Below are 65,421 nucleotides of genomic sequence, written 5' to 3'. Positions count from 1 at the left end.
TTAATATTTGATAACATGCTGTATCCAGTTGCCAAACTGGGGCAGAAATTTTCTTTGTTGTTTATTTTGTTGCAGTCAAGAGCCCACCTGGAGAACAAGGGAATACATTTCAAGATTCAGCAATCAGGCGCCCACCTGGAGAACAAGGGAATACATTTCAAGTTCAGCAATCAGGCACCCACCTGGAGAACAAGGGAATACATTCAAGTTTTGGTAATCAGGCGCCCACCTGGAGAACAAGGGAATACAATTCAAGTTTTGGCAATCAGGCGCCCACCTAGAGAACAAGGGAATACAGTTCAAGTTCAAGTTTTTGGCAATCAGGCGCCCACCTGGAGAACAAGGGAATACAACTCAAGTTTTGGCAATCAGGCGCCCACCTGGAGAACAAGGGAATATAATTCAAGTTTTGGTAATCAAGCGTCCACCTGGAGAACAAGGGAATACAATTCAAGTTTTGGCAATCAGGAGCTCCCCCTGAAGAACAAGGAATATAATTCAAGTTTTGGTAATCAGGCGCCCACCTGGAGAACAAGGGAATACATTTCAAGTTTCAGCAATCAGGCGCCCACCTGGAGAACAAGGGAATACAATTCAAGTTTTGGTAATCAGGCGCCCACCTGGAGAACAAGGGAATACAACTCAAGTTTTTGGCAATCAGGCGCCCACCTGGAGAACAAGGGAATACAACTCAATTTTTTGGCAATCAGGCGCCCACCTGGAGAACAAGGGAATACATTTCAAATTTCAGCAATCAGGCGCCCACCTGAAGAAAAAGGGAATATATTTCAAGTTCAGCAATCAGGCGCCCACCTGGAGAAAAAGGGAATATATTTCAAGTTCAGCAATCAGGCGCCCACCTGGAGAACAAGGGAATACATTTCAAGATTCAGCAATCAGGCGCCCACCTGGAGAACAAGGGAATACATTTCAAGTTTCAGCAATCAGGCGCCCACCTGGAGAACAAGGGAATACGTTCCAAGTTCAGCAATCAGGCGCCCACCTGGAGAACAAGGGAATACATTTCAAGTTCAGCAATCAGGCGCTCACCTAGAGAACAAGGGAATACATTTCAAGTTCAGCAATCAGGCACCCACCTGGAGAACAAGGGAATACATTCAAGTTTTGGTAATCAGGCGCTCACCTGGAGAACAAGGGAATAAATTCAAGTTTTGGCAATCAGGCGCCCACCTGGAGAACAAGGGAATACAGTTCAAGTTTTTGGCAATCAAGCGCCCACCTGGAGAACAAGGGAATACATTTTAAGTTCAGCAGTCAGGCGCCCACTTGGAGAACAAGGGAAGTACAATTCAAATTTTAGCTTTCAAATTTTTAGTAATATTCGGTAACACGATGCGCCCAATCACCAAACTGGGACAGAAAATTCTTCTTTGTTTGTTTATTTTTGTTGAAATCAGGAGCCCGCCTGGAGAACAGAGGCATTTATTTCAAGTTTTAGCAGTCAGGAGCCCGCCTGGAGAACAGAGGCATTTATTTCAAGTTTTAGCAGTCAGGAGCCCGCCTGGAGAACAGAGAGCAGTCAGGAGCCCGCCTGGATAACAGAGGCATTTATTTCAAGTTTTAGCGATCAGGAGCCCGCCTGGAGAACAGAGGCATTTATTTCAAGTTTTAGCAATCAGGAACCCGCCTGGAGAACATAGGCATTTATTTCAAGTTTTAGCAATCAGGAGCCCGCCTGGAGAACAGAGGCATTTATTTCAAGTTTTAGCAATCAGGAGCCCGCCTGGAAAACAGAGGCATATATTTCAAGTTTTAGCAGTCAGGAGCCCGCCTGGAGAACAGAGGCATATATTTCAATTTTTAGCAGTCAGGAGCCCGCCTGGAGAACAGAGGCATACATTTCAATTTTCAGCAGTCAGGAGCCCGCCCGAAGAACAGAGGAATACATTCAAGTTCAGCGGTCAAGCATCACTCGGAGAAAGGGCAAAACATCTCAGATCACAATTCAAGTCAGCAACAAAGGAAGCTCGCGACAGGAATGCGGGTCAACAATCTGAGGTGATCAACAAAATTTAGTCACAATAAAGGAAAAAAAGAGAACGGCAAAAAGTTAATCCAAATGCAGAAGTTGATGAAAGATGTGAATTGCTTAAGACATGACTAGAGTCACAAGCATAGTGTGGTGTCCGGGTTTGGTCCGAAAAGTTGAGGAAGAATGAACTAGCACCTGCAACTAGCAAGCGTCAAGGTTCAAATCTAAAGTCTGCATGAAGAACCATTCAAGACTCAAGATCAAGCTTCAGAAGACTTATAGATAGGAATATTGTAACTCATAGTTGATAGGCTTAGTTAGTCTTTTTCATGTTTTGACTATTGATTTAATAGCAGGACCGCAGACCGGAATCTCGGCGAAACGGCACCTCGACTGGCTCTCCACCTCGGCATACTCCATCATCTCACTCACCTCTGAACTACACGTGGCCTGATTCCTTTATAGCCAAGGATATGTAGGCAGCTCAGATACCAGGGCTCGGTCATATTCTCCTTTTCTTTCAGTTTCGGTCCCTCCAAATAAGGGTCGGGTCAAAAAACCTGTCTAGTCGTTCTTTATCTGAAAACTCTTCGTGTTTGCAGTCAAAGAGGGGCAGCTGTAGACATGTAATTTTTGACCCTCCCCAAGATTTTTCATATTTTAGCATGTAAATATTTAATTTAGGCCTAATAGCGCTATTTCAATTAATTTTGACGTTTTTACTTATTTTAGTACAAGAAAAATGAAAATTACAAAAAATATTTTAGTTTATGTATTTTTCATAAATTTTGAAAAAAATAAAAAAAATAGTACCCTATTTTTATCTTTATATAATTTCGAAAATGAAAAAAATATATATAGTTTCATGTCTCGTTCAATTAATTAGGATTAGCTTTGGCATTGTGTAGTATTTCTATCTTATTTTTTAAAATACAAAATAAAAGAAAAGAGTCATTGTGTAGTCTAGGGACCCTTCTGACTCTTCTTTGGAATAAAAAATAAATAAAAAAGAACCCTAAGGACTTAACACAAAAAACCTAGGGACTGGGCAAAAATCTGGAGCGCAGCTTTTGGCTAAGAAGACCCCCCCCCCCTGCCTTCATCGTCTTCACAACCCCCAACCCCTGAACACTCTGCTTCGACGACAAAAAATCAAAAAAAAAAGGGCAGAAGGAGGGATGGTTCTGCTTCTTCTTCTCTAGTTGAAAACCAGCAAAACACGCAGTACCCCCTTCTTCTTCAGCTCACTCATAACCACCGAAACAGCCAACTTCCATGGCTTCATCTTCTTCAAATAAGGAGCAGCCAGCTTCCATGGTTTCTTAACGGAGAACACACAAACACAGCCTTCCATCGTCCAAGCAACGCCCCTGTATCTTCTTCTCTTCACACCCTATCAGCTTCTTCTTCTTTAACAGCAGCGAACTCGCCGGAAATGCCGTAAGACACACACGCACGCGAAAACAGAAAGGAGGACGGATGTAAAAACAGAGCCAAAATCAAAATATATATTCTGTTCTCTTCTTGGATTGTTTTTTTTATTGATATCAAAGGTGAAACTACTGTTTCTTTGAATTTTCGTTCTAAAAAATGGAGTCCGATTGAAGTGGCGAGTGTCATTTGAGGTTCGTGGTTCCGATTCGAGTGCAGCTGTCCGGGCTCTCGTTACTGTTGCTTCTTCCAGCCAGATCCGGTTGTCGAGTTTATTGTAACTGAGTTCTTATTAATATAATTGAGGTCAGATTCTCACTCTCGTATTTCTTCTCAATTTCGTGCAGTAAATTTGGACGAAATGGGTTTATTTGGTACATGAAAGTTTGGAATGTTCAATATTTGTTCATGTTGATGTTCATATTGCTTTGTGTTCTTCTTGTCTGGTTATTTTCCTTCAGTAAGTTAGAATGAGAAAATTTTGAAGTTGGTATTGAAAATTCTTGAAATTGGTTTTCAATGAGAAGACCGAATGAAGGTACGCATACGTTAGTTCTGATATGGTGTTCAACCTGTTTGGATGATCAAATGAGATACAACATTTCAGAAATCTTAATGGTCCTTGTATTTCGTAGTCAATTTTGTCAATTAAAAATAGAGGTAAAATTGGTGTCAGGTTCCTTTTTGTGCTAGCTTTCAATGGAAATTTATGTAGTGAAGTTGATTAGCCAAATACTACTGTGCTCGTTTTGAATCTGGACTTCGTAATAACTTCAAGAAATCGAGAATGCTCATGATTGCTTCCGTTTGAATATGAATACTTTTAGAAAATAAATCGAGGTGTGCTATACTAGCCAAATTGTACAATTTATGGCCCTCGTAAGTTAACTTAGAAACCTTTTGGTTAGAATAAATGAGGTGCGCCCCGCCAAACAAAAATACATAAATTGCGGGGCCCTCTTTAAATGGTTATATTAAGATACTTAGAATTCGGGGCGTGCCGTTTAGTGAATTTCACGGTTTTCCCCAAAGATAACAACGCGCTAGTCGTTTTAGGCGCGTATTTTAATAGCATTACCTTCCTAAACTCGGGTGCACATTTATGTGACCCAAATCCAAATCTCAACGAAGTCGAAATGTGTCAACAACCACGGGTGCATTTATATGACGCGGTTCGAGACACGTTTTCACGACGTTGCAATTCTCGTTAAAATAATAATAAAAGCGGTTTACGGTTAAAAAGCACATAAGCTAAAACATGTTTTGAAATCAGATAAATCCAAATATAACAGTTGAGCGACCGTGCTAGAACCACGGAATCCGGGAATGCCTAACACCTTCTCCCGGGTTAACAGAATTCCTTACTCGGATTTCTGGTTCGCGGACTGTTAACAGAGTCATAATTTCCTCGGTTCGGGATTCAACCGCTGACTTGGGACACCATTAATCTCCCAAGTGGCGACTCTGAATCTTAATAATAAATCCCGTTCCGATTGTCCTTTAAGTGGAAAAACTCCTTTACACCCTTGCGGGTGTAGTGAAAAGGAGGTGTGACACTTCCCAAAACGTGAACATGAACCAATAAAAGCCCAAATATAGCACACATTCCTCAAATCCTTTGCTCGAATTACCACTGATATTTTCTACCCTCAGTCATAATAACCTACCAATACACCGATAACCCAAAACTGCATAAGTAGACAGCCACACGACCTAATCGTAGAAGGTGGGGCTCCCCCACTTAGCTTGAAGCTACAATTACATAACCCTGGACCCACCAAGAATTCCTTCTTTCCCATCGATATCAACTGAAATCCCAACAATGCATTTCAAACTCGAAGTCATGTTGCATCCAAATAAAATCCGTGGACCTAGTCACTGTCCGTCATGATTCCTAAATTGCTCTAAACTTTCCTCAAGGCGTGTGGCTATCCTACCACAGAACCCATATGCTACTCTGCCACTCTCCCACTTTGGTTAAACCCTCTCTTTTAAGCAACTTCTTGACCTCTGCTTCTCACACTTGGCCTTCTAGAAATCTAACCACCGCAAGACACCTCCCACATGTACTTCCTCATCCTTCGCTGCCCAGTTTTTTTTGCCTTAAATCAAAATCTATCTCTGTAGCACTTGAACCATTAGATCGCTGCTAACTTTAAATCTTTTCGAAGAGCATCTTTCCCGAGCCGTCAACATTAGGAATACCCATTCGATTCCAAAGTTGTTGCACTCCGCTATCTCTGACGACTGTTTCCCCGGCACCATCTCACACTACTCCGCCCTGAAGGCAAACTGATGAAGACTATAACACCGCGAACTTAACACATTCAATCTAGGGCGACGACACCACATCACAGATGAAAATTCTATCACTCTTGAAATACCAAGTCTCGTTACCTTGTCAACCCAAACCTGAACATTCATAGTCCAATTGCCTTTCCTCCGCCGGAAATAAAATACTGAATCTCTGAATCATGTACTGAGTAAACCTCCCTCCAAGTCATTCACTACTTCGACGCATAGACAAGCATCATACCATTACACCAACATTGTGCGATAGCAACGCACGAATCGTCATAACAGTCAATGCAAAATCTCAAAACCTTAGGTAGCACTGATACTGAGATGAAACGACCGGACAGCGTTCCGCAAGGCGACGACAATAGACCAATCAAATACGTTGGGAGAAACATCCTGCACCACATCTATAGTACCATTACAATTCTTAAATTCCCGATTTATAACAAGCGCCTCACATCGCATAAGATCAAGTAGGAAAGAAACAAAGGCATAAGCCTGAAGGAATCAAATCGCACGATGAGGAATCAAGAAGGGAAGTGCTCCTAACAGCCATGTAGCCTCTTGAAGATAAGTACAGACGTCTCCGTACCAATCCGCAATACTCTACTAGACTTGCTCATGACTTGTGAAACCTAAGAGAACCTAGTGCTCTGATTCCATGTTGTCACAATCCAAAATCCATTAAAGGTCGTGATGGCGCCGGATACCACTGTCAGGCAAGCCAACACTAAATAGTTAATTAAATTCTCATTTTAATATTTTTAAAATCATGATTTCCTTCAACTAAGTAGTAAATGATGAACTTTACAGAGTAAATAATAATGTTCTTAACAATCTCAGTACTGAATAACCATAATAATCCCAGAACCCGGTGTCACAAGTGCATGGGCATCAACTAGGAAAAATAAAATAGAATACATCATTCTGCCTGGAATACAACATTGGACAGGAGAGAAAATATAAATACTCTAAAGGAGACTCTGCTGGCTGCGGATCGTAACATGAGATGCAGCTCACCTAAGTCCTTGTATCAACCACGTCGTTGCACCCACAAGGCCACTAGACATACATGTTCTTGTACAGCAAGTGTAGTATGAATACGAAAACAATGCGTACCCAGTAAGTATCTAGCCTAACCCCGGAGGTGTAGTGATGAGGGGTCAACATCGACACTTACTAGTGGTCCAATAATATCAGGTATAGTAATGATAAGCAGATATGGGGTAGAACAAATAAATGAAATATACGAACATAAATACGTAGTACAATCCTCCTCTTTACAAAAAACTCAACCTCTCTATTAGAAATTCCCTCCTTAACCGAAGCATATATGTATAGATATAGGGGATTTCATCAAATAGGTTATTATAACTCAAATCTGGAAAACTACACTAGCTTCAGGCCAAATAGTAGCTCGATTCCGGAGGATATTTTATACGAAATGCCGAGGCGTACGGCCCGATTCAACATAATAATTAAATTGTGCACTGCCGAGGGTCGAATGGCACGAACCATAGATGCATCTATAACCTGCCGAGGCGAACGACCCGCTCACATAAGAGTGTGGTACATAAATCCTGCCGAGGTGAACGGCCCGATCCCATAAGAATAAGAAGCTTTAACGGGTCCTTGACCCCACTCACGAATAAACGTGTGAGTTATAATATCTTTAACAAAACCTCTCAGAGAAAACATATATATATAGCGGGATCATTTCGTAAGAGGAGTACAATTACTCAATGACTAATCATGAACTCGTGAAGTCTCTACAATAGTTCATCTAGTCTCAAGTAGTAATGTAAAACGGAGGAATTTAATAGGCGAGAGACTGCTCAAATAGTACTGCTATAGCATGATGTGAACCTAAGCCTACCCGGGCAATAACATGAATGTAGCTACGTACGGGCTCTCGTCACCTATCATGTACGTAGCCCCCACAACAAGTAGCACACATCAATTTACAACACCTAGGGGTAACTTCCCCCTCACAGGGTTAGACAAGAGACTTACCTCGCGCTGAAATTCCATAACCGCCTCCCAAGCCTTTCCAACAACTCCAACTGATGCCTAACGCTCCAAAACTAGTCAATAAATATGCAAACCAATGAAAATATGCTCTAATACTCATAACAATTAAAATTACAATAATTTCCAACTCTGCACGGAAAGTCAATAAAATCACCCTCGGGCCCACGTGCCCGGATTCCGAAATTATTTGAAGATAAACATTACCCATGACATTACAAACTCAAATATATGGTTTATTCTCAATTTCATGCCCAAATTTGTGGTCAAAATTGAAAAATACAAATTTCTAGGTTTTCTTCAAATCTCAAGATTTCTACAAATTTTCATGTCTAAATCCATACACAATCCAAGTATTTAACTTGCAATAGGTGGAAATCACTTGCCTTGACATAGATGACAAAAATATCCCTCCAAGAGCTCTAAAAATCGCCCAACCAAATGAAAAATGGAGGAAAATGGCCAAATCCCGTCTTTAAAATGACACTGCCCAGCACTGCCCTTCTTCGCGAATGCGGCAATCCCTTCGCCTTCGCGAAGCTCGGCCAGCCCAAGCCCAGAAAAGCTTCTTCGCGTTTGCATTCCTCACGACGCGTTCGTGAAGCCTTCTGCCCTCACTGCTTCGCGTGCGCTTACCCAGCCTCGCTTTCGCGTCGGCCAAACGACCTCAGGCCCAGTCCTCACTTCCTTCTACGCGTTTGCGACTGTCCACTCGTGTTCGCGTAGGTCCCTTAATTTCTTCACCGCGTTCGCGAAAACCAATCTCAACAGCCCCACAATTTCCTCTTCGCGAACACGGGACTTCCTTCGCGTTTGCCAAGAAGGACACTAGATACCAGCAACAGCAGTCCAAAAAAGCTCCAATTTGGTCCAAGACCACCCCGAAACACACCCGAGGCCCTCGGGACCCCGTCCAATCACAAAAACCAATCCCATAACATAACACGGACCTGCTCGAGGCCTCAAATCACATCAAACAATGTCAAAATCATGAATTGCCTCAATTCAAGCTTAATGAACTTTAGAACTTCAAACTTCAACATTCAATGCCGAAACCTATCAAATCACGTCTGATTGACCTCAAATTTTGCACATAAGTCACATTAAACATTAAGGACCTACTCCAATTGCCGGAATCGGAATCCGACCCCGATATCAAAAAGTCCACCCCCGATCAAACTCCTCAAAAACCTTCAAATTTCTAACTTTAGCCAAATGACCCCAAAATGACCTACGAACCTCCGAATCCACTTCCGGATGCGCTCCCAATACCAGAATCACCATACAGAGCTATTCCTAGACTTGGAATTTCAAACGGATATCGACAACATAAAATACACCTCCACCCCAAGTTCATGAAACTCTTCCAAAATGCTAACTTCTGCTGAAACGCTCCTGGGTCATCCAAAACCCGATCCGAACTTACGCCCAAGTCCAAAATCATTATACGAATCTGCCGGAACCTTCAAATCCCAATTCCGAGGTCATTTAATCAAAAATTCAATCTTAGCCAATTCTTCCAACTTAAACCTTCCGAAATGAGAACTTTTTTTCCAGATCAACTTCGAACTTCCTGAATTTCAATTCTGACCACGCGTACAAGTCATAATACCTTAAGTGAAGCTGCTCATGGTCTCAAACCGCCAAACGATGCGCTAGAGTTTAAAACAACCGATCGGGTTGTTACATTGATTCGGTTAGCAACGGTATAATAGGCATGATGGTGGCAATGATCAGTTCCTTTAGCATGTTAAATTATATATGTGATTTGTGGTAGTATGTGCGAGGCTTGACAGCCACCATAACTGTATTAATTTGGGAGGTATTTGATTCTAATGGCCTTGTGGTGTAAATGGATTCCGGAAGAGTTATGGCGGTTTAGATCGCGACTTGAGGCTTTTATTTTCGGTGGCTGGGAGTTCAGTTGTGTGTTGCAACGGTTCTTCTGAAATGAGTTAAGTGAAAGATTTCTAGCCAATGAAGTATTTATTCTACTAGTCGTTCAGGGGTTTTGATAAATTATTTTACTCTCGCGTTGTGGCATGATCGGTGCAGTGAGAGGCATGGGAATTGGAAGTTGAGGATCAAGGTTATGGCTCGGTGTTGATAAGAGTGTCACGAGCTCGGATGAGCAGGGAAGAATTCAGATGTTCAAAGTTAGCTGGCATCTTCTTTAGTGTCACCTGGGAACGGTGTTCTGTGTAAGAGGCTTTGTGTATTGATTAGCGGACTCTTAGTTGGCCTTACCGGATTAGTACGATTGGTGGTGTAAAGGTTCAGACTTTGCTACCTGGTGCGAAAGGTCGTGGGAGCGTATCCCACAGGGAAATTTGTATAAGTATGACATGTTAGTCACTTGATTGTTAAGGATGGACACCAAGTATGGAAATTCGGGCACTGTCACTAATGTGAGAATTTATGCCTGAAGGGCGCTCTATTTATTTGTTTGCGGACTATGGAAGTTTGTTCCATAACTGACGGCTGTTCTTGTGTGTCATGGGAAAAGGTTATTGTGGATCCTTGAAAGGTTATTAGCCCAGTACAGTACTATCAGAATCGGCTTGAGGTCCGTGGATGGATCTAAATGTGAATGTGTGCTCTATATCCGGCCGGATGTGTTCATTTCAGCATAGCGCTGCCTATGGGGGAGTCTTTGAGCCTTGGATGTTATTTCTATCGTCAACCATTCCGTGTAATCTCTATTGTGCCATGTGGATTGTGAGGCAGTTTGATTATTCACATATGTATTGAGATCCCATGAAGTATGTGGTGTTGTGAGAGCAGGATGGCTCTCAAGGTGCAAGTCATTTATTGCACCTTAGTTGTGCTTGGGTTTTGTAGCATGCGGCGCTATCCATCTCCCCAGAATTTGTATTGTGCACTCGGCGTGCTCATGGCCAATATTCGGGCATTTCGTAGGTATGGGCATTATATCTTGATGGGTATTTCCCTATTTATTGTTATGTGCGTATCGGGTGGCATGCCGTCATGGGTATGCTATTTGGATCTGGTTGCACGCCGCAATGGTATCATGGTTGGATTGGGTTGCACGCTGCAATGGTATCATGTGTGGATCGGGTTGCACGCCTCAACAGTGAGATGATTAAACACGGTTCCTTATATTTATTTTTGTGTGTCATGTTTCTTACCTCTGAGAAAGGCTCATAGTATTTGATGGTCGTTTTATTCGTTACGCGGACTGGATAGTTATTTTCCAGTGTTCGTTCTTCCTTATGTGTCATATTCAAGTTGTAGCTGATTAGCGCATTGATGGCGTCATATGAAATCTTAGACAGTGTTTCCGGTGTCTTATTGCCGGAGCAACTTGTACTTGGTGAGACGAGATTATTGGACCTATGATCAGTGCGATCATATTTATATAAGGCATATTAAAGAGCAAACATCGTTATTCAGTTCAGAATGAGATAATGGTTCTTGCCAGGAGGAGAGACTCCATAATTTGTGATTCGGCAGGTGGTTATGAGTTTCTACACATCTCTTCCGTCGTGGAAGTATTGCGAGAGTTGGGATAGGGCTTATATATGTTATGAGGTATACTACGGGCTTCGGGTTAGTGGAAATCTCAGCTGTTGTGCTTGGGGGAGATTGCCCTGGGCAAATAAGTTATGGGGTGCATCGTGTGATTTCAGTGGAGGAGCATGGTTACATTGAGTTCAGTGTCTGGTGATTGATACGGTGTTCGTGTGTGAGAATATGGTATCGTGGAGAATTTCGGATGTTGGAATTTGGTTCTAAAGCTTGTTACCTAAGGTAGCAGGAAGGATCTTCAGTCTGGCTCGTGCTAATGTGCTCAACTGAGTTGTGGTGGCACAGGTAGGTACACAAGGTGTTAAACAGTGATTTTGGACAACTCCGGAGCAGTTCTTAGCACGTTCGAGGACGAACGTATGTTTAAGTGGTAAAGAATGTAACGGCCCGATCGGTCGTTTTGAGCTCTAGCGCGTCATTCAGCTGTTTGAGGCCTTGAGTAGCTTTACTTTAGGTATTATGACTTGCACGTGTGGTCGTAATTGAATTTCGGGAAGTTCGGAGTTAATTCGGATGGAAAATTCTCCTTCGAAAGCTTTAAGTTGGAAGAATTGACTAAGATTTGACTTTTGAGTAAACGACCTTGGAATTGGGGTTTGAAAGTTCCAACAGCTTCGTATGATGATTTTGGACTTGGGCATATGTCCGGATCGGGTTTTGGATGACCCGAGAGCGTTTCGGCGCTTATTGTGGAAAGTTAGCATTTTGGAAGAATTTACATAATTTGGGTTGAAGTGTATTTTTGAAATTGGGGTTTGAAAGTTCCAATAGCTCTGTATGGTGATTCTGGTCTTAGGAGCGCGTCTGGATGTGAATTTGGAGGTCCGTAGGTCATTTCGGGGTCATTTGGCGAAAGTTGGAAATTTGAAGGTTTTAGAAAGTTTGATCATGAGTGGACTTTATGATATCGGGGTCGGATCTCGATTCCGGAAGTTGGAATAGGTCCGTGATGTCATTTGGGACTTGTGTGCAAAATTTGAAGTCGTTCCGGATTGATTTGATATGTTTCGACACAAGATATAGAATTTGGAAATTTGTAAGTTTGATTAGAGGCGCGATTCATGATTTTGATGTTGTTTGAGGCTTCGAATAAGTTCGTATTGTATTTTGGGACTGGTTTGGGTAATTGGAAGGGGTCCGGGGGCCTCGGGTGTGTTTCGGAGGTGTTTGGGTTGTGTCGCGCTCTTATTTGATGTTTCGACGCTGTTTCTTTGGGAATACAGGGCACTATATTGAGAAAACAACCTTTTATTTGTGATTGGATTGAACCATTAGATCCGTGTCATAATTACGGAGCCATAGCAACAAGAATCGTCTAATTTCGATGCCGTATGAGAGAGTTATGCCCATTTCCATGTCGGACAAAATTGCTGGTTTCTGGTGCGAAGCTTTGCTCTTCGCGAACGTGAGAGAGGTTCCACGAACGCGAAGAAGGATTTCTGGGTTGACCGGTCAACACAAAAAATTGCTCTTCGGGAACGCGAAGGTCTCCCCCGAAGTTGATGAAGAAAAATTATCTGGACAGTGTTTTAAACTGAGAATTTTAGTATTTTGGGCGTATCTTGAGTTCTAGAGCTCCATTTGAGGTGATTTTCGCGGCGTTGTTCTCATCTCAACAAGGGGGTAAATATATTACCTTTATTTTGATGTTTCTCTGTGATAATTTCCGTTGGTTATTGTTTTTATCCATGTTTGGCTTGTAGAAATTGGGATTTTGAGCCCCAAAGTTGAGAAATGGTAAATCTTTGATTTGAGGGTCCATTCATGGATGAAATAGGATAATTTTCTGGATATAGATCATATGAGTTATGGGTAATATTTATTTTTGAAAATTTTTGGAATCCGAGCACGTGGGCTGAGGGTCGAATTTATTGACTTTTCGAGCGGTGTTGGGGATTGTTATAAATTGATTTATTATGAGTATTAGAGTATATTTTTATTGGTTTGCACATTGTTTGACTAGTTTTGGAGCGACGAGCATCGATTTGAGGTGTTGGAGTGGCGTTGGAGCCGGTTATGGAACTTCGGAGCAAGATAAGTCTCATGTCTAACTCTGTGAGGGGGGAACTACCCCTAGGTGATGTATTTGATATGTGTTACTTGTTGTGGGGGTTAGGTAAGCACGAGGTGACGAGAGCCCGTGTGTAGCTAAATCCATGTTATTGTCCGGGAAGACTTAGGTTCACACCATGCTATAGCTGTACTATTTGAGTTGTCCCTTGTCTATTAAATTCCTTTATTTTACATTACGACTTGAGACTAGACTTGTGTAGAGCGATAGGCCCGCTATTGTAGAGATTCAATGGGCTTCGTGATTAGCTGCGAATAATTGTACTCCTCTTACAAATTTCTCCCGCGTTATGCGTTCTCATCGAAAGGTTTCCTCAAAGCTTCTTATAACTCACATGCCCCTTCGTGAGTGAGTTCAAGGACCCGTCAAAGCTTCTTATTCTAATGGGATGGGGCCGTTCACCTTGGCAGGATAGATATATATATGGTTCGTGTTGTTCGACCCTCGGCAGTGCATACATATTGTGTTATCGGACCATTTGCCTCGGCAGGATTATGTACCACACTCTCATGGGAGCGGGCCGTTCGCCTCAGCAATATAATAGATGTATCTATGGTTATATACCAGATTATGATGGGATCGGGCCGTACGCCTCGGCATTTCTATAAAACACCCTATGAAATTGTGCGTATTATTTTTCCAAAAAGCCAGTGTATCTGGGAGTTCTCCTAATTTGAATTATGACGACCTATTTGGTGAGGTCCGTTATTTATTTACATACTCTAGTGGAGGAGGTAACTTCTAATCGAGAGTTGAGCTTATTGTTGAGAGGAAGATTGTACCACGTATTCATACTTGTTTATCTCATTTATTTACTCTGCCCCATATCTGTTTACTTCTTACTATATTTGTCTTATGGACCACTAATAAGTGTCGATGTCGACCCCTCGTCACTACTTCTCTGGGGTTAGGCTAGATACTTACTGGGTACGCGTTGATTTAAGTACTCATGCTGCACTTGCTGCACTTATTCTGCAAGTATACATATATGTTTCTGGTAGTCCTCTAGGTGCAGAGGCGCGACTGTTGCGGGGACTTTACGGTGAGCTGCACTTCCTTGACACGATCCGCAACATGCAGAGTCTCCATCGCCGTTATTTATATTCCCCGTCTAACTAATATTTCAAACGGATGTTGTATCATTGTTGTACTCATTATAGATGCTCATGCACTTGTGACACCGGGTTTTGGGGATTCTTACGGAATTATTCATTATTGTAGTTCGTGTAAATATTACCACTGTAAATTCCACTTCATACTCCTTAATTAATGAAAATTATGATTTCAAATACTAAAATGATAAATAAGTTAATCATTCACCATTGGCTTGCCCGACAGCGGTGTTAGGCGCCATCACGGCCTTTAGTGAATTTTGGGTCGTGACACTCATTTTGAAAGCTTTAAGTTAAAAAAATTGACTAAGGTTGGACTTTTGAGTAAATGATCTCGGAATCGGGATTTGAAAGTTCCAATAGGTTTGTATGATGATTTTGGACTTGGACGCATGTCCGGATTGGGTTTTGGGTGACCCGGGAGTATTTCGGTGCTCATTTGGAAAGTTAGCATACTCACAAGTTTAGGTTGAAGTGCATTTTAATGTTATAGATGTCCGTTTGGGATTCTAAGAGTGGGGATAGCTCCGTATGGTGATTCTAGTCCTAGAAGCGCGTTCGAATATGGATTTGGAGGTCCGTAGGTCATTTCGGGGTGATTTGGCAAAAGATGGAAATTCGAAGGTTTTTGGGAAGTTTGACCAGGAGTGGACTTTTTGATATCGGTTTCGAATTCAGAACGGAAGTTGGAGTAGGTCTATAATGTCAAATGCGACTTGTGTGCAAAATTTGAGGTCAATCGGACGTGATTTGATAGGTTTCGGCATCGAAGGTGGAAGTTTGAAGTTCTAAAGTTCATTAAGCTCGAATTGGGGTGCAATTCATGATTTCGATGTTGTTTGATGTGATTTGAGGCCTTGAGCAGGTCTGTATTATGTTATGGAACTGGTTGGTGTGATTGGACAGGATCCCGGGGGCCTCGGGTGTGTTTTGGGTTGGTTTCGGGTCATTTGTCCCATGTTTTGCTGCTGATGCTGGTTCTCGTATCCTTCATCGCGAACGCGTGGAGGTGAGCGAGTTTGAGAAGAAGGATTTGTGGGTCTGGAGGAGATTACTCATCGTGAACGCGATGCAGAGATCGCGAACACAGAGGGGTGCCTGTGGAACCTACGCGAACACGAAGGGCCAGTTGCGAACGCGTAGAAGGAAATGTAGGAGCTAGGCCTGAGGTCGTTTGGCCTTTGCAAACACGGAGCGTGGAACGCGAATGCGAACGCGAAAGGGGCAGAGTTAGCTGAGCATCGTGTACGCGTTCAGGGGGTCGCGAACGCAATGAAGGTCAGGCCTGGGCAGATTTATTTTAAAGCGGGATTTAGCCCATTTCACTCATTTCTCTCTTGGTTTGGACGATTTTGGAGACTTCAAGGGGAGATTTTTATCATCTATGTCAAGGTAAGTGATTCCCACCTATTGCAAGTTAAATACTTGGATTATATATAGATTTTAACAAGGAAATTCATGGGAAATTAGTGAAAATTTGGGGTTTTAGTAGAAAACCTAGAAATTGAAATTTTTGGATTTTGACCACGAATTTGGGCATGGAATTGAGAATAAATTATATATTTGAGTTCGTAATGTTATGGGTAACGACTTTCTTCGAATTTTTTTTGAATTTGGGTACATGGGCTCGAGGGTGACTTCATCGACTTTTCGGGCGGAGTTGGGAATTGTTATTAATTTGATTGTAGCAAGTATTAGAGTAAATATTTATGGAATTTCACATTGATTGACTAGTTTTGGAGTGATGGGCATCGCTTGAGTTTTTGGAAGAGCTTTGAAGCCAGTTATGGAACTTCGGAGCAAGGTAAGTCTCTTTTCTAACCTTGTAAGAGGGAATTAACCCCGTAGGTGAAACAACTTATTATGTGCTTCTATTTTTGGGGGTTGCGTATGCACGAGGTGACGAGAGTCTGTACGTAGCTACTAATTATGCTTAAGTCTGGGTAGTCTAGGACCCAAATCATGTTATACTTGCGTTGTTTGCACCCTAGTTATTAATTTAATTGCTTAAATCATATTGGAACTTGATAAAGGAATTGTAAAAGGTTAAACTCCATTTACTTGAGTTTTGGATGGGTCACTTGACCGCTAATTAGAATTGGTATTTCTTTAAATATTAGCCCCTTAATAATCTTGAATCGGTTGTTTTAATATATTTTCTCTTCGTGGAGACGGCCGAACGCCTCGGTAGCAGATAGATGCATCTATGGTTCATGCCGTTCGACCCTCGGTAGTGCACATATATTTGTATTGGATCGGACCGTACGACCTCGGCATAATTCGTGCGTAAAAATTCTTGGAGTCCAATTATAATTGATATTGTTTCCTTGGCTTGAAAGATTAATTTGTTAAATAAAGGAAATTAAATTTTGGACTTACTATCAGTGAAAGAGTTATTTATTTATTTCTTGTTATTGAGTTTTCAACTATATTTATATAATCCATGCTTAACTAAAATTTCGGTACATTATTGTTAGCCGTAGTACGTGTCGAATCTGACCTCTCGTCACTACTTCTTCGAGGCTAAACTAGATACTTGTTGGGTACGCGTTGATTTACGTACTCATGCTACACTTGCTGCACATTTTGTGCAGGTACATATATGTCTAGTGATCTTATAGGCGTAGAGGCGCGGCTATCGTGGGGACTTAGGTGAGCTGCATCCCGTGTTATGAGTCCGCAGCACACAGAGTTTCCATCAGAGTTATTTATATTTTCCTGTCTAATTTGATTTTTTTTTTGGTAAATAAATTTTCTATTTATCTGAATGTTCTGTACAAGTATGTCTTCATCCTAGAGTTGGACATGTAGCCCCAACTTTAGTGTGCATCTCTAGCTTCCTCTACTAACTCTAACATTCAAAAATCTTTCTACTTAGTAATGTGTATCTTATTGCACCTGGTTCGACCTTCTCCTTTGTTGCTTCATGGGTTGAAGTTTAGGCTGGTCATCTGCTTTGCTAGTCTTGGTACTTTGCTTCCTCTGTAGTGTACATCTTGTATAATCAACTTCACATTCACCTCCTCTGATCTACGTTTGTTCTGGAATAGCTTTAGGTTCCTTTCCTGCCAGATATAGTAGATGCTCCCTGCTAATATCATTCTATATATTTCAGCTTTCCCACATTTCCCTCGTGCATTATTTATTGCCCATGTTATCTCCTCAGACCACCCCATTGTAGCTCAGTTTATACCCTACCATGTGAGTAATTTTTTCCAGATTCTAGCGCTACATTGCACTCAAAAAGCAAGTGTTGCGTGGTTTCCTGTTCTTGGTCACATAGAATACATAGCGGACTACTCTGCATCCCCCATTTGATGAGCCTATCTCTTGTATATAGTCTATTTTGTGCAGCCATATACAATATGAAAGACCACCTTGGAATACTTTGATTGTTACATATCAGCCTCCTCCAATGAACTCTGGAATATTTACCTCTCAGGTTGTTGTATATTTGCCTTATGGGGAACTCTTTCTTGCTCATAATCTCCTCAACTTCCTGTCAAATTTGTATTCTAGATAGTTGTTGTATTTTATCATATTTCCTAGTTAATGCTCATGCACTTGTGACACCGGATTTTGGGGGTTTCTACAGGTTGTTCATCATTGTAGTTCGTGTAAGATGATCATTCACTCTGCAAATTCTAGTTTTATAATATATAATTAATGAAATTATGAATTCAAATTACTAAAATGAGTAAGTAAGTTGATAGATCATCGTTAGCTTGCCTGACGGCGGTGTTAGGCGCCATCACGACCTTTAGCGGATTTTGGGTCGTGACAGCTTGGTATCAGAGCATTAGGTTCACTTGGATCTCACGAGTCATGAGCAAGTCTAGTAGAGTCTTTTGGATCGGTACGGAGACGCCTGTACTTATCTTCGAGAGGCTACAGGGCTATTGGGAGAACCTCCCTTCTTGATTCCTCATCGTGTGATTTGATCCCTTCGAGGCTTATGCCTTTATTTTCTTCCTATTCATTCTTGTACGGTATTGAGCACTCATGTCAATTGGGCATCGAGGAGTTGAAGTGGTACTACAGACGTGGAGCAGGATGTTTCTCCCTGCGCATTCGAGCAAGTTATTATCGTCTTCTTGCGGAAGGATGTTCTGTCATTTCAGCTCAGTAGCTGTATTTTCTATGGAATCGAGGCTACACGCAAATTGCTATGATGTTCAGATGTTGTTATCTCACAGTGTTAGTGTAACGGTGGGGTGTTTGTTTATGTATCGAGGCAGTGAATGACTTTTCTCAGCACATGATTTAGAGGTTCGACGTTTATTTCTAGCAAAGGAAAGGCAATCGGACTATGAATGTTCAGGTTTGGGTTGGTGGAGTAACGAGACTTGGCATCTTCGAGCGTGGTGGAATTTTCATCTGTGATATGGTGTCGTTGTCCTTGTTTGAATGTATTAGGTTCGCCTGTGTTATGATCTTCTTCAATTCACCTTGGGGGCAGAGTATTGCGAAAAGACGACGGGGAAGAGACGTCAAAGAATAGTGGTGTGCAGTGGTTCAGAATCGAATCGGTGTTTCTAATGTTGATGGCTCGAGAAAGATGATCTTCTAGTAAGTTTAGAGTTTATAGCAATTCAGTGGTTCCGGTGCTACAGGTATGGATTTTATTTGAGGCAACATTTGGGCAACGAAGAATGAGGAAGGGCATGGCGGAAGGTGTCTCACGGTGGTTGAATTACTAACAGGTCAAGTATGAAAAATAGAGGTCGAGCAGTTACTTAAAGAAGATGGTTTAGCGGAACTGGGAGTGATAGAGTAGCGTATGGATTCTGCGGTAGGATAGCCACATGACTTGAGAAAAGTTTTGAGTGATTTGGGATTCATGGTGGACAGTGACTAGGTCTATGGACTTAATTTGGAATGTTGGCTACTATACTGAGGAAGATTGGATACGACAGAAAGGAGTTTGCTTGATATGAAGGGGAATTCAACATGACTTCGGATTGGAATGTATTGTCGCACTTTTGGTTAATGTCAATGGGGAGTGAACAGACTTGTGCAGCTGGTGAACGAGCACGGGCTTAGGAGGGTTTTACAGATTTCATAGTAAAGGCACCCAGTGCGGCGTCGTTGGAAGATGTCGGCATGAAATTTCCACATATGGTTTTATCTCATGTGAGCAGGTTAGCGGTTGCGTGGTGTTGATGAAGCTTCTACGAAGGATTCTACTGGTTATTCGGCAAGAGGTCGAATACGTGAATGTGGCTAGTGATTCAGAATATTTATGAAATGTTTAATAGGAAGATTTCTAGAGACTTGGCGAGTTGATTGTGCGAGATCATGGTAATTGGGAAAGAGGAATCTTGGTGGGTTCCAGGGTTATGAAATTGTAGCTTCAAGCTATGTGGGGGAGCTAGCGTCTACGGTTGGATTGTGTGGTTGTCTGCTTGTGCGGTTTCTGGTCAACAGTGTATTGGTGGGTCATTAAGACTAAGGAAAGAAAATATTAGTGGTAATTCGAGCAAATGATTTGAGGAATGCGTGCTATATTTGGGCCTTATGGATTTATGTTCAGGTTTTGGGAAGACTTGGAGTTTATGCTTCTTGTGGGTGTAATGTACAAAGATAAGAATTCAGTCAGGTGCTTCTTTGATGGGGTGTTCACGTGCTAGTAGAGCACTAGAGTTTGGCTTATATTCGGGGCCACGTCAGAGTGGGTGACTCTCAACAGTGGTCCTAGTGGGTTCAAGAATTTAAGTGCAGTGCCTAAGGACTTGGGATGTTTATGGTATCCTTGGGTATGCAGTGCAGCATTGGAGGAAGGGAGGAAATAGTTTCGGATTCGCAAAAGGTCTTGCAGAACGGGTGTACTAGTTGGTGTTGCTATTGTGTGCGTAAGGAGAATATGAGACGGTTCATGGGTATTGAGACGATGTGGTCTCGTGGATTGGGTCACTCGGTACGAGTGTTGTTGGCTTTCGTTATGTTTGAAATGGAGCTATTATCATTTCTAGGGCAAGTCCTGAATAAATTGGAAGAAGTGGTTCAGTTGGAAATGGTTGAATCAGCACGATAGTGGCAGTGATCAGTTTCTTCAGCGCGAAGTCATATATGTAGCTTATCGTTGTACAATTGGGATTGAGCGCCACCACAACTTGGTTGATTTGGGAGGTATTTGATTCGAATGGATTTATTGTGTGAATGGATTCCGGAAGAGTTATGGCAGTTTAGATCACGGCTTTAGGTTTGTATTTTTCTGCGGTTTGAGAATTCAGTTACTTGTTGCGTTGGTTCTTCTGAAATGAGCTTAGTGAAAAGTTTTCTAGCCAAGGAAGTGTTTATTTTACTAGTAGTTCAGGAGTTATGATGAGTTCTGGTAATCTCGTATAGCGGCATGATAGGTGCAAGGAGCGGCATGGGAACGTGGAGTTGAAGGTCAAGATTGCGGTTCAGTGTTGATAGAATGTTACGAGCTCGGATGAGCAGGAGTGAATTTAGATGTTCAGAGTAAGCTGGCATTTTCTTTAGTGTCACCTGAGGATGGTGTCTTGTGGAAGAGGCTTTGTGTATTGACTTGCGGATTTTGATTCACTTTACAGAATTAGAATGGTTTGTGGTATGGATGTGCGTACTTTGCTACCTGAGCGGAATGGTCGTGGGAGCGTAAGCCACGGGGAGATTTGTATAAGTGTGACATGTCAGTCACTTGATTATTAAAGATTGAAAACCAAATATGGAGGTTATGGGAATATTGCAAGTGCGAGAGTTTATGCCTAAGAGGCATTCTATTCCTTGGGTTGTATTGTCTCTAGATGTCAAGGACTTCCACTAGCGATTTTTGTGGTAGCTGGTCTTCTCTCTAAGATCAACAAGACATTAGACAACAGGAAGAATGTCTCAAATGATGCTCATTCAGTTATTACTGGAGAATCAGATCAATTCCTATGCTTTTTTGCTCTGAGTTATAACTACTTGCCTCATCCCTTAAGCCTTGCTTTCTTTATATGTACGCATTTCCCAAAAGCCGTATGGTTAGTTATGGGTTGCACAAGGGTTCATAGAAGGCACAACGCCAAAGAACTTAGAACAGATTGCTATTAAGAAGGTCTAGTAAGTCGAAATTTGGTAATGGTGATTAGGAGGAGGTTCAGTGGCAGAGTAAAAACATGTTGTATCCATGATCTCTTGTGGAATTCATTAAGAAAAGAAGCTGAAAAAGAGAAGTTCTTGTACGTTGTGAGAGATCATGTTCAAGTCTTGCCAGAGGAAGCATATTCCAACAGACGCCTCGTTTTGCATTCTGAGATTGTGGCCAGTGCCGAGCACAAGCCTTCTGTTCCTTTTACTTATTCCTTTCTCTGTTGTATTGGAGCTGGACTTCCTCCATCTACTTCACATCTAAGGTCTATTATTGGTTTTCCGGGCTTCAAACTACTGAGAGTTCTAGACCTAGGTTCGGGTATGTTCTTCACGTTTCCTCTGGAAATAGCACAATTAGTTAATCTGAGGTATCTCGCGCTCAACTGTTATGATGAGCTGCCTTCAGCTATTTCTGAACTTTGTCATTTGAAGATACTGAATATCTCTTCTCACCTAGAAGGTCTAGCTCTACCAGCAGATTTATGGAATATGGCACGACTAAGGCATGTCCGTTTAACAAGGGGTTTCATAATGCCTGATCCTATGGCTTTATCAGCACTAGTTGATGGAAAAAGCTCCCAAGTCCTATTAAACCTGAAACACTTTCCTATACAAGCTTTGGTAGTTTTTCAAGGGATGTATTTGCTTGCATTCCCAAGTTAAAAAAACTCGGAATTCATGAAACTGAAAAGGAGTCTATGACTGATGAGTAGATGTCATATTACCTCAATAATCTCAACTGCATAGAGGGGTTGGAGGCACTCAAGTGCAGATTTTTCAACCCAATGCGAATTCCACTTCAGAATTTAATCCCATCAACCCTTAAGAAATTAACTTTGGGTGGGAGCCGTCGTCCCTGGGAAGAAATATCAGTTCTTAGTTCATTGCCAGAACTTCAAGTGCTCAAACTGAAGAAATTTGCTTTCCAAGGAGCAAAATGGAAAACAAATGAAATGTTTTTTCCTAAGCTGAAATTCTTGCTTCTTGGTAAAAACAGATCTAATGTATTGGGAAGCTAGTCACATAAATATCCCAAATCTTGAGTGCCTCCTGCTGTATAATTGCAAGAATCTAATCGAGATCCCTGTTGGCATTGGTGATATTACCAACTTTGGAACTAATTGAGTTGTATGGATGTGGATCATCAGTTAATGATTCTGCCAAAAGAATTCAGCAAGAACAACAGCACTGTGCACGAAGTGGAAAGAATAACTTGTGTTCTCATTCCAAGAGGTGAGCAATATAAATACATGTACATCAGGTGCTAACTAAGGAAAGAAATAAAAGAGATTCCTACAAATCTGCTATTTATGTACACTACTAAGAAAGAGTCTACATTCATTCTATAATAAGATTCATTCTATAACAAGTGTCTAGATTCATTCTATAACACTCCCCCTTAAGCTGGATCATATATGTTGATCATGGCCAGCTTGTTACAAAGGTAACCAACTCGAGTGCCATTCAATGCTTTAGTGAACAAATCAGCTAGTTGCCCTCCTGTCTTCACGTAGCCAGTGGAAATCAGGTTCTCTTGAATTTTCTCACAAATAAAATGACAATCAACTTCAATATGCTTGGTTATTTCATGATACACTGGATTGAGGCAATATGGAGAGCAGCTTGATTGTCACACCAGAGCTTTGATGGAGTAGAATGCTTCAATCCTATTTCAGTTAAAAGATAGTGTATCCACATTATCTCACATGTTGATTGTGTCATAGCTCTACACTATGATTCTGCACTGGAACGAGATACAACATTCTATTTGTTACTTCTCCATGATATCAAGTGTCCACCGACAAATACACAGTAACCAGTAGTAGATCTTTTGTCAATCTTGGATCCAGCCCAATTATATCAACAATCTCAAGTGCAGATTTGTCAACTTGTCTTCACGTAGCCAGTGAAAATCAAGTTCTCTTGAATTTTGGAGATTTATAATTCTTCCGTTTTATTGGATGGAATTTCAATGAATTAGATCTATAAGAACCGCAAAGTTTATCACGAATAAAATGACAGTCAACTTCAATATGCTTGGTTATTTCATGATACATTGGATTTGAGGCAATATGGAGAGCAGCTTGATTGTCACATCAGAGCTTTGATAGAGTAGGATGCTTCAACCCAATTTCAGTAAAAAGATGGTCTATCCACATTATCTCACATGTTGATTGTGCCATAGCTCTATACTATGATTCTGCACTGGACCGAGATACAACATTCTATTTCTTACTTCTCCATGATATCAAGTTTCCATCGACAAATACACAGTAACCAGTAGTAGATCTTCTGTCAATCATGGATCCAGCCCAATCTGCATCTGCAAAACAATCAATGCGGGAATGCCCGTGATTGCTATATAATATGCCAAGTCCAGGAGCTCCTTTTAAGTAACATAAGATCTGCTCCAAGCCTCCCATTGTGGGCGAGGACATGAACTGGCTAACCATACTTACTGCAAAAGTAATATTTGGACGAGTCACAGTGAGATAGTTTAATCTCCCAACTAACCTCCTGTATCTATCTGGATCATTAAATGGCTCGTCATCATCTTTAATAAGATGCAAATTAGGAACCATTGGAGTACTACAAGGCTTGGCAGCCAACTTACCAGTTTCTGCCAGTAAGTCAAGAATATACTTTCGCTGAGATAGAAAAATTTCCTTCTTGCTTCTAGTTACTTCTACTCCCAACATATATTTCAGTTGTCCCAATTCTTTTGTATGAAACTTAGTATGCACGAAAGACTTGAGAGAAGAGATTTCTGCATAATCACTTCCTGTAATCACAATGTCATCAACATATACAACAAGGAGAATAGATCCAGCTGTTGATTTCCTGTAGAAGACTGCATGATCACATTTGCTCTTTTTTAGCCCAAATTCTTGAACTACCTCACTAAATTTACCAAACCAAGCCCGGGGACTCTGCTTCAAGCCATATAAGGACTTCTTTATATGACAAACCTTTCCATACTCCCCTTGAGCAACAAAACTAGGTGGTTGCTCCATATACACCTCTTCATGAAGATCACCATGAAGAAATACATTCTTAATATCCAATTGATGCAAAGGCCAATTGTCAGAAGCTGCTAGAGAAATGAACAAGCGGACAAAAGTAAGTTTGGCAACCGGAGAGAATGTGTTTGAATAATCCACTCCATAAGTCTGAGCATACCCTTTGGCCATAAGTTTGGCCTTAAGTCGTGCCATAGAGCCATCTGGATTAACTTTGACCGTGAAGATCCATTTGCATCCCACTGCTTTCTTTCCACTAGGTAAGTTCAATAAATTCCAAGTATGGTTTTCCTCTAAGGCATGTATTTCCTCAAGCATTGCTTCAGACCATCCAGGATGATTCAACGCCTCTTTCACCGTTTTGGGTATAGAAATGGAGTCTAGAGACGCAATCAAAGATCTAGACGCGGGGGATAAGTGGTTGTAGGAAACAAAATTAGCAATAGAATATGTGGATTTGCAAGTACGTTTACCTTTGCGTAAAGCAATGGGAAGGTCAAGGTCTTCTGGAGGATCAGGCGGAAGAGGAACAGATGACGAAGGAACTGGTGCAGGAGACGTATCATTTGTCTCTCGCCTGCGCGAGTAAACTTGAACAATTGGTGGTCTTGCTAACACGGTTAGAGTAGGTGTTGAAGGCACAATAGTCGATTGGTGCTCGATAGAAAAGCTAGGAGATGAAGCAACATCATCGGATTGTTCTGTCAAAGTACGGGTAACCTGATATACTAGCCACTCATCTTCCTCCCCTGACTTGTAGAAACGGGAGGTGCATAGAATAATGGTATAGTCTCTGAAAACACCACATCAATTGACACTAGATATTTTCCAAGTTCAGTAGAATAACACTGATACCCTTCTGAAGGCGAGAATAACCAAGAAAAACACACTTCAATGCCTTGGGATCCAACTTGGTAACAGATGATCGAACATCTCGAACATAACATGTGCTTCCAAACACCTTAGGTTCCACAGAAAATAATGACTTATTTGGAAAAAGAATACTGTAAGGCATATTACCCCAAGCACAGTAGATGGCATGCGATTAATCAAAAAAGCAAGTCGTGGAGACCGCATCAGCCCAGAACTGTTTAGGAACTTTTATTTGGAACAGAAGTGCCCGAGCTGTCTCAAGTAGATGCCTATTCTTCCTTTCAGCAAAACATTTTGAGAGGGTGTATCAACACATGAAGATTGATGTAGTACACCATGTTGTCTCATGTAGGACTGAAATAACTCTGACATGTATTCTTTAGCATTACCACTCCTTAGAATACGCACCGAAGCATTGAATTAAGTTTTGACTTCAGCACAAAAGGCAGAAAAGTGAGTAAACACTTCAGAGTGACTCTTCATAAAGTAAATCCAAGTCATTCGGGAAAAATCATCTACAAAAGTGATAAAATACTTATGCTCAGTTTTAGAAACAACAGGACATGGTCCCCAAACATCAGAATGAACTAACTCAAAAGCTGACTCAACTCGTTTGCTAACCCTTGGACCTAACGAGATGCGATGATGTTTTTCAAATCGACATGACTCACAATCCAATGAAGAAATATTCTGAAACTGAGGACAGAGCATCTTCAACAAAGGTAAAGAGGGATGCCCCAATCAAAAATGTGCTTCAAAGGGAGACAAGACACTAGAGCATGCAATAGATTGTGGCTCCTATTCATCAAGGATATAAAAACACCAGATAAATACCCTTTACCAATAATATGCTTCGTCGTAACATCAAGAAACAAACAATGATTGGGAAAGAACGCTACACAGCAATTAAGGTCTCTGGTGATTTTACTAACAGAAATCAAATTAAAGGCCAAGTTTGGTAGACTTGATACAGATGACAGGGTAATAGAGGAAGTCGGTTTAACAGTCTCAGATCCAACACTGCTACAAGTTGTTCCATCAGCTACAGTAACTGAAGAGGGTGCTTTGTGTGATCGAAAGCTAGAAAAAATATTTGGATTACCTGTCATGTGATTTGTGGCACCTGAGTCAATCACCCATTTATTTGAAGAGGTGATAATACATGCCTTATCTGACCCGGCAAAAGCAGTAACTGAAGAAGATTCCTTAATTGATTTATGATATTGAAGGAACTCAAGAAACTCATCCGAAACCAGGATTATTGGACTAGAAGTTGTATCACTATTTCCTCCTTGCTTACTGTTTATAGTCATCCTATTTCCAACTAATAAAACTCACTGTATCAAAATAAGTGATGGAGAATCCAACTGAAAGACCCAAACAGACTATATTCGAAAGCAGAAATCAGACAATACTTGAAAAAGACAATAGCCAGCGCAATCAAAAACCTGAGAATAGCCAAACTCATGGTTGCACTCAAAAAGACAATTTTTTGAAATCTAACAGATAACCTCCAAGAGACAATATCAAATCACAAATTGGTGAGCAACAATCCAATTCACTGTTGCACTTGTAAAAAACTTCAACCAATTCCCAGAATCAAAATAACAATCAACAACTAATAAAAAAAATTCAAACCCGACCAAAAAGAATGTTCACAGATTCACGTTTCAAGGCTCTTCTTCTCCAAAATGTGGTTCAATCACCACATGACCACCACAATTCAACCAAAACTTCGAGGCAAAGTCCTAACGGGAAGCTAGACCAAGATGGGTCCACGAACACGCCTCCACACGCAGCTTAAACAGAAGTATCTCCGGCAGTTTCGTCGGCGCGTGAGACGCACATGTTTCTCCTCCGACCACCAGATTTTGGGGTTTTGTAGATCAGTGGAGTTTCTGATCTAAGTCCGACAAAGCAGGATACCCTGCTCTGATACCATGTGCACGAAATGAAAAGAATACTTGTGTTCTCATTCCAAGAGGTAAGTAAAATAAATACATGTACATCAGGTGCTAACTAAGGAAAAAAATAAAAGAGATTCCTACAAATCTGCTATTGATGTACACTAAGAAAGAGTCTACATTCATTCTATAATAAGTGTCTAGATTCATTCTATAACAAGTGTCTAGATTCATTCTATAACAAGCACGATATGGCAAATGATAGACTCGATATGAAGATTCACAACTCTCACATCATAAATGGTAAGTTAGCAATAATATCTAGGAACAAGTTACCACATGTATATTACCTACATTTTTTTTTTCTCTTCAATTTAGTGTAGCTTGGATGTTCCAGAATCTTTTCTCAATGAATTGAAATAGCTACATGTTCTCTTGCAGAGGCTATTGAAACAAGTGATTGGCTTGAAGATTGCAATATCACGTAGTTCACTGAGATGGCGTGGATGGTTCAATTTCCTTATTCTTTGTTTCTTCATGTATACCTTGTTTGTGTAACTATCAAAGGATAAGCAAAGGAAAGGCTTAACGCAGATGAAGAAGCAGCTAGAAGGATATAACAATAGGAATGAGGATTACTCGATGTATAGTTATAAGGTAAAAAAGGTTAAGAGCGAAAGTCAGTCTGGAGAAACAAATATAATCTCTCTAGTTTGGAATTGCTGAAAAAATGCAAAAATTCTGTTGCAGATTCTCTCTTGTCTTTACTAAACTCCTGTGAATGGGCATAAGCCTATATTTACCAAAGGAAGCTGATATTCTCGTTAAGTAGTTGGAATGTAAAGGTACCCTAGACTAACAAGTACTGATTCACATCATCTGTTCTGCTCTATTCAGTTGATGTACATTTATGAAATGATTCTTTGCATTTTTACTTGAAAGGTCATGCCTAAGACTGATAAGGAGATATTACTGCATGGGGAAGCAGAGGACTTAGTAACAGTTCAGATATGGGAATTGAGGACTTCTTGGTGGGGAGCATTTTACTCCCTTAGTAGGCCTACCAGAACGAGTCCGGATTAATCAGGTTAGTGGGTTTTGAATACCGAATGCTTAAAGCGAAACAAGGTAACAGTTCAAAGTGATCTTATCACAGCCTGTGTCTGGTAGATGATTTGGAATGAGAGAAACCAAAGATATTTTGAAAGCAAACTGCAGTCTAGCTCAAGCTTTCAGAGCTTTTTCTTTGTTAGCTTTTTGGTGTAAAAAAGAAGGGGAGCCTTGGCGTAACTGGTAAAGTTGCCATGTGACCAAGAGATCATGGGTTAGAGCCGTGGAAACAGGCTCTTGCAGAAATGCAGGATAAGGCTGCGTACGATAGACCCTTGTGGTCCGGCCCTTCTCCAGCTTTTTGGTGTAAAAAGGAAATGTTTTATGATTAGATCTTTTCAAGTCCTAGCAAGAGTAGTTAAGGAGTATGAGTTTCTTGAAATGCTATATTGTACATATCAGCACTATCTTAGTGCTGTTTCTAAATAGAATTTTATTTACTGATAAAAAAGAATGAATTTTTCTAACATGCCCCCAAACAATGAAAAGAAGAGGAGAAAAATCTCAGATGTAGCCAAGCAGATGAAGGAATACTGCTAAAATGGGCAAAAAGATTCCCAAACTCATGCCAGGATTTTCCATGACAAAATCTTTGGTAATCTTGAGAACTTGTATCGCCGTTTGAATCCTTGCTGCCCATCTCACCATTCTTTCCAACTCATCTGGTGACATAGATGAGATGACCTGTTCAGCTCTCTGTGCATCCTCCCTTGTAAGCTTCAAATTCAAATTTTTCACTCATGTTAGTGACTAGACATCTATCTCTTGATAGTTTTATAGGTGTCTGAAATGGTTTGAGGGTGGGGCTAATATACACAGAAACTAAAACAGGTTTAGCACAAATATGGTGAAGGAAATAACTACATGGTCATTGCATCTTGATTGTCATTACAAACAACATAAAAGATGTACTAATTGCTCATTACTTTTTGAACACTTAAAACTGAACAAAACAAACAGAAAGGGAAACTCAACAATCTTCTCATGTTGGAACCTCAAGTGAAATTTACAAAGCTGAGGCCCTTATAGAAGATGCAGGAAGCTTATTGAAAAATACAATGGGAAATCAGAAAATAACAACAGGAATGAAGACAAAGATAAAGTACTTCTCTTCTTTCTTCTTTATATAGTAGTTAGTTAAAATGAGATTATCTAAGCCTGCTGGCCCCAAGTAGCCCAGTTGGCAGAACTTCCAACTCTTGGCATGCTATTCACCTTTGAGTAGACATCAACTTTGAAATAAGCTCCACACATTGCTCCTTCACTATCCACTCTTGGCATTGGTTTCATCTTGTAACTTGGATGCTCAAAGCTCTTTAATCCACTTTCACTGTGGTACATGCACCCTGCCAAAAAATTCCATCCCATCAAAAATCAAATTTTGTTTGGACAACTCATGTGCTTTCTCATTTAAAAAGAGATATTTTCAGTCTTGTGGGAGAGGCGGAGTCAGGATTTCAACTTTATGGGTTCTGGATTTTAGAACGATGACTTCAAATGCTAATAACAGGGTTCTACATTTAATATTTGTAGATATTTAATGAATTTCTGAACACAAATACACTGTTAGAGCAAAAACTATTGGGTATGGCCTAACCCGTAGTCGGGCTTCTAGCCCTGCTTGTGGCAAGCGCAACACTTGTAAAAGAATAAAGCCATTGTCTTTAAATATGTTCTAAATATGAAGTACATACCAGTTGGGAAGGGAGCAAATGATTTGAGACAGCTTGCTTTGATATGATCCACATTATCAGAGATCATGACAGATCCATCAGATGCTATTCCCCAGAACAGCTTCATTGTTTCATCAGCACCCTATACATAGACACCATTCATGATATTGAGTAAATGAAAAAACAAAAAAGTACATTATGTCTAAATAGAATAGAATAAATGATCTATTGTATTTGCTTCCTTTCCAAGATTGGTATCACCACCATCATCCCATCTCTAATCACTTAAGAAGGTAGTGTTTACATGCATTTATAGAAAATATATACACTTTCTTTAGATGCATAATGTATGTTTATGGGGATGGTGTGGCCTAACGATCAATGAAGTTGGATGAAAATCATGGTAGACCAGGTTTCAAATCCGAGTAAAGACAAAAAACACTCGGTAATTTATTACTATCTAGCTAAGCCTTGGTGGACAAATCTCTCGGACACTCCATGATATAATAGAGGTACGCGCAAACGGACTCAAATACATAAAATTTAGAATTAGAGAAGAACTTACAAGGGCAACAAAGACATTACCCGCCTTGTGATCATAGATCACAAAGCCAAAGCTTCCCTCAAGACCCTTGAGGACCTCATGAGCTGGGAATGGACCTCTGTCCCGCAGTGTTCGATATGCTTCACTCACAAGCATGGCCTCATTGGCTCCCTTTGATAGCCCATATTGCTTGTTTAGTGCCCATAAATTGTTCAAACTTCCCAAGAATATGCAGTATATGTCATTCAACCCACAGAACAACCTGGAAAAAACAAAAAAGTTCACACCTTTGTCACACTATTACCAATAAGAAGCTGCAAAATGACAAATTTTGGAAAATTCAACAACAAAAAGCCATACATGTAATACCCCACTTAATGATTTTCTAATGACTAGTGAAAAATTTAATCTTTATGATTATTGTCAGGGAAAATGACACTGTATAGCCCCTCTCAAAATAATTGCCAAAAAATATATTTTTTGTACATATATACATTTTGTATGTTATATACAAAAATTATACTACACTTTTACGGCTACCAAATGTAAATAATTTCTGACGCAGGCTAAAAGTGGAAAAAAAAAAACCTTCATTGTCACATCTCAAGAAGGAATGTAATACCTTTGTTGAGGATTTGATGAAGGTGGAGGTTTGGAATAGGCCAAGAATGCCTTATCCATGAATCCAATGGAAAACCCATCGTTGGAATTTGAAGCTAAGAAATTCTTCATTGTCTCTTCAGGGGATGCAGCCTTGTTTGATATTTGCGAAGAGGCTGGGCTCTGCAGTTCCTTTGGTGGATCAACCACACTTTTCTTGAAAATTGCCAACATTTTTTGTTTTCTTTTTGCTCAAATAAAATCAAGAATAAAAGCTAATGGTATTGAGAAAGTACACAAAGATGATATAATTTGGTAGAAAAGATGATATATATTGTTAGAGATTTGATGAGTATTTATAGGTAAGGGGGTTGGAGATGACAAAGGTGTCAACATTATCCATTAATAATCTTGAGTTGGGGAGAAAGTTATTGTTATTCTATTAAATGGATATAAGTGGGACCATTGATTGTCTTTTGAGGATTTTATTGCCTAACAATTCTTGGATTAACAAAATCTGTTCTTTTTATCTTTTAACTTGAGGTGGATAATATAGAAAGTTATGTTAATCTAATCAAATGGACAAGTGGGACACTGGCTATTTTTAAGGATTTACTACCTAACAATTCTTGGATTTAAAAAATCTTTTATTTTCTCTCTTAATTTGGGGTTGATAACATCGAAAGTTATGTTAATCTTATGAAATAGACAAGTGAGGCCATTGGTTGTGTTGGAGGATTTTAGTGCCTAAGAATTCTTGGATTAAAAGAAAATTTTCATTTTTCTTTTTAATCTTTTGTTTATTTTTTTGGATTTGGTTACTGCTTCTCTTTATATGGATTCTTCTTTTATATGCCTTTCTTGAGCCGAGGGTCTATCGAAAACAATCTTTCTATCTTTGTAAGATAAAAATAAGGTCTGCATACACATTACTCTTCTCACACTCTACTTGGCAAAAACTAACTGGTATTATGTTGTTTAATTTGCGGTAGAGTGTTCCGGGAAAAGGAAAAAAATTGATTATTGGTGAAAAAGAGTAAATTTAATTTTCGAGGAATAGCAGAATTGGTCAAAGCTTATCTATAACCATAACCAAGAATTGAGAGTGACACAAATCCTAGTCAGCGAATCCTCCTTTTTGGGTCTCATTGGATAAAACTTTATTTCTTCCGGTCCAAAATAAGTAATCAATTTTTTTTTTTTATTTTAGTTCAAAATAAGTGTCCATTTATATAATCAAGGAATAATTCAATTTTGCTTTTACAAAATTACCCTTATGTACATATCCCTAAAACATTTTCTTACTCCTCACATAAGATATTTAATTAAGGATATTTTAGTCATACAAGTATTTTCGTATAGAATTTAGTATTTTCTTAATGGACGTGCCAAAAGCAAATTGGTCACTTATTGTGGACCGGAGGGAGTAAAAATTGCACGGTCGTCCTATTTGGTCGCCCCCATTTAATCTATACCCATTTTTTTTAAAAGTTTTAACTTGTACCCATTTTTTAAACAACTTCAGCCCCCTTTCTCCTCCTCCTTCTCGTCCTTCGTTTTCTTCTTCTTCTTCTTCTTCTTCTTCTTCTTCTTCTTCTTCTTCTTTCTTTCTTTCTTCTGCTGTTGTTGGTGCTGCTATGAAATTTCAGTTCATGGGATGATTGCCATAAGTATGTTTATCAGATTATTTAAAAATAAATTATAAATAATTACGTAAGTTAGTAGACAATAATTTGTGAATATTTCCACGTACGGGAAGTTTAAGGTCACACTTAGTGATTCTTTTCATGATAATTCTGTTCTTTTCACATTTATTTATTTCCAAAATTTTATGATTTAGATACTGTTGGCAATCTGATTATTTTATAGTAGTCTGATTATAACAAAACTAATGAATCCAGGACAAAAGAACTTCAGCTTATTTAGTGTCGAAGTCTTTACAAATGATCTAAATAACTTCAGCATCTTTTGCTGAAGTTTTTGAACAAGCTTTATGACAAAAGTAATGAATCCAAGACAAAAAAAACTTCAGCTTATTTTAGTGCTGAAGTTTTTACAAATGAACTAAATAACTTCAGCATCTTCTGCTGAAGTTTTTGAAAAAGCTTATCCAGGACAAAAAAAACTTCAACTTATTTAGTGCTGAAGTTTTTATAAATGAACTAAATAACTTCAGCATACTTAATGACAAAACTAATGAATCCAGGACAAAAAAACTTCAGCTTATTTAGTGCAATTACAAACAAAAACTTCAGCAAATAGAGAACAAAACTTCAGCTACTATGCTTAAGTTCAGCAATTACAAACAAAAACTTTAGCAAATAGAGAACAAAACTTCAGCTACTATGCTTAAGTTCAGCAATTACAAACAAAAACTTCAGCACACTTGCTACTTCAGGCCCGTCTACTAGAATTCTGAAGTTTTGCGTGATTGTCTTTGCTACTTCAGCCCCGTATGCTGAAGTTACGCGAAAAAGTGGGTACGCCTGCAATTTTTTTTGCAAAGTGGACACAAGTTAAAACGTGACCCAAAAAACGGGTATAGATGCAAATGCCGCTTTTCGCCTGAGTTCTGACATGCCTACACGTTGTTGAATTTACTTTTGTTTTGTTTTGCTCTTTTTATAGTTCTTTTTAATTATTGTCTCAATTTATAGTTCTTTTTAATTATTGTCTCAAATGGAAGGAGATAAAGAGATTAATTAAAACGAATTTAATTTGGCATCTATTAATATTAAATAATTGGTTCAACAGTATCACACAAAGATCAGTCTCCAGCTGCAAATTCGGCTTAATCTATGTGCTTGTCATTTTCACTTGCTCATCGTTATAGCTTACTTTTTTTAAATAGAAAAGATTGTGCCTCTAAACCTTAACAAACCACAAGATAAGTATGGTAGAATTACGGATATTTAGATGGATGCACAATTATATAAAAGTTTAATAAAACTAAAATTGATCATATGTAACAAAAAGGTGCAAGTAGCACACAAAAGATAAAAGAAAAAAAATGACAAAAAAAGATTGATCATGTGTGAACATCCATATGCACCAATCTATGATATGATGTATGATGAAGGCAAAATACATAAGTTATCCCCTAAACTATAGACCAAATCCTTCTTATACACTTTTTGACCACGAAAATTATCTTACACACTTAACCTTTTTAGAGTGTGCCTGAGAGGCACCACTTTTGACCAGGTATATTACACGCAAAAAGGAGCGCGTGAAAAGGTGAAAAATGTGTGTTTGTAGCTTTTTGTCAACGGTTCAGATTTAATAAAGTCGATCCTCTGGTCCAAATTTATTTATTTTCCTTTTTCTTTTTCTTTTGTTTTCCTCTCCAATCCCTCCATGACCAGCGAAACCCTCCTGTTCTCTTCCAACTCCATTGTCTCATTTCACTGAATAATTCTAACAGTAAAACACCTACAAAAAATTCAGTATTAATTTCTATTAATTTTAGTTCATGGCCTCTCTTTAACATATAATTAGCAAATATTTGAAGACCCAGTTCAGAAAAAATGCTGCAAATACACTCCCCATGCATCGGCATCTCCAGAAATGCTAAAAATTTAAACTTTTCCGACTCACCTCTTTCAGTTGGCATACTAGCAAACAACTGGAAACCCAATTTGGAAAAAATGCTAACAATTGGACTTCTTCATTGATAGCCTCTCAATAACATATGAGCAAAAAAACCCAGTTCAGAATATACAAAAATGGCAGAGAGCTTAGAGATTTAGTACACCAAAACCCAGAAGATCAACTCGAACCAAAAAGTTTCAGGCAAGGAGGGGTCATTAGTGGCCTTTTGTTTTTCGATGACAAGATCATTTTCTTGCGATGATTAATGTCGGGGAGATGTATTGAAGGTGGTTATTTGGATGGGACCTTTTTCTTTCTTTTGATTATGGCTATGGCAGCGGCCATGGAGGTGGTGTTGGTGCCAGCCACAGAGGAGGAAGACGAAGGTATGATAGTTTGAAGAAGATGAGAGGCTTGGGGAGGGAGGGGGGTGTTTTTTTATTTTTTCTTTTAAATATTAAGTATTTTTTTTTTACTTGAATTAGTACACGTGTCACGACCTTATTGATGCGTGACAACACACATGTTTTGAAGAATTCGTCAAGAAAAAAGTGATGTGTCTTAGACACATTTTGAAAAGGTTAAGTGAGTAAGGTAATTTTCGTGGTCAGAAAGTGTGTAAGAGGGATTTGGTCTATAGTTTAGGGGGTAACTTATGTATTTTGCCTATGATGAACGAATATGCTAGCAATTAAGGAAGACCTAAATTTATTGAGATTCTGCCCCACCCCCCCACCCCCCAAAAAAAGGATTCGGCTATTCTGTCTGTAGACATCGAAATTTTAAGGGATCAAGCCAAATCCTAAATTAAAGATACTACACGACTCTTGAAATCCTAGGAGTCTATTAGGATTTCTTGTAAGTTACTCTACCCTAACCCTAAATCAAAGCTATAAAAAGGGTCACATATTCCCTTTGAATAGGCATCTCAAAAATGGAGATCATCTCGAAAACCCCATAAACTCACGGGATGTTCACAAGAGATCAAGAAGTGGCCGGATAATTCTTGATAATCAAATAATTCAAGAAGATCCACAACATACATCATGGATATCAAATAAATCCATGAAAGCCCGTATCATCCTACGTTCGAAAAATACGCTGCTCCAGCCATCGAATCACGGAGATAAATAGGAGAGAAGAATCAAGGGAACAAACAGGATTGTACCCGCATCATTTTATCAATAAAATTATGCTTCTTTATATTTATATTGTGGTTGCAATTTATTTTTGTATCACATATAATTTGTTGCAAACAAATTGGCACGCCCGGTGGGACCAATTCTGCCCTTCATCTCTTTCTCGGAAACTACAAGATTCAAAATCAACTATTGTGATGGCCTTCAGAAAGAGCAATGGTGTTCTAAGTAAGGACGTTATTGCAGCCACATCTGCCGATCTCTATTATATTGGCCCGATCACTCGGCGCATGTTCAAGACCAGTTGCTGGAACGGTTGCCAAAAGAATTTAAGTTCTTTATTTAAACGCGAGAAAAAAAAGTATTACTTCAAGTCTCGTCTTTGAGGTCCGGCAAGCTTCCCCTCGACAAACCTTGAAGTAGGGGGCATTTGTAGATATCGAAATTTTAAGGGATCAAGTCAAAAACTAAATTAAAGATACTACACGACTCTTGAAATCCTAGGTGTCTATTAGGATTTCTTGGAAGTTACTCTATCCTAACCCGGTTAAATCAAAGCTATAAAAAGGGTCACATATTCCCTTTGAATAGGCATCTCAAAAATGGAGATCATCTCGAAAATCCCATAAAACTTACGGGATATTCACAAGAGATCAAGAAATGCCGGATAATTCTTGATAATCAAATAATTCAAGAAGATCCACAACATACATCATGGATATCAAATAAATCCATGAAAACCTGTATCATCCTACGTTCGAGAAATACGCTGCTCCAGCCATCGAATCACGGAGATAAATAGGAGAGAAGAATCAAGGGAACAAATAGAATTGTACCCGCATCATTTTATCAATAAAATTATATTTCTTCATATTTATATTGTGGTTGCAATTTATTTTTGTATCACATATAATTTGTTGCGAACACTGTCCTTCAACATTAGGAAAGTAAAACATATTTAAAGAAATATTTATATTAACGCCAAATTTAGCAACTCTAAGAAAGGTATATTTGAAATAATGAAAATTTTAATTGCCATATGCGCAAAATTCATCCTTGTAGTCCATCCATTCCAAATGAAATTTATTCTTTCTAGTTTGTTGCCTAACTACCCTTAAATCTTAATACACAGCATTACAAGGTGCTGGAAATAAAAAAGAATTAAAATCTAGTAATTTCAGTAGTTTGGACGGGGTAGTGTAAAACTACTCCTACTTGACCATTATCGAACAGCCCAGACTGCAGTAAACTGACAATTACAAACACTAAACATATACAAAGACTATCAACATGGAAAATTTTCAGAAACCTAAGCGGCATAATCCTTGTCATAGTATTTGTCTTCAGGATAATAAATGGCAATGACAGTATTTCCTCCAAATTTCCTGCCACCAAGTGCAGCCTTTGCATTGCTACAACCAGTAATGTCCGAGTACTCGAGAAATACCTGCAATTTGGAACACAAACACCCATGTGAAACAATGAGAACGAAATTCAAGATCGACAGTCTCTTACAATTGCAGTTTATTATCCTCGACATTTGCTTTCATGGCTAGCACCCATATCCGGTGAACTTTCAAGATACCACATACACGTAGAGTTATCCCCAATGATAATGCTACATTGTGTGTGCTTAATGAGGATTAACTAACGAGTATTCTCCGTGCAGCAAAAAATACAAACACGTACTTTCAACATTTTCAGAGTCTACACTACCTTCATTTACCAATATCTGTAGCAGAGAAGAAGAAAGAAAGCCTAAAACTTGCTTATGCATCATTTTCTCCTTCACAAATTAAGGTAAGTAGAAATTCTATGATGATTATCTCAGATCTAGAACGAAACAAGTATAGAAGAAAAGAAGGGACGACTGCAAGTAACAGAACACCTTATTTTCCCATTTTCAACCAGGAAATAACCACGGGCCTTTCTGCTTTTCATGGCAGCAAACTTGTACAGGTTTGTACAGGTTTTATTGCTCAGTTGTACAACAATATGAAGTATTTGTAGAGCACAAAGCAAAGACACGAGAAATGCTCGAAATAACATTGAGTCAATTCCTAAAGATTGGACACAAAAATGACAACGTTATTACCTTCCCATGACCTTCGATAATTTGATGATCAGGTTCTGGCCGAGGTATAACAACATCAATCAAGTCACCTATAATTCAGACAAACAAAATCCGTTAATGATTCAGCAATACTTAATCTTACAAATTGAAGGGCACACATGAGAGGGGAAACTCAAGAAAAAAAATATACAATACATTAGGAATTTTAATTGATCGAATCTTTTACGAATCTTTTATCATCTATTCAAAGAAGTTTTAGTAGCAAGAACTTCTCATAGAACAGAAGATCTCTTCTTTTTTAATTTTGTTTATTGAAGTGGCAATAATTGTTTTCATAAACAGCACAAAGGTAGTGCTGAGTACAAATGAGGAAAAAAACCAAAAATATAGCCCTCTTCTAATATAGATATCTTTTTCTTCTAGTTTCTTCTTCATTTAAATCTTAAAATTTCTTCTTTATTCAATTATATATGGAGGTAAGGCATCAACCATCATACAATAACTTTTTTGTTCTTCCAAGGTATCAAAAAGAAGAGTCCACAGGCAAGCAACTCCCTGTGTACTGTTGCAGTTATTTAAAATAGTTCATAATTAATCATTCTGAAAGTGGCTCCTGTTCAATCATCTTTTCTGAATAGAAGCATTGTCTATGTGAATACAGCAAACAGATTGAAACATAAACAACATATTCTTATAAAAAAAAAATAAATAAATAAAAAAAAGAGAACAAAAGATATGTTAATGAATTAGAAGCTGTAGTCACCAAATTTTCGGCCTTCTTCTTTCATGTCTTCCAAAATTTCTCCATACTCTACGTCATCAAACAATTCTTGAGGGGTAATTACCTTCAATACATCAAGAGGAAGATAACCTATCAGAATTACTTCGATATTTTTTATCATTACCTTTAAATATAAGTTATATAACGAATATCCTTATCTCTAAGACGTGTAAATACCTCAGTTAAACATAACACCTTGGTTGGAATTTCAGCAGTCACAACAGGCCCTATCTCTGTACCAGGAATAGTCATACCACCAGCTTCAAAAGCCATTTTCTGCAAGCAAGCAGCATATTCCTTAAGCGATCAAAAGTCGAGAAAAATGCTCACTCTACCCCGATCACTTATTTGACCAATTTTAAGAGTTAGATTGGATAAGTTTTATTTATTAGATCGAATTAAAACTTAGACATTCAGAAATTTCAGCAGAAGCTCTACAAATTGATTTCAATTTGCTGATATCAAAATATTAGTCAAAGTTCACTGAGCTCAAAACTCGGGAAGTTAAAAAGGTTGAAGCATTTGGGTCAGAGGAGTATTTAGAATAACAGGACAGCGTGGTGCACAAAGCATCCCGCATTCAAGCAGGGTCATGGGGAAGGACCACACCCCAAGGGGTGTGATGTAGACAACCTACCCTAATGGCTGCTTCCACGACTCGACTCCGTGGCCTATAGGTCACATGGAGACAACTTTACTGATGCTCCAAGGCTCAGAAGAGTATTAAGAATAATAAGTTGATACTGTAGATAACATTCAACCTGCATAGCTATATGTTGCCTTGCCTGAGCCAATATACACTCCTGTTCAGATTTCACCTGCCCGGTGCTGTTAAACATGATTGGAAAATGTCATAGAAAAAGAAAATAATAAAATTACCATCGGAATATAGAATAGCCCTTTCCAAACTGCAAGTGCGGTTCCAGCAACAAAACATGAAAGACATGCCATGAACTCCCAGTCCCCTTCAATAAAATAACATATGGAAGGCATAGACCATGTACGGAGGGAAGTTAATCATCTTTCAAAAGTAAAATTTTCTGCTTGAACATAAATCAAGCCCAAGGCAGTTTACAAATTCTACTTTTTGAGCCAACGAAGCAAGCATGCAAGACACTTGTTTCTGAAAGAACATGACTGATTACTGAACAATTCAACCTACTCAGTACTCTGACTCTTAACTATAGCTACACTGTTCCCAAGGACTAATAAAATCGAATTACAAAATTCTCAGACTATCTAAATGGGTAGAAACCACACGTTTCTTAGGTCGCACAATGTACTTCTGCATATCTTCTCAGAGGAAGGTCATCTCTTATACATGAACCTCGAAGACATAATCTTTTAGTATACAATGTAGATCTAGATGATGACACCAAATGTAAACAATCAGAAGAGTTCGGTTTAGAAAATTTAATCTGTTATCATAATGATGAGAACATGATCTTGATACTAAACAGAATCAGACGTACGACAAAGAAGTCATGACGAACCCATCCAACTAAAACACAAACACACAGGAGATACAGGATTTAGAAAAAGTTCCAGAAGAAATATTGCATGCCTCACAAATTTCCAGTCTTCAGTCACCGGATTTCCTAAACGCTGGATGAAAACATACCTAGAGTTAGCACGTCGAACCGTCAGTGTCTTGTCACCCATCTTTAAGCCGTTTAACGCAGCACAAGCAATGTCTGTAACTAATGGATCCTGAAGCAAGTAATAGTTGGTTACTACCCAATATAAGGTAAAACCTTCTTCAGCATTATGAAGAAGCAATGGGAATTTCATGACAAAATTACATAATAATGCACTCCATAAGTTGACCTTGCATTATTTTGCCCCACTTACAAGTTTGCAAATGTGTAGCCAAATATCAATAAGCTTAGATCTGAATTTTTTCAGTTTTTTTATTCTCTATATATTCAAGCGTGAAACATTTCCATTCTCCTTTTTCCTCAAGTTTCTACATACCTATCACAACTACGAAAATTCAAAAACAGATGCGAGAAATCTAAAATTTCATCTTCTTTAATGCTAATCTTGTTAGATTTTGAATATGATTTTATGAGAAATATGGAGTGGGTATTGTTGAACTTATTATAATTAGTCTTAGTTGACTGTATACAAAGTTTAAAGTCATTTAATGGAGATTTGGAATAGTTTGATTGAAAATCGTACACAAAGTTCGTCAGAGATGCTTATACATTTTTATACAACATTATACACTTTTATACAAAGAGGTATATTATATATATAGTTGTATAAAAGTGTATAAAGATGTATAAGCACAGTAGTGAAAATGTTAGTGATACACCATGTATGCAGTTGAAGAAGAAGAAGAAGAACAATAAGAAGAACAAGAAATAACGTGAGAAATCCACCAAATTGTAAATAATGTATCAACCTTGTATAAAATAATGTACAAGAGGTGTTTATACACTATTACACATTACTTATACACTATTATACAAATGAATCCTATTAATGGAGCTTCACGGGTTTTTCTTCTTCTTTGGGCATCTTCTGAAATTCAACTCAAATCTAGCTCAAATCTGCTCCAAATCACTTCAAATTTGAGTTTTGAACTCCCCTTGACGATCCCAATCAATCGGGCCAACACCCAATACAAACAACTAACAAAATTGAAAAATCCAATTTCTGAAATTGAAGCTTCGAATGACCTTTAATGGCGACTCCAAAAATAATAATTCTCTTAAGTGGTATTTTTTCTTCTCATCTTAATAGTGATTATCAACTTGGAATCTCGAAGGAGAATTGAAGAATATATATAATGGTAGAGAAATTTTGGGGTGCAAAGTCGTGGAAGAGGAAGAAGAAGAACGAAGAAAAGAAAAAAAATAGGGGGGCTAACTGGTGAAAAATAATTTTCAGATTATGTACAACCTGGGCCATATCAGGTAAGGGCTTCAAACGTGGGCCATTTTTTTTGGACTGTTGGGCCAAGTGACAAGGAGCGTAATTCCCCCGAATTTCATCTGTTAGAATAGTTATGTGAATATATGTAATTAGTCCTAGTCCCTTATGTAATAGGAGTAGGTTATGTGTTATGTATACATATAAATAGGGCTCATTGTAACATAGAATATTAATCAATAATACTTTCTCCCGTGCTTTCTCACATGGTATCAAAGCTTTGGTGAGAAGAGATCGTTGTGCGTCATTCCAGCGACATCTAGGAAGAAAGAACTCGGTCACCGTGCGATTTTCCAGTGACCTAAGTGACTATCTAATTATCAGTGTTGCGTAAAATCCAACACCACCAAAAGGTTCCCAAGAGATAGGCGACCAAACCCCAGAAAAGGTCACCTGAAAATTCCCACTCACGCGCCCCCACGATCCTGCCGGAGTTCTGACGCCGCCGGCGCGTCTGTCCCACACGTCGGCGCTTGAAGGCTGTTCCGATCAGAATTTGGAAAATTTTCTTTTGGACAGTGTAATCGCCTTGCAATTCCAAGCCTACCCATCCAATTTAAACCAAATTCCGACCACTTTCATATTTTTTCCGGCGTGAACAGTGATTTTCAGAGAATTTCCTGATTTTTCTGGCGTTAATAGTAATTTCCAGAAGGGTTTCCAATTTTTCCGGCGTGAACATCATAATGTCATTCGTATTAGAAGCCTTAGACTCACAATCCGTTTGATCCAATGCATTGAATCCAATCTAGATGGTTTCTTTATCGGATTATATTGAGTTCCTTCGGTACAAAGCACGTAAACAGACATCTTCAGGATTAGCCTCCGTTGTTCCAACAAATAGTAGTGTGACGTGTGTCTCCCCAATCTTCAACCTATGAGTCTTGGGTCATTGATTCAGGTGCATCTGATCATATTTCTGGTAACAAATCTCTTTTCACTAGTATTACATATTCTCAATCTCTTCCAACAGTCACAATGGCCAATGCGTCTCAAACCATGGCAACTGCAATAGGTCAAGCAAGTCCACTTCCTTACTTACCTTTAGACTCAGTTCTTTATGTTCCCGGTAGTCCTTTTAATCTCATAGCGTTAGTCGCTTGGCCAAATCACTTAAATCTGCTGTTTTATTTCTTGATGACCTTGTTTTTATACAGGAAGGCAGTACGGGGCGGATCATTGGTACCGGACATGAATCAGATGGAATTTATTACCTTATCCTTACAAAATCACATGGACTCACATCTTGTCTTCCTTCAACAACGTGTTCCGTTACTGATTCACCAGATTTATTACATAAACGGTTGGAACATCCCAGTTTGTCAAAACTTCAGAAAATGGTACCTGGCTTATCTCACTTGTCCACTCAAGTGTGAGTAATGTAAGCTCGGTAAGCATACCCGCTACCATTTCCCGCGGCGTCTTGATAATCGAGAAGAGTCATCTTTTACTTTAGTCCATTTAGATGTTTGGGGTCCTAGTCGGGTCGTTCTACCTTGGGATTCCGCTACTTTATCAGTTTCATTGATGATTATTCCATGTGCACTTGGATATTTTTGATGAAAAATCGATCAGAGTTGTTTTCTATTTTCCGACCTTCCACGCTGAAATTCAAAACCAATTAGGGGTTTCTATCCGCACATTTCGTAGTGATAATGCCCTAGAGTATTTGTCTTCCCCATTTCAGTAGTTTATGAACTCTCATGGGATTATTCATAAACATCTTGTCCGCACACATCCCAACAAAATGGGGTAGCTGAAAGAAAGAATAGACATCTTATTGAAACTGCTCGTACCCTACTCACACAATCTCATGTTCTGCTGCGTTTTTGGGGGATGCAGTTCTTACATCTTGCTATTTTATTAATCATATGCCATCTTCAGCTATCCAGAATCAAGTTCCATTTTCTGTCCTGTTTCCCCACTTACCTTTGTTCTCTCTTCCACCCGTGTCTTTGGGAGTACGTGTTTTGTTCATAACCTTACTCCAGGAAAAGATAAGTTAGCTCATCGTGCTCTTAAGTGCATATTTATGGGTTACTCGATAACACAAAAGGGATATCGATGTTATTGTCCTGACCTCCAACGGTTTCTAATGTCTGCTAATGTTACCTACTTTGAAACTCAATCATACTTCACAGGTTCAGGTAATCACTTAGATATTTCTGAGGTGCTACCAGTTCCGTCTTTTGGAGTTTCAGTCACTATCTCCCATTCATCTTCCTCCATAGCTCCAGTTGCAGCTCCACCACCTACAGCTCCAGTTGCAGCTCCACCACCTACAGCTCCATTGCCACCACCTAGTCCAGCTCCACCAACTATAGCTCCAGTGCCACCACCTAGTCCAGTTCAACCTTCTACAGCTCCACCACTCCTGACTTATCATTGTCGCCAGCATCAGGCCCAGCTGATTCACGTCCTATACCTGACCCTGCTAATACTGCGGACTTGTCTCCTCTTAGTCAACCGATTGCACTACGAAAAGGTATATGGTCCGCACTTAATCCTAATCCCCATTATGTCGGTTTAAGTTATCATCGTCTGTCATCATCCCATTGTGCATTTGTATCATCTTTGTCCTCTGTTTCCATCCCTAAGTCTACAAGTGAAGCACTGTCTAATCTCGGGTAGCGACAGGCTATGATTGACGAGATGTTTGCTTTACATACGAGTGGTACTTGGGAGCTTGTTCCTCTTCCTTCGGGTAAATCGACTGTTTGTTGTCATTGGGTGTATGCAGTCAAAGTTGGTCCAGATGGCCAGGTTGATCGACTTAAGGCTCGTCTTGTTGCCAAAGGGTATACTCAGATATTTGGACTCGACTACAGTGATACTTTCTCTCCCGTGGCTAAAATAGCATCAATCCGCCTTTTTCTATCCATGGTGGTTGTTCGCCATTGGCCTCTTTATCAGTTGGACATTAAGAATGTTTTTCTTCACGGTGACCTTGAGGATGAGGTTTATATGGAGCAACCACCTGGTTTTGTTGGTCATGGGGAGTCTAGTGGCCTTGTATGTCGGTTGCGCCGGTCCCTCTATGGTCTAAAGCAATCTCTTCGAGCTTGGTTTAGTAAGTTCAGCACAGTTATTCAGGAGTTTGGCATGACTCGTAGTGAAGCTGATCACTTCGTGTTTTATCGGCATTCTGCTTCAAATCTCTGTTTTATCTAGTCGTTTATGTTGACGATATTGTTATTACCGGCAATGATCAGGATGGTATTAGTAAGTTGAAGCAACATCTCTTTCAGCACTTTCAGACTAAGGATTGGGCAGATTAAAGTATTTTCTGGGTATTGAGGTCGCTCAGGTATTGTGATCTCACAACGGAAGTATGCCTTAGATATTCTTGAGGAGACAGGAATGACAGGTTGTAGACCTGTTGACACTCCGATAGATCCGAATTCTAAACTTCTGCCGGGACAGGGGGAGCCTCTTAGCGATCCTGCAAGATATAGGCAGTTGGTTGGTAAATAAATTACCTCACAGTGACTAGACCTGACATTTCCTTTCCTGTGAGTGTTGGGAGTCAGTTTATGGATTCTCCCTGTGATAGTCACTGGGATGCAGTTGCCCGCATTCTTCGGTATATAAAATCAGCTCCAGGCAAAGGTTTATTGTTTGAGGATCGAGGCCATGAGCAGATCGTTGGATACTCAGATGCTGATTGGGCAGGATTACCTTTTGATAGACGTTCTACGTCTGGATATTGTGTCTTAGTAGGAGGAAATTTGGTGTCATAGAAGAGCAAGAAACAGAATGTGGTTGCTCGGTCTAGTGCAGAAGCAGAATATCGAGCAATAGCTATGGCGACATGTGAGCTAATTGGATCAAACAGTTACTCAAGGAGTTGAAATTTGATGAGATTAGTCATATGGGACTTGTGTGTGATAATCAAACTGCTCTTCATATTGCGTCAAATCAAGTGTTCCATGAGAGAACTAAACACATTGAGATTGACTGTCACTTTGTTAGAAAAAAGATACTCCCGGGAGACATTGCTACAAACTTTGTGAAGTCAAATGATCAGCTTGCAGATATTTTCACCAAGTCCCTCACTGGTCCTCGTATTAACTACATATGTAACAAGCTCGGTACATATGATTTATATGCACCAGCTTGAGGGGGAGTGTTAGAATAGTTATGTGAATATATGTAATTAGTCCTAGTCCCTTATGAAATAGGAGTAGGTTATGTGTTATGTATACATATAAATAGGGCTCATTGTAACATAGAATATTAATCAATAATATTTTCTCCCGTGCTTTCTAACATCATCCAAAGGAGGTGAAAAGCCGAGATGTAGAAGAAACAGAGGAGGACAATTCAGTGTGGACTCAGTGAAACATCTGCAGATTTGGTATATTTTTTAGCATTTCACTTAACTGGCATGAGGATGAAACCTTATCCCTGCTCATCAAAATAGGAAGATGTTGGACGGAGAGAACGGAGAGAAGTGCTGGCAAGGAGAATTACAAAATTCTACCTATGCTTGTAAATCTAAATACATCGGGAGGACTTCATTTGTAATTAACGAGATTGACATCTTCAGTGAACTATGATAGAGGGTTAAGGAGAATAATTAGCATAGGGAACAATGGAGAGAGATTAGGTAAATTATCTGCAAACGGCTAATATGCTGCAGTGAAGAAGTTGAGTTGGGCTGTAGGATCAGCACAGGTATCTATGAGAGCCCATAATGTGGAACTGAAATGGAGGTAACTGCGGAGGAAGTAATACTGACAATTGAGGAACTGAGTATATCGCATTAGCTGATAAGCAGGAGAAGTTTGCTGGTGGGAAATTGTTTATTAAGATAATTCACTTGGGCTAAATGGACTTAGGGAAGTAGGAAGAAGTGAAAAATCCATATAGAGACAAACAGGATTCAAGGTTATTTAATTATTGTAATTTGTATGTCTAGATAAAGTAGGCGATCCAGCATTAGGTTGATTTTTAGTGGTCCTCTGTGCTCCCTTGTCATATATCGACAATGTTTGGTGTAGTATTAAGCAATTGCTTTGTAGTATCAACAAAAAAAACAAATTGAGCCTGAAAGGACCCAAGACATCAATCAGCAAGCTCTCAATCTTAAACCATAGGATCAAGTAACTGAGAGAAAAGAGTATGCAATCCTGCTACTACAAGAATAAAAAATGGATCCTGAAATGCACATAAACTATAAAGCCAAGACTTCAATATAGCAAACATTCAGTGTGAACTGTAAAGGGCATGGGATTACATTAATTGAAGGATACCGAGTAAATAATCAATTTATGGAATGATTAATTACTAAACAAAAATGAAGATCCACAGAAGGAAAACAGCTAATTAGTCGGCTCAAAAAAGGAATTTGGAAAGGAAAAGAGATGGAAGTTATGGAACATTTTCTACATCCCAAAAGTATAAGGCAAGAATGTACTTAGATATCAACTTAATTACCTGATATGTGCAGAAACCATAACCTTTAGAGTTTCCTGTCTCTCTATCCTTTACCACCTCAAATCTGCGCAAAGGTCTACAATAGACAAATTCAATACATCAGAGCTCCAGACATAATATTCTGAAACTTAGTGACAATTGCCATCTAATATGATTTTTGTACCCGAAAGACTCCAGTAGTTCTTTTATCTGCACTTCAGTAAAAAGGTATGGCAATCCACCAACAAAAACACGATCAGGTTCCTCCGCGTCCCCAATTGCTCTGGCAAATGATGAGAAACATATGCACATGAAGACAAACAATAAGGATACAGCTGTGCAGGCTAAGAAAGAAATAAAGAGGAGAAAAAGCATAACATAATTTGTTAGAGCAGATATCATACACAAAAATAGCCGCCCAAAAGAGAAGGCAACAAAGCATTGTAACTGTTACACTGACAGGCGGAGGAGAATGTAAGCACCACCAATTTCCCAGAGTAAACGTGCTTGGCATGCATCCGTACATTCCCATCTCCAACTACTACCCCCCCCCCCCCCCCCCCCCCACAACCCAATAAAAAAAAAGAACCCAAAAAGGGACAGGAAAACAGAAATTAAAAGTTGGAGCATCTCACGATCTGTGCACATTAAACCAGTCCAAACATCTAAATTCTCCAGATTCACCTGGCTTTCAACAATCAAGAAGAGGTTCAACACACTGAATTACTCTCCAAAATATACTGTAAGCTCATTAATTACGAGGAAAATGCTTCAAGTTAAGTCTCATTTTCCACAAAGAGGTATCACCTTTTATACAGTCTATTTATCCATGTATTTTTAAAAAAACCACACTTGTACTTTCCATGTACATACGTACATTTTCCTGATGTCTACAATACTATAAGCAATTTATCTTTAAAGTTCACTGAAAAAAATTGGCAGGACACAATACAAAATCTAGATTTAGAGATTCCTACTACAGAGGATCCATGACTGTTTGGAATTAAACTGAAGTAATTGACTGATTGGGAAAATACAAAATCCCAGATAGGGACAACTCAATCAATACAAATCAGACCGACATTACATAATTGAAATGTCTCATGCCAACCAATAACAACTACTACGCCTAAACTCAAGCAACTTAAGGTCGGCTATATGACTCTTCACCGACCATGAGACCCGTATAGTAATAATAATAATGATAATAAATGATGATGATAATAATAATAATGATAATATATGATGATGATAATAATAAGAATAATAATAATAATAATAATAATAATAATAATAATAATAATAATAATAATGATAACAAAGTTCTCTATATTTTCCATTGGCATATAAATCTCTGATATGACTAAAAGACTCCTAAAAACTAATGTGAACATACTAATGTGACTAAGGCATAGTCCCAGCTAATATGTGTCACCTATTATAGGTCTTTTTCCTCCATTATACTCTACCTTTAGGCTAGGTTTCCATGGACTCCAAATGATTTTAGGTGTTTCGAGACTACTTCCTTCATGATTTTAGGCCTACCTCGTCCCCTTTCAACACCTTCATTCACCATGGTTTTGCATGTACAGACTAGTGCATCTGAAGGTAGACACAGACACAACACATGACCAAACCATCTCAAGCGCCCTTGCCTCATTTTATTCTCGATGTGTGCTAATTGCACCTTCTGCCGAATGTGGTCATTTCTAATCTTGTCTAATCTTGTATGACCGCATATCCATCTTAGCAAGCACGTCTCAGCAACACTCATCTTGTGGATATGTTGAACTTTGGAGGTCAAAGATTCATTCCCACATAACAATGTAGGTCTTATAATTGGCTTACCTTTCTCATATCAATCAAGTACTAACAATTTCCAGAGCAAATTTAGGACAGAGGCACCATTTTCTGCAGCAACAACAGTAAAGGAAAATAGACAGCGAGTTCAACTTACCCAGGCGTAAGCCCAGCAGCAGTTAAGTTAAGGTGAGGGCTTGGATGGCCAGGACCAAGTGCAGCAGCCAAAGAAGGATTGTAATCAGTAGGCCTTCGAACCCTGACAGAAACACCCTGTTTACAGTAAAGCATAAAGAATAACAAATAGTTAAACCAACAAAATTCACCTGGCAAAACAAAGAACTAAAGGCATGGGTAGCAAACCAAGAAGAATAGTATTAATTTATACATATCATTGTCAGTGAGGAAGAATATTTGGAAGATCTGACTTTCATTTGTCTACAGAGGATATGTTCAGTGGAACAAGTACTATTATTATGGAGAGCTAATGCCGATAAGAAGATTATAAACTTCCTTTAAAGCCAATAGGTGTCTTCTATACTATTTCACTTGAACATCCATGCAGCATAAACATCCATGCAGAACATTTATGAAGATCCCTGAATTATTGAACACTATAGGGATAGATAGATAGATATGGCAGATACAGTTCTATTCATGAAGAATCAGGTGGACTGCTTTTCTATCTCGTGTATTATAATAGAAATCCACACACACAAAACAAAAAATATGAAGAAACAGGAAAAGCAATAAAAAGTGAATCATTTTAAGTTAGAACATATCTTTACAACCATAGATATAAATTATCTCAAGCCCCTTGGTTTCCCATTTCTCTTTCTTCACCTATCAAAACCAATAAGCATCTTAGATTAACCTCAATAAGAAGATTTATGAAGATCCTCGAATTATTGAGCACTATAGGAAATAGAAGAATCTCATTATACAGAATCACAGGTACGGTTCTATTCATGAAGAATCAGGAGGAAGGCTTCCACCTCATGTATGATAACAGAACCCCCACTGACAACAAAAAATAAGAAGAGAGAAGAAGAACAATAAAAATTGAATCGTTTTTTTTCAATTAATATGTATTACGTATATTTCCAGCCATAAGACGTAAAAATTAAATTAAGTCCCGAGGGTTTCCGTTGCTCTTTCTTTACGCTCCTGCAGTCCCGCCACCTTACTCTTTCCACCCAAATTAAAAATATATAAAAGGAGTAGAACTTTAAGACACCGAGCCAAAAGAGAGATTAGAATAGATGAATCCCCAAAATTAACACTCCATATAGAAAGAAAAGGCTATAGTTATACATGCCTCAAAAACAACTCCGTCTAATGCCATTGCATTACTGGCTTCTTCAACTGTTCTCATCTCCACAAATGCAAACTTCTTTTCATGATTAATGTACACATTGACAACTGCATCACCTGAAATTCAGGAATAGGTTATACTCACAAGGAGTGTGACAGTGGAAATGTATAAAAGTATTACGTTTGAAATATGAACGCACCTGGACCAGCAGAATTTCCACCAACAGCACTCATAACATGACTAAAAAATGCTGAGATTGTCTGTTTCAGATGCAGCAAAAGAAGAAGAAGAAATAAGAAATCTTAAGTGAAGCAAAACTTGATCTGACAAAAGTCCTAAAATAAGATACAACCATAAAACAAATTTTTCTTACATGGGACACCATATTTGAGGCGTAGAGCTCTCTATTTCAACTCACTCTTACGAGTACAGGACAGGGACATATGTGGCCTTGTTATAGTCTTACAATTGAGTTAGAATGTCAGTTTGTTTTAATGGCAGAATTCCAGCACAAGGAGAATTTTCATGGACATATATTTGTTTTTTGTTTTTTTGTTTTTGGAGGGGGTGTTTTTTCTTTCTTTCTTTTTTTTGTTTGTTTTGGGGGGGGGGGGGGGGGGGGGGGGAACAAAATCAGTCAGCTACACCTTAATTCCAAATTAGCAGCCTTTTTATCATAAGCCATATTCAATCTTAAAACCGATGTTATAAAATTCAGCCTGTACAGTGTGCAAGCTTGAAATCTTAAAAAAAAAGCTGGTAAAGTATAGCATCCACATTAAGTCATGACAACCATTTCAAAGAGAAGCAAGGACCCTAGGTACAATGTGGATGAAAGATGATGGAAATGGACCATTAAACCAATATTTGCCTTACCTGTTCATTAGCCAGTGGTGGGAGGCCACCAACATAGACGCGTCGTGCATGTCTTGTAGCCTATGAGCAAAATGGGGAAAAGGTGAAACACTTCTTGTAAATACAGAAGAGGATGGAGCTTCAGCAAAACATATTTACTTGCTGACTCATGGCTTGAACTGGCAAGAAAGGGAAAGAACCCAACTGATTAACCTGTTGAACACGCCTTAGTCAGAGAAATAACTAAATGGATCTATAGGGAAAACTTACATCGAAGTAAACAAAAAATAAATACAAACAAAAAATAAATCCTACAAATTAAATTAGTGGTACCTGAATTGTATCAGTTGGAAATACGTTTTGTAACATTCCAGGAATTGATTGAGGGGCATTGGAAGAACCCAGAACTTGCTCTACATAACAAGGAATAAGTAAAAAGAGAAGCGAAAGTGATGAAAGTCAAAATGTAAAATCTGAGAAATTATGCAGCCGACAAACAACAGATTTAAATGCTGAATTCAACAGATTACATGAAACATTTTTTAAAAAACATTTTAGCTTTTGAGTCAAAGGGATCATGGTAGTAGTTATTCACCAGAGAGAGCATAAAAGGAAAAGCACCTATCCCTTACCTATATATTGTACACCATTCAGATAATAAAACAAGAATTATATTCCACCACTGCAGGTTTCTGGATAACAATTGCGAGCCTACCAAATTACAACAGTTGCTGTTGATGATGGAAAAGTTCCAGCTAACATAAGCACTGATTCCTCCTTGAATTAAATCTACAGCCCTCACGCCCATGAGTAGCATGGTGGGACATAAAGTCCAATATTGCCTTCTTAGCCATATGTAACAAAATCACAAACAAAGAACCAACACAACAGCAAACAACACAACAATGATTCTCAGTTCCAAGTAGAAATTATCAGCACGAAAACAAATTAAAGCTTATCATATTGAACATAACCATAAATCTCTAAATGTACACTGATATCATTTTAGGTAGGAGAGAGCTATAATTATCTGTGCAGTTTAAGTTCTAAATGCTAACCTGCCCCACTAGAAAAAGCTGCTGCTACTGATGGAGCCATATCAAAGCCACTTGTCCGCTTGCTGTCAAAAAGGAAAACATAGATTATGGCACTTTTCAATTTTGTGGATGCCTGGAAGAGAACAAAAGAGTGAATCAAGACTTTTCTCTATGATTTTGAGTAAAATATATTCATGTTTTAAAAGAACGAGAACAAAAGAATCCCTCGTGGAAAATGAAATAGAGCATTGAGAAAGACATATGAATAATCCAAAGGTAAACAAAAATTTGCAAAAAATTTAAAGTAAAACCACATGATAATGAGACTAATTGAAATCTTGCAGTAATTTGCTTTAAAAAAAATATCAAACCATAAGTACAATATATTAAGAAGTTATTAACTTGGAAATTCATATTATTATCAAAAATTATAAGGGAACCTCTTTGGAGGTAAAGGAGAATTTGATCTTGATCTAGCTTTCTCATAAGAACGATCCTTTGACCTTGAATGGGATCTACGTGTCTCTCCCTTTTCTCTACCTTCACGATGTTGGCGCCTATAAAATCACAATAGTGACCAAATGACCATATAACAAAATAACAATTTATCCAAGATACTACTTTTAATTCGTAAACAACAGTCATGCAAGCCATATATATGATTCATCATCAAGCAAAAAGTTACAGGTACAATTTGGCTTTGTGTTTCTCTTTAATCCCTTAGAACAAAGAGAGATCAGAAACAGTAAGCATCTTCCTTTTTCTTTCTTTTGGCACTTTACCCTAGCTGTCCAGTTGTGGAATTGTTTTAAGCAAATTTTGGGGGTAAAGTATGTGATGCCAAAGACTGTCAAAGAACTCGTTGGGTGCTGGAGCGGATTGTGGAGAGCCATTCCAGCTTCTGTGTGTCTGATGGTATGAAAAGAAGGAATCAGAGATGTTTCAAAGGCAGAGCTACAGCTGTTTATGTCTTGAAAGTAGATGTGCTTTTCAGTGAATTTATAATATGCATGTGAAGAGGACATTGTATAGATTCCATTAGCTTGTTAAAAAGTTGAAAGATTCTGTAATTAATGCATCCTATTGTAGAGTCCATAACTGCCTTACTGATAGTTTTGCTCATTGATGAACTTTTTACTTATCAAAAGTTTAAAAAAATAAGGGAATCAAACTATTTTTTATTTTTTTGGATTGGTGAAACCAAACAAAGAATTATCTTGTCTAATGCCAACATTACAACTGTACAAGGACTTCCAACTGAGCCAATTGGATTGCCTTGATTTTCCTGGAACCAACTGATTCCAGAAGCACTATATAGGTTAACTGTTTGTTTCCAAAAATAACAGATCCTATGAGTTAGCTAATACCTCTAACTATTCTTCCCATTGCATGCATCTATAATTTTAGCAAAATTTAATAGAGCAGAATGCACCATGACGGAAGTACGACATAACAATTCAAATGAACAAACTTTATTCCCAGAGAAGAACCAGTAAGCCAATGGAAAGATCTCAAAGCTTATGCGTACAAACATTCTTTCTAAAATGACCTGTCAAATTTATGATTCCTGGAAGGGCTGTAATCATCATTGTCATCATTTCTTCTGTAGCCCCTGCTGCTTTTATCCTTGTATTCCTCACGATGACGGTCTTGATCTCTGGAATATTTATCCCTCAATCTATCGTGCCGAGATCCATTAGATTGGCTCTGAAAAATTCAATTAGACAATATTCTGAAATTAGCCCAAAGCAACAAGCAGTGAAATATATGCTTAAAGAGTTCACGGGATCACATATAGACTAAAATGGTTTTACTGATCAAATTTTTGCAATCAAAAGCTTCCACCTAGGGGATGACACAAAACAAAGACAGCTTACTTTCAGTGCGAGGGCTTGAAATTCAATCAAATTATATGAATATAACAAGCATTTTCGGTGATTAAACATCATTATTCCGTTGAACTTCTGAACTATGCCACGTCAAGTTTCATAATACTTGAGTGATATCCAACAGCATTCTAAATGGTTCCAACATATGTTTAGCCAAGTACTTTAATTGCCGTACTAGAGAACCAGTATGGAGCTGTTACATGCACAGGGATTATGATTTTTACCTCTCTTTTTTTTAATTATCTTAAACTGTAGTGCCCCGGTCAAGTTACGCCACCTCAACTAATCAATCGAGTACCTGCTACTTCCCACCAGCACATATACCGAGTAACTTTTTCCACCAAGGCTTAGACAAATTGAAAGGAAATAACCAAACTTTTTTAGTCAACTTTGGTCTCCCATGGTTTATTCCAACTTCAAGGCCACACCCTTCAGTGCTACTTTCTACTTTTTCTAGAAACAGGAAAGCATAAAACTAATGGGCTCATACCTTTTTGCTTTCTCATTCTTGAAAGTTCTTAAAATGATAATTTCAAACAATTTGGGATTGCATTTTCCCTTTAGCCACAACCATGAGGTAGAAATTTATCTTGTGCGACAAAGTAATTACAATAGTCCTGTTCACACGAACTGTTTCTCATCCTACTAATTTGGTTACAAATTCAAATTTATCTCATTTGTTGTTTCTCTAAGATTATCTCCAAAATACCTTAAAATGGCCTCGTGGAGCTTCAAGTCTTATTCAACTGATTGCTCCTTGCAATTAAAAATTTCATTCCTTTTATCTCTGATTAAATTGCTTTAGCTCACATCCAAAATTACAGTACATTAGAAATTTGTTTATATATCCGATGTCACTTCGTTAAATAAATTAGTAAGTTTCTTAATTTAGCAAAGTTTGAATCAAATTATTCGAGCTAGTTTAGAGCAATTTGAACCCTATGTCCAGCAAATATTAAAGAGAAAAAATGAACCTCGTGATGATGCGACTTTCGATCTTTGTAAGAATACGGAGACGATCTTCTGCGGTCGTCACTTTTGCTTTCATAACGAGACATAATCGGTAGTTTTGAATCTTTGATCACCAAACCCTATCCCTAGTTCTTTGATTTTGTTGGAGACGAGAATTGAAGAGAAGTTACGATTGTTACCATTCGGATTTTGAACTTCGGGTATAAATGTATTCCGCTTAGTGGGCTGATTTCTCTCAAGGTTCACGGGCTAAATGTACTCCACGGTCATTTGTGTCACATTTTAACTTGTGCCCGCTTTGCAAAAAGAATTGCAAGCGTACCCATTTTTTCGCATAACTTCAGCACATGGGGCTGGAGTAGCAAAGGCAATCATACAAAACTTCAGCATTCTAGTAGTCGGCCTGAAGTTCAGCTCTAAAGCTGAAATTTTTGTTTTGTAACTAGCGAAGTTTTTATGTTGTAACTGGAAACTTCACCTTTAGAGCTGAAGTTTTTGTATTGTAACTGGGAAGTTTTTGTGTTGTAACTGGAAACTTCAGCTCTAGAGCTGAAGTTTTTGTGTTGTACTGGGAAACTTCAGCTCTAGAGCTGAAGTTTTTGTGTTTTAATTTGTAGAGCTGAAGTTTTTGTAGAGCTGAAGTTTTCTTAAAAGAGATCCTTTTTTCCTCTTGAATGTATGCTTTCACTGCAGCTATTGTATCCTCTGGTTCAACCATTACGACAAGCACGACCATCTTTAGTTCTATGATACTTGTAAACGTTTTCGAATTTCTCTTTACATTTCTTGGCACTTCTATGATAACTAAGGTCAGCCAATTTCCTGCACATAACAATGAAAACAATTGGAACAAAACAAAGATACAAATCTAACTAATACCTCATCTTATCTTGTAGAGTATTCATTGTATTCTTAATATAAACAACATCTCATACTTGTATTTACCACATAAAGATTAAAACTGGAAAAAAAAGGTTAACTTTTGGACTAAAACTAATAACTGGAAAAAAAAAGAAGAAAAAGAAAACGAAGGAGGAGAAAGGAGCTGAAGTTGTTTAAAAAGTGGGTACAAGTTAAAAGTTTTAAAAAAATGGGTATAGGTTAAATGGGGACGACCAAATAGGGCGCCCCGTGCAATTTTTACCTCCACTTAGTGGGCTGAATTTCCTTCGAGGTTCCGGGATAACTGCTAAAAACAAGGGATTTTTACCTAGTTATACTATATTAGAAACTTATTTACCAATGTTCTTTATATTTTGTAGTTTTTAATAAGTATCTAGATTTTTCTTACAAATTGTATAGATTGCTCCATAAAAGTATTTCACCCCATTATTAGTGCCTTCAATTAAGGGATTCAATTATATTCTTTCCTTTTATTTCCTCTTCTCTTCTCTCTTCTCTCTCCTTTTTTTTTACAACAAAATTCCTTAATCTACGCCCAGAATCTCCGTCTTCTCTCTTCCCGCCATTGGTGATAATTTTATATTATTAAATCATCAATTGCATCGTTCTTTTGCTGGGAGACCGGACAACACTGAAAATGAAGAAATATTCAGGAATTGTATGACAAATGTATCGTAATTGTATTTAAATTGTATACGTAAAACGTAATTATATCATACTTGTATAACAATTGTATATAACTTGTAGATGGTACATTAATATCCAAAATAATACCTGATACAATATTAATAAAATTAATCTATAATTATCATATATTTGTGATATAAACGGTGAAATTCGTCACGATCTCACAACTGCTCATAATTCAAATACAAATTTGATACAATCCTGAAAGAATTCTTACACAATTCTAATACAACTTAAAACCGACTCTAAACTTAAACTGATACAATATCGTATTATACTTGTATTAGTATTGTATCATGTATTGTTTTAGGTACAAATTGTGATACAATTCTAAATTATGATACATCTTTGATCTACATCTTTTTCAAGTTTCAATTTAAAACATCCGCCTAGAACCAACTCTAAACTTAAATTATAATGCAATATTGTATTTTAATAGTATTAGTATTGTATCAAAATTGTCTTAGGTATTGATGTATCAAATACAACTCAGACAATTATGATACCTTTATCATACAATCGTAATGCAATTCTGAAACTTCATCTTCCTCGAGTTTCATTATGAAATTCAACCTAAAACCAACTTTAATATAGAGTGAAGCTTACCCACAACTTGATTGTAGAGTAAATCTTCGAATTTCTTCTATATTGTATAAATAAGAAAGAGATTTTGGACGATTAAAGAGAGAAATCGTATATCAACAGCTTTGGAAGAGGAAAGAATCTGCAATTTTGGGGGGATATGGAAGAGGAGTGAGTAAGCGAGATTTTTGGGTTTGAAAGATTATGGTTATCAATGGGTTTCTTACTGTGGGTAAGTACAAAGAGAGGTGATGATATTGGGGTTCAGTGGGTTTCTTACGATGATGATTTTGGGTAAGTACAAAGAGAGGTGATGATTTTGGGTAAGTACAAAGACAGTATAGTTTTCCTTGGAAAAAAGAAGAGTATCTTAAATGTAGGGGATTATGTGTAACTGATACCCAATATTTAAGGTATGTTCATTTCCTCCTTTTTATGATTTTGTATAAAACTAGTAAATATCGGTATATAAAGTAATTAATAAGAACATAAATAAAGGTAGTAAATAGGTTTTTATTATAGAACAGTTAAGTAAAAATCCCTAAAAACAACGTAAAAATATCACGGGCTAGTCCGTTTTCGGACTGTTCATTGAAAAATAGCCAGTCTTTGCAAAATCATTGAAAAATAGCCACTATTTTGCTGAAACACGAAAAGTTCCAGCATGATATACTGGATATTGGTGCACATGTGTAAGAACTTTCAGCATATTATGCTGGAACTCCAACACGCGGAAAGTTCTAGCATAATATACTGGAGATTGGAGCACCTGTGTATGAATTTCCAGCATATTATACTGGACTGATATATTATACTCAAATTCCAGTATATTGTGCTGGAGTATTTTTTGGATTTTGAACAGTGTTTTCGTTCAGATTTATCTTTACATGAAAAGTGGCTAAATTTCGATTACTTTTGAACTGTGGCTATTTTTGAATGGCAACTTATAAATCTAGCTATTTTTGAATTTTTTCATTCATGGATTAAGGGAGATTTGCAGTCGTACCCTATATTTGTGCCACAATTTAACTTGTACCCTATTTTTAAAAATTATTAATTTGGTAGCCAGCTGACCAAAAAATCCGTAATAATATGATAATTACGCCCCTGACAAAAGATATAAAACCTGCATCACGCATTAATCGCGTGATCTGCAACCTCATTCGTAAAAAAAGATCTCCTCTTCTCCTCTCAACAACTTTGGCAAAAAAAAAATTGTCCATATTCATCTTCAGAATCACACCTGCATGAAGTTATTTCACGTTGAAGCTAAAACTTCATGCTAATGTAGCATCAAGTTATTTCATGTTGAAGCTAAAACTCCATGATAATATAGCATGAAGTTGTTTCACATTGAAGCTAAAACTTCATGCTAATGCATGCTGAAGTTATTTATCCAGCAGTCTATAATTTTGTCATGAGTTTTATCTGAAACTTCAGTCTAAGCTGAAGTTATTTAGTTCATTTGCTAAAAGTTCAGACTAAACATGCTTACGTTTTTTAGTTCATTTGCTAAAACTTCAGACTAAACATGCTTAAGTTTTTTTTAGTTCATTTGCTAAAACTTCAGACAAACATGCTTAAGTTTTTTAGTTCATTTGCTAAAATTTCAGACTAAACATGCAAGTTTCTTGCAGTATGTAATATTCTAATGAGTTTTTGCTAATGCATGCTGAAGTTATTTAGTTCATTTGCTAAAACTTCAAACTAAACATGTCACGACCCATTTCTCAAAAATAGGTCGTGATGGCGCCCAACACCATTGTCAGGCAAGCCAACGCGGAAGATGTAATTAAGTTCTCATTTTTTTACTTTTACCAAAATAAGTACAGCAAATCATAAAGCTCAAATTAAACTAGAGATAAACAATAATATGCCAAAATAGTTATACAACCCCAAAATAATAGTCTACTAACGTGTGTGCCAAGACCTGGTGTCACAAGTAATGGGCAACTAGTAGAATGTACAAAAGAAATAAACTATTCTACTGTCCGAGATAGAATAGACAGCAAAATAAAGAAAGACTCCATCAAGCTGTCGAACGGCACCGGAAGGAAGCAGCTCACCGTGGAAGTCTCAAGCTATGAATCAGGGGCGCGCACCAAACTGATAGCCAGATGTACCTGCCTCATATCCTGTATAATTAAGTACAGAAGTGTAGTATGAGTACATAAACAACATGTACCCAGTAAGTATCCCGTCTAATCTAGAAGAAGTAGAGACGAGAGGTCGACTTGATACCACTAGTGTCATATAATAAGGTTTTATGCTAAGCATGGGAGTCACAGATAATCAACAGTGTGTAGCAAGAGATAATAAGTCATGTTCTGAACAACTTTGCAGTCAACCAATCACATTTCAAATATTTAGCAGGGCAAGTCATAGATGAGGTTTCACATAGATATCATGCGCACATTATGCCGAGGTTGACGGCCCGATCCAACAGAAAATAAACTGTGCACTGCCAGAGGGTCGAATGGCGCGAACCATAGATGCATCTATTTCTACCGAGGTGATCGGCCCGATCCACAAATATCAATTTATATCAAGAAAACACATGAATGTGCATTTATTTCCAAATAAATTCATACAAGTATCCACAAGTGTATACATTCGCTTAATTTCCTTCCCAAGTCTCCAGCATATCCTAAGTGGTCACATTAGCAAGAAATATAGAGACATTCACCAATAAAGCATGATACGAGCCCTAGACTACCCGGACAATTAACATAATAGTAGCTACGCACGGACTCTCGTCACCTAGTGTATACGTAGCCCCCACATTTAGTAGCAATTACTCAATTGTTATACCTATGGGGACAATTCCCTCTTACAAGGTCAGAAAGGAGACTCACCTCGCTCCAAGTGCACTTCCAATACCAAGAACGAGCCCAAAACCTCAATTCGGAGCCGAACGATCCCAAACTAGTTAAATGAGGTAGGAACTAATCAATATAAGCTCACAAAATCGAATTCTAACTATTTAAGCAATTTCCCAACCATTAACACAAGTTTCCTAAAATCCGACCCCAGGCCCATGTGCCCGGATTCCGAAATTTTTCGAAGGAAGTTGTTCTCTATAACCTAAGGATCAATAATATACAATTTCTATTCCATTTCATAACAAATTTCGTAGTTAAATCTAACTTTTGTTAAAACCCTAGGTTTTGCTCTAACCCCTTGATTTTACCTAAATTCTGGTATTTAATCTACCTAAGACACAAGTATTAGGCTAAGAATAGGTGGGATAAACTTACCTCACGATGCTAGGTGGAAGTCTTCTCTCAAAGCTCCCAAAATCGCCAATGGAAGAGTGAAAAGTGTCAAAAATAGTTTGGAACCCGTATTAAATGAAGCTCACTGCTTCAGCGATTTCTGCATCTGCGGTCAGGGGACCGCATCTGCGGTCCCGCTTCTACGAGAAATCGTCCGCACCTGCGGATCCGGCAAAATGGGCTGGGACCGCTTCTACGGTCCTGTAGCCGCTTCTGCGGTTTGAGGGACGCTTCTACGGTTTTGGCGTGACCTTCCCTGGGCCGCATCTGCGGTCTCGCACCTGCGGTCCACCAACCGCAGGTGCGGTTATGACAGAAGCAGATGCTTCAGCACTTTCTCAAAAATTTCAACTTCACTTGAGCCTCGTCCGATTGACGCTCGGGGCTCCCGGGCCTTGCCCGAACATACCGACAAGTCTGAAATCACGAAACGGACCTACTCGAACCTTCGGAATGCCCGAAACAACGCTAAATCTAAGAATCACCCCCTAAAACCAACGGAATCAAACTTATGAACTTCAAGTTCTTAATTTTCCTCTAACGGGCCAAAACGCCCTTAAACTACTCAGATTGACACCAAATTTTGCGAGCAAGTCTTAAATGTTATATTGGACCTGTACCGGGCTTCGGAACCAACATAAGAGCCCATGACCAACGTGATAAATCATTAATTAGTTTCTTTAAATCCATAGAATTTCAGTTTAGCAATTTCTAATAAAAATTCATTACTCGGGCTAGGGACCTCGGAATTCGATTCCGGGCACACGCCCAGGTCCCATATTTTCTTGCGGACCCTCTGAAACTGTCAAAACACGAATCCGGGTCCGTTTGCTAAAAATGTTGACCAAAGTCAAACTTAGCTTTTTAAGAAAATCCTAAGGAGTCAAATGAGCATAATTCAACCAAAACTCTCCCGAATCCCCCATCCCCGCAGGTCGTAGTTAAAGCAAGCACGGAGAGTTTTATTTGGGGGAACGGGGTTCTAAAAAGCAAAACGACCGATCGGGTCGTTACATTCTCCACCTCTTAAACAAAAGTTCGTCCTCGAGCGGACATAAAAAAGTACCTGAGGTGCTGAATAAATAAGGGTATCTGCTCCGCATGTCCTCCTCGGACTCCCAGGTTGCCTCATCGACTGGTTGGCCCCTCCACTAGACCCTCACCGCAGAAATCCTCTTGGACCTCAACTGGCGATCCTGTCTATCAATAATGGCAACTGGCTCCTCCTCATAACCCAAACTCTCATCCAGCTGAATAGTACTGAAGTCTAACACGTGGGACAAGTCGGCATGATACTTCTGAAGCATCGACACATGAAAAACCGGATGAACTCCCGATAAGCTTGGGGGTAAAGCAAGCTCGTAAGCAACCTCCCCAACTTGTCTCAACACTTCAAATGGGCCAATAAACCTTGGGCTCAGCTTGCCCTTCTTCTCGAACCTCATAATACCCTTCATTGGCGAGACTTCAAGAGAACCTTCTCGCCAACCATGAATGATACATCACGCGCCTTCTGATCCGCATAACTCTTCTGTTTGGACCGAGCCGTGCGAAGCCTCTCCTGAATCAACTTTACCTTGTCCAAGGCATCTTGCACCAAATCTGTACCGTATAACTTTGCCTCACCCGGCTCAAACCACCCGATAGGAGAACGACACCGCCGATCGTATAAAGCCTCAAATGGGTCCATCTCAATGCTGGACTGATAGCTGTTGTTCTACGCAAACTCCGCCAAGGGCAAGAACTGGTCCCACTGCCCCCCCCCCCAAAGTCAATCACACATGCTCTAAGCATATCCTCCAGAATCTAAATCGTCCGCTCGGACTGCCCGTCGGTCTGAGGATGGAATGCTGTGCTAAGCTCTACGCTGGTCCCCAACTCACTCTGAACAGCTCTCCAGAAATGGGAAGTGAACTGAGGGCCTCTGTCTGATATGATGGAAACAGGCACACCGTGCAACCGGACTATCTCTCGAATGTAAATCTGAGCATACCTCTCTGCTGTATAAGTAGTCGCCACTGGAATAAAGTGGGCCGACTTGGTCAACCTATCAACAATGACCCCTACTGAATCAAACTTCCGCAAGGTCCGCGGCAACCCAGCTACGAAATCCATGGTAATGCGCTCCCACTTCCACTCCGGTATAGGCATCTGCTGAAGTAGGCCACCCGGCCTCTGATGTTCATACTTGACCTGCTGGCAATTCAAACACCTAGCCACATACTCTACTATGTCTTTCTTCATCCTCCGCCACCAATAATGATGCCTCAAGTCACGATACATCTTCGTAGCTCCCGAATAGATGGAATACCGCGAACTGTGTGCCTCCTCTAGTATCCTCTCCCTCAGACCATCAACATTAGGAACACATAGACGACCCTGGAGCCGCAAAACACTATCCTCGCCAATAGAAACCTCCTTGGCACCTTCCTGAAGCACCGTCTCTCTGAGAACCGCCAGATGTGGATCATCGAACTGCCGGGCCTTTATCTGCCCCAATAATGAAGACTGAGCAACCACACACGCAAGAACCCGGTTGGGCTCCGAAATGTCCAACCTCACGAGTTTGTTAGCCAAGGACTGAATGTTCAAAGCTAGTGGCCTCTCCTCTGCTGGAATGAATGCCAAGCTACCCATACTCTCTGCCTTTCTGCTTAAGGCATCCGCGACGACATTCGCCTTGCCTGGATGATAAAGAATGGTGATGTCATAATCCTTCAGTAACTCAAGCCACATGCGCTGCCTCAAATTAAGATCCCTCTACTTGAACAAATGCTGCAAGCTGCGATGATCAGTATAAACCTCGCATGACGCCCCATACAGGTAGTGCCTCCATATCTTAACAGCATGAATAATCGTCGCCAACTCCAGATCGTGCACGGTATAATTTTTCTCATGAATCTTTAGCTGACGGGAGGCATATGCAATAACTCGCCCCTCATGCATCAATACACAACCCAAGCCAACGCGCGAAGCGTCACAATATACATCCCTAAATCGGAAGGCAACACAAGAACTGGTGCTGTAGTCAAGGCTGTCTTGAGCTTCTGGAAGCTCGTCATCGGATCAATGGAAAGGAGCACCCTTCTGGGTCAATCTAGTCAGAGGTGATGCAATAGATGAAAAGCCCTGCACGAATCGCATGTAATAACCTGCTAACCCCAGGAAACTCCCGATCTCGGTCACTAAAGTAGGGCGTGGCCAACTCTGGACTGCCTCAATCTTTTTGGGATCCACCTTAATACCCTCTCCTGACATAATATGCCCCAAGAATGCCACTGACTCTAGCCAAAACTCACACTTGGAGAACTTAGCATATAGCTTCTGCTCTCGTAAGGTCTGAAGCACTACTCTCAGATGCTGCTTGTGCTCCCCCGGGCTACGTGAGTATATCAAGATGTCGTCAATGAAGACGATGACGAAGGAATCAATATAAGGCCTGAACACCCTGTTCATCAAGTCCATAAATGCCGCCGGTGCATTAGTCAAGCCGAAGGACATCACCAAAAACTCATAATGGCCATATCTAGTCCGGAATGCAGTCTTCAAGATATCCGAGTCGTGAATCTTCAACTGATGGTAACCTGACCTCAAGTCGATCTTAGAGAACACCCTAGCAACCTGCAACTGGTCGAACAAATCATCGATACGAGGCAACGGATACTTGTTCTTGATGGTGACTTTGTTCAATTGGTGGTAATCAATGCACATCCGCATAGTCCCATCCTTATTCTTCACAAATAACACTGGGGCACCCCAAGGCGATACATTGGGCCTAACAAACCCCTTCGCTAACAACTCCTCAAGCTGCTCCTTCAACTCCTTCAATTCCTTAGGAGCCATACGGTACGGTGGGATAGATATAGGCTGGGTGCCTGGAGCCAAATTAATGTAGAAATCAATATCACGATCCGGTGGCATGCCAGGAAGATCAGAAGGAAACACATCGGCGAACTCTCAAACTACTGGAACTGAATCAATCGTCGGAGACTCTGCGGTGGTGTCTAGAACATAAGCCAAGTACGCCAAACACCCCTTCTCGATCATTTGCTGAGCCTTCAGGAAAGAGATAACCCGGCTAGGTGTATCAACTATGGAACCCTTCCACTCCAACCTTGGAAATCCTGGTATCGCTAAAGTAACAGTCTTGACATGGCAATCTAGGACGACGTGATATGGAGATAACCAATCCATGCCCAGGATGATCTCAAAATCGATCATGTCAAGTAACAGGAGATCTGCTCTAGTCTCAAAACACAGATTGTAACCACACAGGACCGGAGTTCCGGTCTACAACCATAGAGTCGCCCACAGGAGTGGACACATGAACAGGAGTGCCCAAAGGTGCAGGAGGAATAACCAGGAAACGAGCAAACAGAGATGATACATATGAATAGGTGGACCCTGGATCAAACAATACCAAAGCATCTCTACCGCAGACGGAAATAATACCTGTGATGACGGCATCTAAGGTCAATGCATCTGGCCTAGCCGGAAGAGCATAGAATCTGGCTGGAGCGTCGGCTGGCTGGCCTCCACCTGACTGAGCAGTAGCTGGCTGACCTCTCCCTGCCTGACCTCCACCTCTAGGATGGCCCCTACCAGTCTGCCCTCCACCTCTAGGTGGCGGGGCAGCCGGTGCTGACATCATAGGCTGCTGACCCTGCTGTACTACCTTGCCCCGAAGCTTGGGGCAGTATCTCCTCATATGACCACGGTCCACGCACTCGAAACAACCCCGCGGTGCAGCGTCCTGCTGCCCTGATGGCTGACCCTAATGACCTGTAGGCCCACTAGAAGAAGCCTGAATAGCTGGTGGGCGGTATAAATACTCTGGCATAGCACTGAAATAAGAATCAGAA

The 65,421-nt window shown here is 39.2% G+C and overlaps 2 protein-coding genes across 5 annotated transcripts; both read right to left on the bottom strand.

The window, feature by feature from the left end:
* Window positions 29,336–31,647, bottom strand: LOC109244231 (stem-specific protein TSJT1-like). The gene is made up of 4 exons (XM_019411290.1): window positions 31,327–31,647; window positions 30,726–30,966; window positions 30,182–30,302; window positions 29,336–29,833 (listed from the first exon to the last, which is right to left on the bottom strand). Exons 1-4 carry the CDS (start codon window positions 31,536–31,538, stop codon window positions 29,640–29,642), a joined length of 768 nt encoding a protein of 255 aa, XP_019266835.1. The 5' UTR covers window positions 31,539–31,647; the 3' UTR covers window positions 29,336–29,639.
* On the bottom strand, window positions 37,043–55,343 carry LOC109244207 (splicing factor U2af large subunit B-like). Of its 4 annotated transcripts, none has more exons than XM_019411266.1 (18): window positions 55,115–55,343; window positions 53,801–53,958; window positions 52,692–52,808; window positions 52,273–52,334; window positions 51,548–51,627; window positions 51,374–51,427; window positions 51,236–51,295; window positions 50,559–50,619; window positions 50,363–50,475; window positions 49,202–49,317; window positions 47,429–47,527; window positions 47,266–47,341; window positions 40,511–40,599; window positions 39,651–39,717; window positions 39,067–39,165; window positions 38,872–38,953; window positions 38,130–38,197; window positions 37,043–37,481 (listed from the first exon to the last, which is right to left on the bottom strand). In XM_019411266.1, the coding sequence occupies exons 1-18, from the start codon at window positions 55,196–55,198 to the stop codon at window positions 37,344–37,346; spliced, it is 1,623 nt and encodes a 540-aa protein (XP_019266811.1). In that variant the 5' UTR covers window positions 55,199–55,343; the 3' UTR covers window positions 37,043–37,343. The 4 variants fall into 4 exon arrangements, with proteins under 4 accessions (XP_019266811.1, XP_019266817.1, XP_019266829.1 ...); XM_019411272.1 differs by having other exon boundaries at window positions 52,755–52,808; XM_019411284.1 differs by lacking the exons at window positions 52,692–52,808; window positions 53,801–53,958; window positions 55,115–55,343 and adding an exon at window positions 51,847–52,059.

The sequence above is a fragment of the Nicotiana attenuata genome, chromosome 2 (assembly GCF_001879085.1).
Source record: "Nicotiana attenuata strain UT chromosome 2, NIATTr2, whole genome shotgun sequence".
In the NCBI taxonomy this organism is placed as follows: domain Eukaryota; kingdom Viridiplantae; phylum Streptophyta; class Magnoliopsida; order Solanales; family Solanaceae; genus Nicotiana; species Nicotiana attenuata.
The sequence above is the reverse complement of the archived record's forward strand: the minus strand, read 5'-3'. Positions and strand labels throughout refer to the sequence as shown.

Coding starts and splice junctions, on each gene's coding strand:
- LOC109244207 (XM_019411266.1), bottom strand. CDS start 55,198: ATGTCTCGTTATGAAAGCAAAAGTGACGACCGCAGAAGATCGTCTCCG. Junction 51,628..52,272: donor AGCTTTTTCTAGTGGGGCAG/GTTAGCATTTAG, acceptor CTTGTTATGTAG/AGCAAGTTCTGGGTTCTTCC. Junction 47,528..49,201: donor GCTGCTGGGCTTACGCCTGG/GTAAGTTGAACT, acceptor ATCATTTGCCAG/AGCAATTGGGGACGCGGAGG.
- LOC109244231 (XM_019411290.1), bottom strand. CDS start 31,538: ATGTTGGCAATTTTCAAGAAAAGTGTGGTTGATCCACCAAAGGAACTG. Junction 30,967..31,326: donor TCATCAAATCCTCAACAAAG/GTATTACATTCC, acceptor TGTTTTTTCCAG/GTTGTTCTGTGGGTTGAATG. Junction 30,303..30,725: donor GTAATGTCTTTGTTGCCCTT/GTAAGTTCTTCT, acceptor GTCTATGTATAG/GGTGCTGATGAAACAATGAA.